Source organism: Papaver somniferum, unplaced genomic scaffold, assembly GCF_003573695.1.
Source record: "Papaver somniferum cultivar HN1 unplaced genomic scaffold, ASM357369v1 unplaced-scaffold_135, whole genome shotgun sequence".
Taxonomy (NCBI): domain Eukaryota; kingdom Viridiplantae; phylum Streptophyta; class Magnoliopsida; order Ranunculales; family Papaveraceae; genus Papaver; species Papaver somniferum.
In genome coordinates, this window is record NW_020622713.1 from 6239466 (window position 1) to 6311554 (window position 72089).

A 72089-nucleotide genomic window follows, 5' to 3' on the forward strand; every position below is an offset into this window, starting at 1 on the left:
CCTTACCTAGTGCCATTTTGAAATTTTAAACGCCGAAGGCATAGGTCTCAGTAGATGAACATCATTAGAGTAATTTTATTATATACTAGTTTCACATCCTTGCTACGCAAGTTTCTGTTTCTTTTTGATGAAACATTGGGTTTATGTTTTAAAACAACATCGCCTTGGGAAGTCCTCACCATATTGATTAGGACATATTCTAAAGTATACACAGTTGTGTTTTAATCTTATTTTCTCCTACTCAAACAGGTCAAGTACTTGCAAACTTGAAATGATACGGATATAAAACAACAATTGATTAGAATACTAGACCATAGTTCAAGTTGTACGCACGATAACTAACCTTTTATTTGTACATAAAATGCATTGTCACACAGGAATTCCAACTCAAGTCACACAATAAGCAAATTAGTGTTTACAATCAGATGATATTCAACAGAGTACAACTGGAATAACTAGGGACAAGGCTATTTACAGGGTGAAATTAGTCCAAATAATCGCGCATCGAGTCGGATTTTAATCTCCACTATTTAATTATAAATATAAGAACAAAAATTAGCATAAACACCAATTCATGTACACGTTTTTAGTTAGTTTGACTGACGATATCACACTCTACCTTGCATACTCACTGCAGCTCCACTCGCAAGCATGTCACTTGAAGAAATGTTTGGAATTGGACATCACACTTTGCCTTATTAATGGTAGCTTGGAAATGCACCAAGAGATGTGGCTTTTCGCCTCGATCAATAACAATGTACCAAGATATATGGATTAATATGGTTTCCTTTCCTCGATATGAGGAACAAATCATAACCTTCTCCCGTGCTTAAAGTGTACTCCAATAGTTAAGGATTATGAAACTGCTTGTTAAACTGTTCTGTACAAAAGTGGACAAGTTTTAATTGCAAATGAAATATGCATCATAAAGACAGAAGTCAGAGAAATCAAATATTAGAAGTCCAAGGGGGTACTAACCCATGTTTTCTTTGTGCTGCTAGTATATTTAAGGACCAATTTACATTGGTAAATAAAGTGTGTTGTAAGATAAAGTCCTCTATATCCTACACACAATTCGATCAATACACATTCATATAATTGGTTTTAAGGAAAGACTCTGATGCCAATTTATAATTTACAATTAACTCACATATCTTATGCATGATTCAAATGAAAATTTGAAAATTATTTATTAGGTTATCAGCTCATGATGGTAAAATCATACCGGATGAAGGAAAAAATGATGTTGTTGTTTCATGTGAAATGTAAGAGAGACATCTAGTACTGGTAATCCAACCTTGGATGTGTATTTGTAATAAATTAAAAATAAAACTATAAAATTAATATACTGAAGATTTTTTTTAGAGGAAATCAATGAGGGTGTTTATCATGTGAGGTGTATATTCCAGTCAAATTGATTATCTGAGTGACTTTGAACCACATGGATCTTTCGATGGTATTGTATATAATACCGAAAGTGATTTTTTACTATTCAAACTAAAAGATAATCTCAGCATGACACACATCCCCAATGTCGAGAAGAAACACTAAATAAGGACCAACAGTGAAAACAAAAGGCTCGTAAGTTGCACTGATATAGCAATGTTAGATATAGTGGTATACAATTCCAAGATGTCAATAATTTCCATACTAACTACACTAAGAAAAGGCATTACCTGATCATAGTTATCTAATCACTTACTTTTGTAGGTATATTTTGTCTAATTTGGAATACCAATATCAAAAAAAAAAATTGAAATCGTTTGAGAAGCCGCATCACAGGGATGCAATAGAAGAAAATCATAAACTTATCCACTTTCCAGACATAAAGAGTAATCTATGATGAAGTTATAACTGTTAGAGAATAGCTCGGTCGACCTCGCATGTGTTGCTATATCAAGCATGTTTGTCAATGTTAGTGATCAAAACTATGAGTCTTGATTTCTAGTCTATTATAGCTAAGTCTCGGACTAGGATAGAAAACTTTAGTTGAGCTCATGGACTTCGTGGCGATTCATCATACAACGACGAAGATCTACTCAAGGAACCGTGGAACTTCATCAACAAAAATGTATGTGGAGACTTGAACTTATCTATCACTCAAAAGTCTATCTATTCTATCTCCTACTTCTTATGAGACAATAAGTCGTATGCTATATAGACAGGATCATACACATTTGACATTTCGAGCTGAGTATTCACTACTTATCTTTTTCTCGAAATCGTGTGTTGGTAAAGCGTTTCGCTTTGATCAAGTTTATCTTCACCTAGTGACGAAAGTCATGAAAAGTTTCAATTACTTTGATAATTGCTCTGATGTGAAACGGTCTGTGAATAACGGCTATATAACATCCTCTAAGAATGTCTCAATGATTGGAATGAGAGTTTAGATTACATAACCATGTATTCCTTAATCCGAAGTTTTCGAACTTTGTTGATTGAGAGAAACCGGAGGAATTGGCTTTGCCAAGTCCGCGAACCCAGTCCACGAACTCAGTCCGCGAACTGATGGAAGTTCTCTTGCCGAGAATTTCTGCTGGGATTTTCCAAAAACTCGTTCGCGTGTTTAGTCCGCGAACTGGCGGAAGTCTCTTTGCCGAGATTTTCTGCTGAGTTTGGAAAACTCTACCGGTTGCCTTAAGTCCGCGAACTTGTTTGTGAGCTTAAGTGGTTATGATCTAAAGATGTACTCTGAACATGAAACTTAAATTACTAAGGAATGCTTTATGCAAACCGTGGCTATAAAGTTCATGAGCCGATTCATCGAATCAAATCATCTTTGTTTCAATTGTGTCTTTTGTAGTTACATAAGATCTCATAGCAATTGAACAACTCTCTAACTAGTTCATTTGAGTCAATTGAACTAGTTATGGTGAAGAAGAACAAGGTTAATATGAAATGCTCATATGGTTGACCTTTTGGGTTACTATGTTAAACCAACATACACGTACATGTTTGGGCATGGTTTTCACAAACCCAATAAACGTCTACCCAAGTGTGTATGACAAGCTAAGTTTTCGATCTAACGGTTGAGAAATATTAGCTTGAATCTAAATCAGGTTTTCATCTAACGGTGAATATGGATTGCTTTGTAACTAAGGCAAAACCCTGATTTGAAGGCTATATAAAGGAGACATCTAGCATTGTGCAAAACCAATCCCCACACGTCTGTGTGATACTAGTGCGCTCGCTAGAGTTGATTCTCCTTTAACCTTTGGTTTTCTTCTCTAAAACCAGGTTAACGACTTAAAGACTTCATTGGGATTGTGAAGCCAGACCGATAATACTTTTATCGTAGTTGTGTGATCTGATCTTGCATCTTCTATCGTACGAGTACAATCTTTGATTGTCTTGAGATCGTGAGAGTTCTCCGATAGGCAAGATAAAGAAGCCACAAACATTTTCGTCTCACTGTTTGTGATTCCTCGAAAAACCGCTTGTGTAGTCAAGAAGGATTGTTGAGAGGTGATTGATTAATCTAGGCTGTTCTTCGGGAATATAAGACTGGATTATCAATTGGTTCATGTTCACCTTGATTTTATATCTTAAGACGGAACAAGACCTAGGGTTTTTCTGTGGGAGACAGATTTATCCTTTGATAGACTTTTCTGTGTGAGACAGATTTGTTTATTATCAAGTCTGCGATTTTGGGTTGCAGCAACTCTTAGTTGTGGGTGAGATCAGCTAAGGGAATCAAGTGTGCAGTGTCCTGCTGAGATCAGAGGCGTAGGAGTACAACTGTACCTTGGATCGGTGGGAGACTGATTGGGTTTCAACTATAGTTCAGTCCGAAGTTAGCTTGTAGTAGGCTAGTGTCTGTAGCGGATTAATACAATGTGTTCCATCTGGACTAGGTCCCGGGGTTTTTCTGCATTTGCGGTTTCCTTGTTAACAAAATTTCTGGTGTCTGTGTTATTTCTTTTCCGCATTATATTTTTTATATAATTGAAAAAATACAGGTTGTGCGTTAAAGATCATCAATTGGAAATCCAACCTTTGGTTGTTGATTGATATTGATTGATCCTTGGAAATTGGCCTTTGGTACCGTCCAAGTTATCTCTCTTTGATAAAGAATCGCAGATTTCCATTTGCTTGAGTAAAGATCAAATCGAGAGATTGAGATATAAACTCTTTGATATATATTTTTAGTGATTGAGTCTAACTTTCTAGTTGATTCTCATAAAAAGTATATTGGAGTTTGTCCATACAGATTGCTAAGCGAAATATTGGGTGGTGTTGTTAGACCCCCGCTTTTCAATTGGTATCAAAGCAGGCAAACACTTTTAAAGACCTCAAAAGTCTGTGTTTGTGGAGATCTGACTATATGGACCGTAAAGTCTCAACCTACGCTTCACCAGGTTTAAAAAACAACCGTAGGAAAAGGTCTGATAAACTGGTTACTCTTCAAAAGAGATTGGAAGAACAAATCCGGATCTATTCTGGTCTTGTTGCAGAAATTGCAACTCTTAAGGATTTGAGATCTAGTAAGAGTCTCTCATTAAATCTGAGAGAATCCAGTTGTTTCTTTCTAAAGATTTGTCACCATTCAGATAATGTTCAACAATCGCCTGTTGAGAAAACTGATGTGACTGGGAACCACTCAGACAAATGTCAAGAGTCTGTCTTATATGGATGCTCATCCGATCATCCTCAGCAAGCCTGTATGTCTTCTTTAAGGAGTCAGGAGGCTCAAAGTAATCCTTGCAAGAATACTTTGCAACCTTGTATTACTCAAAAAGGACATACAATTCTGTCAGGAAATTCCAAACAGAAAAGTACTGATAATATGAGTAATCTTGCCTTGTTATATGCCTCTTCCCTTTAATGGTGTAGTGACAGTCGTTGTGGTCTTTTTCTACATGTGCTAGGCGATTCTCCACTGTGTGTGTGGTCTATCGTTTCTAAAAGAGGAGTAGACTCTATAATCAGAACAAAAGGAGAACTTCCGATTGGTTGTTATTCTTCTCAATTAGAACCAGAAAATATTGATACAACTCTAAACAACCTCTCTTTGAAAAAGACAATGGATGATGAGTTAGATCAACTTCATAGACAAGTTGTGTGGAATCTTGTACCGAACAAGTCCAAAGTCTATAATATTGGTTCTAAATATGTTTCCAGGAATAAGGGAGATTATTTAGACAATTTCAGAGATAATCTCAGGCTCATTCCTCAAGGACACTCACAAGTTGAAGAATTTGAGTCTAAAAAGACGTTTGTTACTACGGAATGCTCCTTGTCCTTTCAACCTTCTTATATCGGTAACAAGTCCTATGTGACAAGCACTTCCAGGAACAAAAGAAGAAGAACCTATGCTCATATGTCTTACCTTAGAAAGTCACCGTGGGATAAACAAGGGGAGCCTTTTGGTCCCATCATTTCTACCTAACCCTAGACGTTCGCGTCCCCATGTTTGTCTTGAGAAAATGGGGATTTGCGTCTTTTTGGCTCAAGGAGTGTATTCTTGGTTATTGTTTTGTTTTTATATATATATATCTCTAAAAATACAAAAGATTTTGTTTGTACAGGGTTTTAGTCGTTCGCAAACGGAGAATCTCAAAAAAATTTGTTCCATGGCACCTGTTACTAGATGCATCACAAGCAGGAACGTAACTCTGGCAGCTAACGTACGTCGGTGTACTGGGATTCCCTCCACAAGTTTGAAGAAAGTGAAGATTACAATTAATGGTAAAAATCCTTCCTTAAACTGGTTCTTGTCTTCTTATCAAAGTGATGAAAATTTCAGGAATCTGGTAAAAGATTTCATCAGCAAAAGATACAGCTTAAAATCTCGAATCCTGCATCCTTAGATGATATAATTCACTATGAACGAATGTTGTCTCAATCTACAAACACTGTACGAAAACTAGAAAAGGAACTTAGTAAATTGACAGTGTTTTCAAAAGATTTGGAGGAGTTGAATGATCACTTTGTCAATGGACTTGTCAATAACAAGAAGGAGTTCTCTGAAGAAACTTTGGAAAAGTTCATTAATGCCTAGTACGTCTTCTTTTTGGTTTAGTTGGAAGAAATAACTAATGCTTTGAATAGCGAAGATTGTGACTACACATAGTTATTTTTTTTTTCATCTTCTTATGTTATTTCTTAGGTTTATTTGTTTTAAATTCTAAAAATATTTGGAGGATGATATTATTGCAGTATTAATCTGTTTTGAAGTATTGCGATATTTTTATGGGATATGTATTGTTTGCGTCCGTGAACTTGAAGGTCCCATATTGTGTCAAAATTAAAGTCGTTCATAAATTGATATTCGTATTGATGAAAGGACGAATGGACTTTTGACAATTACAAAAGTTATGCCTATGCAGTCATTTATTTGATGGAAAATAGGATGAAATCTTTTGTTTGACAAGGATAAAGTCTATTATGTCGTTATGCAAATAGTGATGGAAAATAGAATAGATCCTTGTATGTTATCCACGGTATTGATCTTCATTGATCCATTTTGTTATGTTTTACCGTGAAGGCTCCATTGTGTATCTTATGTTGAGCACCTTACTACTATGTCGATTAATATTGGCCTTGTTGGTTGTTCCATGAGATGCTATATGTTGAGCATTTTTGAACTAAATTAATCATCTTGATTGGTTATTTAGTTATTTGCTCCGAAAGTCTTCTTTTTTCGAGCAAAATCTTTTGAAAATTAAATTGATTGCTTCGGTGATTAGTTTGGTTGTGTATTCCAATTAGATTAATTATAGGTTCTCTTGTAATTAATCTAGTTGAGTTTTTCATATATTCCACAAGTTCTGGTGTTGAGTATATGAACGACTATACTAATCATGTTCTATTGGTTGATGTAGTCGTATATTCCGTAAGGTTTTCCTTATGTTGAGTATGTGAACGACTAAGGTATTCATCTCCGTGTGGTTATCTTAGTCGTAGCTCCGTGAGTTTTCTTATGTTGAGAAAAATCAATTAAATTGATCACTTTTGTGGTTTGATCTAGTTGCGTATTCCGATTAAATTAATCATGGGTTTACTTGTGATTAATTTGGTTGAGTTTTGGATATAGAAAATCATTTCCATGGTTTTTGGTGTCCAATTAAAAAATCCTTCTTTTCTTTCGAAATTAAGGTCGTTCTTGTTGTTCTTTCGGGAATGACATCAAATGGGGGAGAGTTCTTTTGAACTTGTGCTTAATGGTAATATATTGCGGGGTGTGCGGCTGTGGAATTTTATAGGGGTTATCTTGTATCTTAAAACTCCTTGATGAATGCATTTAGCTTCGGATTTATGATTGCATCTAAATTAAGTTGGTATGTATTTTTTTCTTTTAGTCTATGAAATGTCTCTTGTGGAAATTTCATTATGATCCCGTTATTTTACCTTTGCCAATTTTATTGACAAAAAGGGGGAGAAATAATGTAGTTCACACTACAAATACATATGGTTTTCGGGTCATTGTGTAAGGGGGAGTGGTTTCCATGATCGAGATGGAGTATTGACTAAGGGGGAGTGATACATATCACCATAGTATTGTTGTTAAAGTCGTGATGCAATTGGACTTTGATGTTACATAATGATACTATGACACTGTATAATAATGATCGAGGATATCGATTTCTCTCGTTGTTATAGCTACGGATCTTCAACAACGGTGGTGCTAAACTTACAACCTTTGGGATCATTGGAGTACTTGGAAGGACGAAGATTTCAAGGAACGTTGAAGATTATACTATGGAATAGGAGCCACTAAAGTTTATCTTTTTTGTATTCCATATGTATTAATAGTTTTGTCACTAAAATTGACAAAGGGGGAGATTGTTAGAGCATAGCTCGGTCGACCTCGCATGCGTTGCTATATCAAGCATGTTTGTCAATGTTAGTGATCAAAACTATGAGTCTTGATTTCTAGTCTATTATAGCTAAGTCTCGGACTAGGATAGAAAAGTGTAGTTGAGCTCAAGGACTTCATGTCAATTCATCATACAACGACGAAGATCTACTCAAGGAACCGTGGAACTTCATCAACAAAAAGGTATGTGAAGACTTGAACGTATCTATCACTTAAAAGTCTATCTATTCTATCTCCTAATTCTTATGAGACAAAAAGTCGTATGCTATATAGACTGGATCATACAAATTTGACATTTCGAGCCGAGTATTCACTACTTATCTTTTTCTCAAAATCCTGTGTTGGTAAAGCGTTTCGCTTTGATCAAGTTTATCTTCACCTAGTGACGAAATTCATGAAAAGTTTCAATTACTTTGAGAATTGCTCTGACGTGAAACGGTCTTTGAATAACGGCTATATAACGTCCTCTAAGAATGTCTCAATGATTGGAATGAGAGTTTATTACATAACCATGTATTCCTTAATTCGAAGTTTTCGAACTTTGTTTATTGAGAGAACCGGAGGAATTGGCTTTGCCAAGTCCGTGAACCCAGTCCGAGAACTCAATCCGCGAACTGACGGAAGTTCTCTTGCCGAGAATTTCTGCTGGGATTTTCCAAAAACTCATTTGCGTGTTTAGTCCGCGAACTGGCAGAAGTCTCTTTGCCGAGATTTTCTGCTGAGTTTGGAAAACTCTTCCGGTTGCCTTAAGTCCGCGAACTTGTTTGTGAGCTTAAGTGGTTATGATATAAAGATGTGCTCTGAACATGAAACTTAAATTACTACGAAATGCTTTATGCAAACCGTGGCTATAAAGTTCATGAGCCGATTCATCGAATCGAATCATCTTTGTTTCAATTGTGTCTTGTGTAGTTACATAAGATCTCATAGCAATTGAACAACTCTCTAACTAGTTCATTTGAGTCAATTGAACTAGTTATGGTGAAGAAGAACAAGGTTAATATGAAATGCTCATATGGTTGACCTTTTGGGTTACTATGTTGAACCAACATACAAGTACATGTTTGGGCATGGTTTTCACAAACCCAGTAAACGTCTACCCAAGTGTGTATGACAAGCTAAGTTTTCGATCTAACGGTTGAGAAATATTAGCTTGAATCTAAATTAGGTTTTCATCTAACATTGAATATGGATTGCTTTGTAACTAAGTCAAAAACCTGATTTGAAGGCTATATAAATGAGACATCTAGCATTGTGCAAAACCAATCCCCACACGTCTGTGTGATACTAGTGTGCTCGCTAGAGTCGATTCTCCTTTAACCTTTGGTTTTCTTCTCTAAAACCAGGTTAACGACTTAAAGACTTCATTGGGATTGTGAAGCCAGACCGATACTACTTTTATCGTGGTTGTGTGATCTGATCTTGCATCTTCTATCGTACGAGTACAATCTTTGATTGGCTTGAGATCGTGAGAGTTCTCCGATAGGCAAGATAAAAAAGTCACAAACATCTTCGTCTCACTGTTTGTGATTCCTCGACAAACCGCTTGTGTAGTCAAGAAGGATTGTTGAGAGGTGATTGATTAATCTAGGTTGTTCTTCGGGAATATAAGACTGGATTATCAATTGGTTCATGTTCACCTTGATTTTATATCTTAAGACGGAACAAAACCTAGGGTTTTTCTGTGGGAGACAGATTTATCCTTTGATAGACTTTTCTGTGTGAGACAAATTTGTTTATTATCAAGTCTACGATTTTGGGTTGCATCAATTCTTAGTTGTGGGGGAGATCAGCTAAGGGAATCAAGTGCGTAGTGTCCTGTTGGGATCAGAGGCGTAGGAGTACAACTGTACCTTGGATCGGTGGGAGACTGATTGGGGTTCAACTATAGTCCAGTCCGAAGTTAGCTTGTAGTAGGCTAGTGTCTGTAGCGGCTTAATACAGTGTGTATTCAATCTGGACTAGGTCCCGAGGTTTTTCTGCATTTGCGGTTTCCTCGTTAACAAAACTTCTGGTGTCTGTGTTATTTCTTTTCCGCATTATATTTTTTATATAATTGAAATAATACAGGTTGTGCGTTAAAGATCATCAATTGGAAATCCAACCTTTGGTTGTTGATTGATATTGATTGATCCTTGGACATTGGTCTTTGGTACCGTCCAAGTTATCTCTCTTTGATAAAGACTCGCAGATTTCCATTTGCTTGAGTAAAGATCAAATCGAGAGATTGAGATATAAACTCTTTGATATATCATTTTATTGATTGAGTCTAACTTTCTAGTTGATTCTCATAAAAATTATATTGGAGTTTGTCCATACAGATTGCTAAGCGAAATATTGGGTGGTGTTATTAGACCCCCGCTTTTTCAATAACCATCATACCCTCATCTTGCAGTTTTAGAGTCAAATGATGCTCCAATAGATTCTTTAACCATGCATTTCTCATCTTTTTTTCTTGGTTAAATAAATAAAGAATTTCATTAAAAGAAATAAATTTACAGTGCCAATAAAAATAAAAGATAATCGGGGTCAAAACAGTGCGAGGAAGCATCCAACTCAAAATCATGTTCCCACACAAAAATAAATCAAGAATATCCTAAGAATATTGCTGCATCTTTCATATCTCAATTAACATTTCCCCTGTTAATTTGAAAATTTATCTTACATTAAAAATATGAGATCTTATGCATCATGTCTGAGCAATATTAGTTCATATGTTTCTGATGTAAGTACTTGGCCTTTGTATAAATTAGTACGTTGTGTGATGGTTTAAAAAGAAAGATTATTATTTTATTTTTTTCTTCATAATTTCATACAACCATGAGACAACAAAGTAGGTTGGAGAGAGTGTCATTCCCTTAAATAAGACATTATTGTTTGGACGATAAAAATAAATTTAGCTATACGTGAACATGATTAGACAATTTGGATCCGAAGGTGGTGACCTATAGACCACCGTTCGTTTCTATAGTAGAAGTAAAAAACCAATTTCAAGTAATTGTTGTTGATTTTAGATATCGTCGCTGCAATTTACTGTATTGATTATGTACAGTTATGTTGTCATTGCATATTGAGTAACCCCATTGTACTATGTAGTCAAAATCAACATCCCCTAAACATAGGTATTTTGTTTAAAAGAAAATAACATATAAGTTATTTGTTTGGGAAAAAAAATAGTTTAAGAAAACTATAAAACTATACATATTATTAGTTATTACAAAATGACAAGAATTATTCTTATAAAAATAAAGAAAACCCCAAATAGGATTTCCATTGTGTCTAATTTATATATAACATGTTTTTTCTTCTATGTGTGAATGTACGTCCTCCATACTTTGTAAAGTGGCACGAATTATTCTTATACACAAATAAAGAAAAAACACAAATAGGATTTTCATTGTGTCTAATTAATATATTATATGTTTATTTTTATACAAGTTTCTCTAGTTAGCTAATACATTATTATTTCGATCAAGAATTATAGCAGCAACAAGGGTTTTATCTTTATCTCACATACCATCTTCTAAATCTCATTTGTCCCCCCAGTTTATCCAAAAGAAGTGGACGTATAATTCTATGATGGCAGAGTCCAGTAATATCAGTTTAGTAAATCAATCAATTGAGCTATATTATACACTTGTGGACATCGACATGTTAACCAAATTAAATTATTTGAGGGTATTGACTATCTTTGTTGTACTCATTAAACAAACGATGCATGTTTATACTCATAATGGTGAGGTTAAGAAAGGTCTACTCCTTTTTCACTCAATAATAACCGTGACCCTTTTCCTAATCCCTCCACATTTTGTGCCTAATGAGCTGTTACATGCATGGTGGCTTGATAGAAAAAGTCAGAGAGTTTTGTTATTAATATAATTTAGCTAAGATTGATCACTGCTGCGGTATGATAATCAATATCTAGTATATAATATATATTGTTACATGACTTACTTAAATATTGGAAGTAAAGAAGACATGGCATACCTAGTGATGTAAATAAAAAACACGACTTCCCTATAAAATATTTTTTTGTTATAGATAAAGCTAAATATTTTACTTATTTACCACCTTCATTTATCTTATTTTCCACCCCTATAATTTTCGTCCTTATTTTATATTTTATAATCTAATAAAGAGTTTTCATATGCCAGAAACATATAAATTGTAATTATGGCGCGCGGTATTGTCGTCCACCAATTATTACATTCCATTCGATTGTAAAGTCTCAAACCGTAAGTTTTTAGAGTGATTATGAAAAAAAACAATATGTTAATTGTTGTTTTTCTTACATTTTGGGATAATGCGAATTACATAGAAATGCTACTAAATACTGGGTTTTATTGGAAAGAGTATTTGGATTCTTAACAAGAAAATTTTAAAGTTTGCTTCATGTAAAATGTGACTAAATATGTGCTTATTAAACTTAACCTAAGAGATACCCTTAACTTTCAGTTCATGCGTTTGGAAAATATGAGTATGAATCTTTTCACAAAAATCAGAATATCAAATTACAAAAAGATTGTATTATTACTCTGCATGAATGATGTATGCAACAAAACACTATTTGATTTACACAAAGATATAATTTTATGACGCTTTTTGTTTGTAGGTCAATGCGTTACAAAAGGAGGTGTCAAAAATAATCCATCTAATGGTTTTACAGTCGCTTAGGCCAAGGGACTTTTGTAGCAAATTTTTTTATCGCAATTATATTTTTGCATCATGAACAATTCATGTTCCACATAAGTTATTTTTTTCCATTTTGTTGTTATATTATCTATTCATTTTCTAACTAGTGATAAAAAACTATATGACGTAATAAAAAACTATATGACTTATTTTTGTGTAACACAATATTGCAATTTAAAAACTGAAAGTATTTGCAACAATTTATTGTTAAGATAAAAAAAAATTACGATCATGAACACAATTGAGTAAAAATGGTCATAATATACATTCCAATAAATAAGAATTACAATTTAATTAAAAAAATGTTTACAAATTCATGTTCTTGAATTAAACTTTTTGTACATTTTAGAAATAAATTGGTTTCTCTTAACAAGGAAGCATATCAATTTTCAACAATCAAATCTTAATTCCAATCAACATATTGGATGTTTCTTAATTGCCAATTTTCTATTTTACAAGATTTGGATTCGTTTACAAGAATATACCCGAAATCAAAGAGATTGTATTGATTAAGTTAATGAAGAAAAGGGAGAATAAAGACTGGTATACATGTTGGTGTACACGAGTATACTAAGTACCAAAAAAAAGATTACTACTTTTGGATAATTAAATTGTTTTTAGCAATCATAAAACAATCAAAGCAAAACACGATCGGTGTAATTAGTTATACTATGAAACAATCCACCCAAATTAGTACTCTTGCTCACAAAGATTTAAGATAAAATATTATAGAATTGATTTGATACTCGAAGTCCAAAACTAATGTTCAACTATGACGGTGTCAATTTATAGATCTACCATATACAAAAAGGCAAACGGACAAGCTTGGAAATTTAATATCTAAAGAGTAAGCAAACACAACATTCCATTGTTATACGTTTTTTCCCATTTGATTTGTCATTTCAAAACCATCTTTGAATGGTTGATCAAACCTTCTTTCATACTTCAAAACTAGAAAGAACCCATGGATGGTTCTAGGTTTTAAGGAAGCAAGAATGGTAAATTAAAAAGTTTTCCTCAGTAAAAAATTAAATCTTTTAAATATTAATCTGTTAAAGGGTTAAGGAGCAGTAGATTTGTAAAAAATAAGAAAAATAATAAAGATATCTCATTATTTAATTTTGTCTTAAAAATATCTAAGATGACATATCCAAGGGTTATATGGTGAGCCCTTATAGTAGTTGTTACGAGGGTGACCCCGTCATAGTAAGATTCCAAATTAAATAGAAACATTTTTCTCTTTGATTTTCGTTTTCTAGTTTTTTCTATTATTAATCTTCTACATGCAAACATAACAAAATCAAATCAAAAAGCATTTACCCAATAATTTAGTTAAAACCAGTTAAATTCTTGCAAACCTACACATTAAAATTGAAATAATATGTACTAATAATCAAATTCATTAGAAAATATTCGGTTGGAGATTAATTGCCTATCTTCTTATTTTGATTTAACAAGATACTAAACACACATAAAGGTATTTCTTTTCTATTTTGTTGAGAGAAATTCTCTTTTACTTGTTTATTGATATTTCGACAGTGAACGACATAATTGGTGATATTCATGAGTTTATAGGGAAGAAAGGAGAAAAAAATAATCTCAGTGTTATTTCATGGGTAGTTTTAGACATAGTAATAAAGCAAAAACTTAGCTTCAGTTCCTTATTTAATTAGCTTTTATAGCTGTCAAGACAACCAACTCAAGTCATGGGATACAAAACTCAGATAAAATTTTCTATGACCCAAACTTAATATTGTTCATAAAGTTAGGACCCGAAGTCTAAATATTCTTAAAAATAATCAAAAAGTTACTCTTAACTTTCAGTTCATGTGTTAGAAAATGTGAATGATTCTTTTCACAGACACCAACATATCAATTGAGGAAGCATTTTTATCAATTTATTAAGTTATTACGTTACATTCCATTATTAGAATGCAAAGTCTCAGACCATCTTTTTTTTTTTGTGGACTAATATACCCATCAAATAAAAATTTAATACATTTGAAAACCCTATCCACTGATAAAAAATATGTTAGAAGAATAAAATAATGAATATCGAAGAGAACAAAATACGTAGCCGACTCGCTAACTAAGACATGTTCTAAATCTTTTATACGAGTCTGACTATAATAAACCTATTAACATACAAATTATTTATAAACTCAATCAAATGTCAAATAACTTTTAACCTTGTTTAGTCTATCATCAGTAGAAACTCAAAATAATTTTCATATGAAGACCCTTATTTACTAAGAAAAAAAGAAGAAAAAAAAAAACATTTACAAACATACAGAAGTAACCAAGAGAATTGAGGCCCAATAGGCCCACATATACCTAGCTCAGAACTTTCGTTGTCTCTCAGTCACTTTCTCAATGGCTTCGTCTTCATCGTCATTCGTCATTTGTTTGTATCTGAAAGAAGGGGTATACCCGGAGCTCCATCTGTATCTGATTTTCAAACATATTTAACACAATCAGGTCTTGATGTCACGTCTTCCTCAGCATTTCTTCAAGAAAGGTTAGTTACATCTTTTTTCACTCTCTTTTGGGTCTTGATTTAGGTTTTTTTTTTTTTTTTTTTGAAGCATTTTTAGGTATTTCTTATTGTGTGGCTTTATTTCAAATTTGATCATAATGTTGAGTTTTATAGAGGTTTTCGAAAATGGGTTTTGTTTATATCGGGTTGTAGTATAATAAAACATGATTCTTCAGCTAAAATCTTCGAACTTCTTGTATTTATGAGACCTTACCGTTGCTGTGGGCATCTTACTAGTAAATAGTGTAATTCTGCTTCTCATTGAGTCTACTTCGCAGGTTTTATTTTATAATGGCTTCTCAGGCCGTGATTTGTGTTTTATTCATTTTTTTCCTATTAACTTACATAACCTTTTTGAATCATAATTCTCAGTAAGACATCAAAGAGGAAGACGGTGATTATATTGAAAGGGTTCCGTGGCACCAGCCGAACCTAATGGCTGAAGATGCTTTAAACAGCAATAAGTCTACACAGCCATCTGTTAGACTCTAAACATTGCCTTACATTGGAATGAAACCGAATTCTTTATAAAATGGAAGGGGCAGCTGTATTTACACTGCCAGTGGAAATCATTTTCAGATCTTCAAAATGTAAGGCATTCAATTTCTATATATCTATAATGCCTTTAAAAATTGATGACGTTCCTCATTCGTAACCTCTCATGGTCTTTGAGGGTGATAGTAGGACCATCCTTTTTACTTCTCTGAGTGTCTAAAATCAATTTACTCTGATGAATCTGCAGCTTAGTGGGTTCAAAAAGGTCGTGAACTACACCAAAAGAGTGATGGAGGAAAGGAGATGTAGAATGACCCTGTCTCGAGAAGTGGTAATAAGTGACTTGGTTGCTTCTCAATATCTCTAGCAGATGTAGTAGTAGGTCGTTTGCCAATTGCACACTTTGGTTTCAAATCAAGTTACTAGATGAGCCTTATGCTCTCTATCATATTTTGACTTTGTTGTTGCTAGCGCCTTAAGTATACTGGTCCAAGATTGGGTTGGCTGCTCTTTGGAACCCTAATGGATGATAAATTTTTTGGTTTTGCATTCATGTATATGTTTTACATGCCGGTTACTAGTTTGCTTTGGATTACATCCGTTAAATGATCGTGCAACCCTTCTTTGTAGGAGTTGGTTGCTAACGATCCCCTGTTTTGTCCCAGTAGTATGTGAGTTCTTTTTATGGTTTGTACTTCAAATCTAAACTGTGACATCTAAGAAATTAATAAATCTAGATTGTGTATTCTATTCAAAACCTATTTTGGGTATCTGTGCAAGCATGCAGAGGCTGTATTACATCGTTTATCATTATTATGTGCAAATACACTGAAGCATCTGCATGTGTGGGCATGCATGTTTCATGTGTTAACATGGCAAAAAATAAAAAAATTAGTGGAGTTTCTTTATTAAGAGCCCATGAGGTTACACTAACCTTTTCTATGGTTGGTAGTTTGATATCTTTACTAGCTGAGTGTCTTCATTTAGTTTATTGGTTTGAGACCCGATTTGTCAGTGTTAAGGTTGGATTAAGGGGTGAACATTTGAACTTGGCGCGTGTCTAATATATTAGACACATATTCACCTTTTCTACTCTATTGGTTGCGACCTCTTTCATTCTATCTTAAAAAAAATTTAGCCTTTTATCTTCTTCCTTTCTTTCTTTTCTGGATTATGCAAAGTACTTTTAGCTGTAGATGCGGGGTTGTGTTTTTATAAGCTGAAGTTTCCTTTCTGGCTCATGTAAAAGTTGGCACAGTCGTTGCTCATTTTTATGTATTATGTTATTTAGGTTGAGGTCCATGATGTGGGCAAGGAAATGGAGTTAGATTATAGCAAGCAATATAGTCAGGTTTGTTTTTCTCCCTCTTTTTTGGTGCCTAGTGTTCTGTTACCATCTTATGGTTCTTATCTAATTTTATGATTTTTTATCAAAACGGAATTACCAGGTTGAACGGATATTTGTTGATGTGATCAAGGTGGTTCAGATGACATGACTCCAGAAAGGGACATAGATATTGCATTTGCTCAGGATGTTATTGATGAGTACAAGGCCAGGGAGGCTGTGATGACCCCCCAAGGAAAAATGGTGGACTTCTAGCAGAAAAAAAGCAGAGGTACATTCCATGTTATCTTATGTCTCTCCACATCAATATCAATAGATTGCAATCATGTAAGAATCCTGTTTTCGAGTTTGCAACAGCATGTGAATAAGTGTAAAACCTGGAAATGTGGAGAACGCAATAAAATGTAGAGTAGCCTTTTGCTAGTACACGTTAAAACCAGAAACGACCTGACTGGCTGAAAGGAAGAAAACTTTATGATTATCAGCTTTAGGGGTTGAATTATCTTGTTAATAGGTCTCCCCCTACTTTTTCTTTCCGCTGTTTATCTTCTTTTAAGGTCAATACTGCATATTTGCTCAACTATATTGGCTGATATGTCTGTTATTGTTGTTGTGCTAATAATGACTTGGTCGAAGCATAGTTGGAGAAATGATACAAATGTTATTCTGGCTGATGAAATGGACATGGTAAATCTGTTCAGTCTGTCTCAATGCTGGGATTTCTACAGATTTGCTGCTCATTTTGTTTTTTTTTGCTACTAATATCCTGATTGCGCTTTTTAAACTTCTTATATAAACAGTTACTGCTATTTGCAGAATGCCTAACAAATTCATGGCTCATTTCTTGCCGTTGCACCATTGTCAACTATGTCCAACTGGGCAAAAGATTCTAAGAAGTGGCTTCCTGAAATGAACATTGTTGTATACATTGGAAATCGTTCTAGTCGAGTGGTGAGACATGTTATGCACGTTTACAATGGGATGGTTGGGTTTCCAATGCATCAATCTGATTATGTTAAGAAGCTTAGCTCTGCCTGGAGCATATTTCTTTCACACTGGTAGATCTTAAATACATATATATCAAAGCATGTGCTTAATTACGTCTCCAACTATATAATATTATACAGATTGCGATGCATGTATTAAAATCACAAATTTCATCTCAAAAACTATGTATTTTCAAGATCGTGTTCACCTTTGATAAGTGAGAAGCAACTTTATATCTTAGACATCGTTTGTAAGTTTTTCGCCAGGAATGCCGTCTGACTTTCGCATCTTAGCATGGAAATTTTACCTCTCCCACTACAAAACTAAATGTATTGCTATAGTGTGGAACTGGGCATTAGGAGTTTAATATGAAAGAGGAACTCAAGCAAGTAGAGGGGTGAAAGCGGTTGTTGTTTCAGTGTAAATAGGAAAAGGCTTTATTTTTGCTGTATGGTTGTTGAAATCCGTAAGTTTGCTCACTTTCTTGTAATTATACAGGAAACTATAAGAAAATGTCTAGATGTGGTTAGAAACAAGGTACAATTTTTTTCAAGAGGGAGAGCAAATTGAACTTAGACTTTTAGGTTGTTCATATCTCTGGGTAAATGGTGACAATTCTAAGTTTGGAAATTTTTTTGGAAGTTTAATTTGTTTTACTGATGTCAAAAACAATCTAAGTGTTCAATTTGTTTGATGTTATGATTGTTTGTTATGATCACTTCGATTAGCTATATCTTAAATCACGTCTCGAGCTTATAAATGAACATCAGTGGTCTTCATTCCGAGTTCCGGCATGTTATAAGGATGGCTAGACCTTGTTAACGTTTCTTGCTTGTTTGGGTATTTAGAACAGATTTTAAACACCTTTGCTTTATTATTGTTACTGCCATACAATTTAATTGCCACATTAAATGAAATGTTTTTATAAAATATTTCTTATTTTGACGGTTTGACCTGACCTAAATATATGCCGGACTCCAAATTCTGTACATCCGTTGGACATGAACCTTTGGATAATTGATGAATTTAAATACCAAGAATAGAAAGGGACTAAAGATAAAAATGACTGGACTGAAGTTGGATAAGAGTCATAAGACAAGTTATTACACACGCCAAGTCATTCATTTCTAATTTCCCTTCATCTTTCTACTGCTCTTGCTAACCATAATCCATTCTGGCAGGAACTTCTTTATAGGGATAAAGAAGCAAAAGTTTTCTTATACTTTTGTGGTAACTGCAGGGCCTTGCTTCATTGCCTTGACCCTGTGAAGTTCAAGCAAAGGATGACTTTTCTGAGAAGAACAAGAACCCGAGCTGTTTTAATGAACTTGAGGTATGTCTTTGCTGTTGCTTATATGGATTCACTTCTTCCACCTGATTCCTATTTCTTCGGATCCATCTGATCTCCTCTCAATCTTGCAATTTTTGTTGTTCTTTTTAGCTTGCAAATCTGCATAAGGAACTGAGGCGGCACATTCTGCAAAGAGTTATTAAGGATGTTGAGAAGTCCTTGTCTCCGAAATTTGAACGTGAACAGAGGAGTGGGAATCAGGTGAGGACTGTTTTTGAGGCAAAATGGCCCGAATATATTTTCAGTTCAAACAGGATAAAGTTAGTGTTACTGTGTTATCTTTTAAGGTTTGGGCGTCTATGTATAGCTATTTAGTAGATGTTTATTTTTTACAACCATGTTTTTAGGTGTTCTGGGAACATAACGTATTGGTAATGATTGTAAAACATTTTGAGGTTCCATGAAGTTGTGCCTTTTTACCCATAAAATATGGGTCCAGGCCTTAGTATAATCAGTAAAAAATATGACTTCATTCCTCAGTCTCGATAAGACAATACCTTCAGGATGACAAATATAGAATATTCTGGAGTACCGTCATTATCTCTTGTATAATGTGCTATACCTTCTAGATATGAAATGTCTGCTGTAGGCAGTTCAGTTAGAATCGGTAAAGTTTGTTAATAATATTTCTGCTCGAAAGATACCTTACCAAAATGACGCGTTTTGCGTTGTAGTCTGTAGATCACTTACAGACCTAGATTAAAGTGATATTATGTGAGATAACTGAAGTCAGTTTGTAATATTTCGGCTCAAGTGGCTTTTTTGTTTGGATGTAATATAGTGCTTTCTATTTGACTGTAGCCTTACCCTACTTTTTTAGCTTCATGCCATAGATCATTTACTCATAGACCTAGATTCTAGGCTTTGATTGACACTTTCCAACCTTAGTTCCCCGTATGCATATCGCGGGGAGTACTGCTGAGTGTTTCAGCGATTTGATATATAATCTGAGAAGTATAAGCTGAACTGGATGATGGTGCTGTGCAAGTCTACAAATTTTAACACATATTCTAACGGAAGATATACCTATTGACCAAATTTAATGTGGATATGCAATTCATGATGCCACCTGAATTGTATGGCGCTCTGAAGTAAGTGTGAAAAAGTAACAATGGCGTGGGTCAATGTTAGGAACATTTTGGTGTAGAGTGTAGGAAATAGGATAGGATGTCTATATCCAGGCTAACATTGAAGTAGGACTGTAATAGGCAGTCACGTGTCTTCTCAATCTCTTTCTTTTCTTTATTCTGCCATTTCTCAAGCTTTAGCAGTTAGCAGAATATATTAAACTTTAGCAGCTAGCAGAACTGTAGCCCTTTGCGCGTGTCCGACATAAGTACCAATGTCAATACATGCCAACACAACAAAAAGTTTGAAAAACAATGTCATGAGATGAAACTTCTTGCTCAGCAGCGGGAACATCAGGTGCTTAATTTACTTTCAGTTCTCTCACATCTCATATGGGCTAGATATTAGTATATGTAGTAGCTCACAGTGCAACTACTGAATTGCTGCAGAGTATGTGTAGAGTCTGCAGACACTGTCAAATCATAGTGAAAGCTAAGTGGCTAATTGAAACTTGAAATGTGATTCGGTTGATTTGAACCATCATTTTATTTGACTTGAAAAGCACAATAAAGGCCTGCTTGTCTAATAATTTTGATGTGTGTTTTATCTCGACACTTTAACTAGAGAAGACTTTAAAGTAATCTTACTGCTTCTTGCTGTTTTTATGAAGTAAACTGGCTTTTTTGCACAACTGATCATGTTTCTTTTTCTCTTTGATAACCAGGCAAAAGTTCCTGACATTGAGAAGTTTTTGGATAAAGTTGCTACTTTGCAAGCTAAGAAGGGTACTGACGAGGTTCGTTATTCATATTTCCGTGCATGCTTTTGATACAATGGACTCTTGTTCGATTTTTAAATTTGAATTTAATGTGCATCTTCTTGATTAATTGCAATTTCAGCTAGTCAATATTTGTTTTATATCTCTACTCTAGGGATTCATTAACACCGAGGGATCTGCGTAATTTTTTTTCTTTCTGATCAATGCATCAGCATTGAATTAGTTTTTTTTAAAGTAGAGGTGCTTCTGGTTTTCTTTACTTTTTTCAGTGTACATTTTATGTTCATTCAGAGTAGAGATAGCAAAACAAGGCTGACTGTAAATGCTTGACCCAGGCTCATCCAGCCTTTATTTTGATCAAGCAGGGGTTTTTGAGTCTCGGCCAACACGAGTCCATCATCCTGGTCCCTTAATTATTTATTTCTTGTTATCTTATCTATATCATCCCAAATGGCAATGGGTAAATTGTGAGTTCCCCCTTTACGTCTTAAGAGTGAGGCTTGGGCTCATACCGCTTATTGTTTTAGTCCTGGCTCATCCCAGCTTATTCTCAGCGATAATCTTAAAATCTGTCATTGTCAGTTTTTGAAAATGTGTTTCAGATGAACTACGGATAAATAATGATGATACTCTGGACCACTCCTGGGCATCTGTTATCAAAAAGACAGTTATCAGTGCTGCCTTCTTTTATGAACTTTCTAACTGGGTTTGATAAGAGTATATGTTTACTGCATTACCATGGGACCCACATCCTTTTACTGGATGTTCAAATATGAAATTTTCATGAACAACTTGAGTTCCTGCTTTTTTAATAACGTGGAGCCACCACCATCTGCTTCTTCAGAGCTGAATGACTACTATTTGTTCTATGTTTGGTGCTTCCATAGAACGTGAAGGCTCCCCCTGCATAATTGATACTTTTTCTTCGTACTATTGTTTCACGGTTTTTCCTCATGCTACCTGGTTGCAGGGACTAATTAGCCGATTTCAAAGTTTCGGAAGGCATAATTTCACGGGTCCACATCGAGGAGTCAGACTCCACATGTCTATGGTTGAGAGCAGATGTCGTGCTGGAATACACAAGTTAAGAGGTTCGTTTATTGAGAATTTGCATATCAACAATAGTGCTTTTTTCTTTAGTAGTACTGCAGGACCAGTATACAGGGTAAACACACGAAGCTGTTCTTTTTGACGAAATGTACTCTTATGGACCCTTGGACACTTAAAAGTTAGCGTGTCCTCGTGGAAACATCCTCGCAAGAACTTGGCTTTAGTTTGTGTCTTATGGAAAACGATTTAAGAGAAATGTTAGTGCCCTGTGATGGTTATGTCAAAGGGTTAATTAGATATTCATATTTCTGTGTACCGTAATCAGTATTGCGTGGAAGAGAATGAGAACTGTTGATTCACATTGCTCAGTTTTTCGCTGGATAATCCTATTCCGGAAAACATGGGTTGGGAATATAAGTGATTTTTATGGCAATGTTCAGTACTGAGCTGAAAGGCATGGAATGTAATGAAACTATTAGTAAAACTGGAACGAAAAAAAGAAAAAAAAAGTGTTTCTGGTTTTAGGTAACAGTTACAGTTGCGATAGTAAAACCACATAAGGGAGCACCCCACGTGATTCGATTAATCAATATAATTCTTTTAACCTTTAAATTTGCTGAGTATCGTGAACTTCATAACACTGGTCATATACAATCACCTGTCTTATCTCAGAATTTCGATCCACTGAGTATTGATGTCAATGGAAATCAATGAATACTAACTTCTAAGGTAATTTTATGCAGGCCCAGTGCTCTTGTACAAGAGAACCTTGATAATGCTAACACTAGCATAGAGGTCCTTATTGCTGATCTACAATTCTTAAGGGACCAAGTGACGATAATACAGGTGTATCTGTAACTTCCAACTCCGTCTATCCTATTTTATTTGAGTTCTTCGCTAATCATCAGTGCTGCTGCACCAGGTCACTGTCACTCGGGTATACAGCTGGGATGTTCACCGGCGCAGAATGAAGCAAGTTACTGCAACTGCTGTGACAGACTTGCAAAGGCTTTCTATTATCGCATGGCTTTTTCTTAGTTACCCTAGTCAGGGTATGTTGCTCAATTAGCAGTTCTTATCTTCTTCTTTTTTCTGCGTGGTCAAGGGGGTGGTTATGATAGTTCCCCATGGGAATGCATATTTGATTTTCAACAGTTCTGATGTACTTTTAAACTTAGTTTTTGCGTCCTCAGTGTTGTTGATTTTCCGTGACAGTGATTAATATTGATGTCCTAATTTTTGTAGAGCACAACAGCCATGTGGTGATGTCATACTACTTAGCTGTTGGCACGTATTATTGATAGATGAGTAGCAGTATTCTAACGGTGTTCGGATGCCAACTATGATCAATTTTCAGGGAATGGACCGTATACCATTATTTTTACACGTCCTTGTAAACTGGTTAGGGAATACAAGTTATCTTATTTACCTATGCACATATGCAAGTCCTTTGCTAATAGGAAGATGGGTACTTTTCTCTTTCTCAGGGGGTCTCCTGCATTTGGGGGTCCTGGTTTTGGTCTCCAACTTCTGATGCAAATGCACACCGCTTCAGTGGTCAGTTGGTTACTAGAAGTGGTGTTGCACCAGTTCTATCTGCCATAGTTTAGCATTTAATTTCTTAGTAAATTCCCAACAGTTGAATTTTGGAGCTTGCCAGACCCTTCTGAAATTTCCATCTTCTTTTACAGTGTGGCCCCATGGGAGGATTTGGTGGTCCTTAAAATGGTTCTTTTCCAGCACTTGCACCTTTTCAGTCTCCAATCCCTCAACAGGTATGTTCCTTTTTTTGCAGTATCCTATTTTATCTTTTCAAAACATCATTAAACCGTATATTGATCGGTACACTTCCAGAACATGCCTGTATCGTCTCGCACATACATCAACACAGCAAGGCCAGTTACAGACTTCCAATTTTTCGATTTGACCCTCCCTTAAGCAGGCATTTCCATTGCAGCTTTCATCTGGCTCAGTAGGTCAAGTGCCAGTTTCCCAGCCTCAGGTCCAGCAGACTGCCTCTGTTGCTCCACAGCTGATGCCTCCAAATTTGCAACAAGGTGTCTTTGGGCCTTTGTGGTTTTCATCAGCAGCAGCAACAATTGCATCAGCCTCCACATCAGTCGCCTTGTCAGCTAGCACAGGTCCTGTTTCAACAAATGTTTACAACTAGCTTTCCGTCATCACAACAAGCAATATCTCAGCTACAGCAAAAGCTGCATGTGGTGTGTTTAAAGTGTGAATTTAAGCATTGCTGCCGGTCGAGTTTTAAGTGTGAATTTAAAGCAAGATTTATTTTGTTGTTTAAAACCGAAAACAGTCTGATCGATTAGAAATGAAGTAACAGTTTGTCACTTGATCTAGGTCTTGACATGTTAGACGGATACAACAGTTAAACTATCATGAAAAGCAGTTCGATGTCCATTTTAATGGCAATTGTGAAAACTCTTAATCACTCGTTTCTCTGTGTTTTATGATATGCTAACCTTCAATTCTGAAAAACAGGTATTATCACAATTTTCATTATCGCTTAAAAATAGAAGGTTATTATTGGGGCACCACATTCCATTAAAGGGTCGTCACCTAATAGGACAAAAACGGGTCACCTATAAGTAATATCAAAAACCCCTTATCTCAAATAATTTTGTAATGACTAAACAACCCTTATTTAGTTAATTTTAATTTAATTTAATTAGATAAAAATTAAATTAACGAATTTTGTTGTATACTTGGTGAATTCTAGGACAAAGTTTTTGTGTGAAGAAAAACTGACCGTAAAATAAACTTCTACGGTTGAAAATAATCCAAACCTGGACGTAAAATCACTTCTACGGTTGGAAATAATCCAAACCTAGACGTAAAATCAGATTCTACGGTTGGAATTAAAAGGAACCTGGACGTAAAATGAGCTTCTACGGTTGGAACTAATTCAAACCTAGACGTAAAACTACATGTAAATAAAATTCTACGGCTGGAATTAATCCAAACCTGGACGTAAAATCACTTATACCGTTGGAACTTATAGAAAACTGGACGTAAAATTGGATTCTACGGTTTGAATTAAAAGAAACCTGGACGCAAAATGAGTTTCTACGGTTGGAACTAATCCAAACCTGGACGTAAAATTACATGCAAATAAAATTATACGATTGGAATTAAAAGAAACCTGGACGTAAAATCACTTCTAGTTAAAGGGTAATCTAGACATTTTGTATATGTGTTAGGATATCCCATAATCATTTTTTTGGACATTAAGAATCCAAGTAAAGCCCATTTATTGGAATGTGACGCCCAATAATAGCCTTCTAAAAATAAGCCAAATTGAAAAAAATGTAAAAAAATTACTTTTCCTGAAATGGCGGGCAAAATTAACTTCTCAATGAAAAATAAATTGTAATGGCGGGCAAAAATGTTTTTCAATCAGCTCTACTTTCTCTCTCTCTACTTTCTCTCTCTGTTGTCCTCCGAAAAACTTAATGGGAGAAACGATTCAAAAAATGCAGAAACTCAGGTTAGAATGCGAAACAGAGATTCCGATTCAATTACAGCGAGCTACTTCTGCACTAACTTCATTCCGAAATTCATTAGATTTCATTAAGCTCAAATCTGAACAAACGTCTCAATATCAAGGTGAATAGACTTTACAGTCTTTACTAGCTCCAGATTCTTACTTCTTTACTTTGAAAAGATGATCTTTTTGTACCTTTGAGTTGAGAATTTGGGTAGTTAAGTTCAATTGCTGTATGTGGTAGAGAAATTAGGGTTTTTGAACATTACATGATGTTAGTTTTTTTTTTTTTAGTTTGAGCCATTTCGAATATAATTTGAACTCAAGATCTAGGGTTTTTCAAAACTTATAATACGAGATACTGTGCTATTGGGATTGGGGTACTTCTTTGATGTTGTCTTTGATCCAATTCAGAGAAACTTGGACAGCTCAAAACGCGCTTGAGAGAATTGGAAGATGAATTGGTTAAAGCTCTAGCAGGTAAAGAGATAGCACCATATTGATACTTGTCTGTAGTCTTACTTTTGACTAACTTAATTATTGTGATGTCTTGTTTGATTTATTACTATTGAAGCTGCGTGGATTTTCTGCTGTGTGAGTCGTTGTATAATCGGATCGTTAAACATATTAATTAGTGATATTTCATTTATTTGGCGTTTTTTCTTTGTATCTGTAGTGAAAACTGATAGAGAGGCAAAGCGTCTGGACTTGAATGATTCAGTACTTGCTGCAAAAGCCAGGATAGAAGAACTAAAAAGAATTGTGCAAATCAAAACAGCAAAGGAAGAAGAGTATGGAGCAATCATTTCAAGACAATCAATGGGTGAGATTTTTTCTTTTAAGTAACTACCTCTTTTGATAGCTTAAAGTCAAGCACATGTGTTTTTTGGCATATGTAGTCAATTTGGTTCCATCCCAATTTTCTTGTTGCATGTATGCTTGAACTGTGGAGGTCTAATGGCCTAACTTAAGAGACCAGAGGTGTGTGGCATGCCTTTGCGCAGTGGGCATAAGCCTCTAAACTCTTGAGTTTTTATAACGTTGTATTCTGTGCATAAATAAACTTTTCTCGTACAGATAAATTTTGCCAATGTTATCTAGAGCGGTATTTTTCGACTAAATATTTTTTTTTATCATCTTCAAGCTATAGAAGCACAGGAAGAAAAGGTCACAGATCACAAAGAGAGCAAGGAAGATGCCGTTTCATGGTACAATAAGGTTCTTGGCTTTCGAATTGAAGGAGGACGTGGTAACTGTTTTCTTCTCATATTGCATAACATTATGTGTATGATATTTTGCAAGAGCAATCATCTTATTAACAAACTTCTTTTATTTCAGGAGTCAAATTTATATTTAATAACATTGACACAGAACATCCACATGAAGAATATTCATTCATTGTTCGGCATGAGGACAATACCTATACTTGTAAGTAATACACATTGCTGTGGGTGTAGACATTTTCTTGTGTGGTAATAACCATGAGGGTAACATCTGCCATATGGCCATTCAATCGTCTGATTCTTTCTCAGTGCTAGATTGCCATCCATTCGTGGAAGACACCAAAGATTTGGTACAAGAGTTGAATAGAACTAATGGTCTGTTCAAGTTCGTCAGAATCATGAGAGAAAAGTTTCAAGCGGCTGTATCGATCGGTAAAATCATTTAACCTGCAACGTTCATACTTCAAACCTATTTATGATTGTCAAAGACCTTCTCTTACTAGGTGGTAATTGTCGCGTAATACATGCAGATTGTAAATCTCACCCTTGATTATTTGGCTATTAGGATTAGTTCACAAACTGAAGGTCATTATTGATGAAAGGGCATCATCATTGTTATTTTCTTGTTCTTCATATTACTTTTGCTTCTACGCAAGTTTACCATTTGAGTTATGATCTAACAGGATATCCTGATCAGGCTACTTCTGTGCATCCTGAGGCGGCCACGGTTTCTGTATCAGCACCCACCTCATCAGTTTCCGCAAATGGGAGTGAATCCAGAAACGAGCAAAATCAACTGCCTGGTCAACCAGGAGCCCTCGTGATACGCAACAAGAAGGTTAAACGTGTTGGTGTGGAGAAATCACAAATTCTATCTCCTGCATCTGCATCATCTCATCGCCGGTCTCCTCGTTTACTTGCTCGCAATAGAGCAAAGAATAATAGATCATCCTGAGGTTGTTTGCATTAACTCAGGATATCCGTCAACTTCCTTGTTGAAGATTACAGTGTTCTGTGGGAGTTTAGAGTTGACAAATGAAGGCATGAAACAATCAGTTGTCCGTCCATCCGTCCGTGGGAATCAGGTGAGGGCTGTTTTTGAGGCAAAATGGCCTCAATATATTTTCAGTTCAAATAGGATAAAGTTAGTGCTACTGTGTAATCTTTTAGGTTTGTAGGTTTGTGTATCTATGTATAGTTATTTAGTAATTGTTTTGTTTACAACAATGCTTTTAGGTGTTCTGGCCTTCTGGGAACATACAACATATAGGCAATGTTTGTAAAATCTTTTTGAGGTTTCCCATGAAGGCGTGCCTTTTTCCGCATAAAGTATGGGTCCAGGCCTTAGTATAGTCAGTATAAGAATATGACCTGGGTTTGATATGAGGATGCATTAAATTTTCCAAACCCATGAGGGTTCATTCCGCAATCTCGATAAGACAATACCTTCAGGATGACAAATATAGAATATCGTGGAGTACTGTTATTATCTCTTGTATAATGTGTTATACATCTAGATAGGAAATGTCTAATGTAGGTAATTCAATTAGAATTGGTATAGTTCGTTACTAGTACTTCGGCTCGAAACATACCTTACAAAATGACGTGTTTTGCACTGTAGATCACTTATAGACCTAGATTAAAGTGATATTAGTTGAGATTAGTGAAGTCAATTTGTAGTATTTCGGCTCAAGTGGCTTTTTTGTTTGGATGTAATGTATATGCACTGCTTTCTATTTGACTGTACCCTTACCCTACTTATCTAGCTTCATGCCATAGATCATTTACTCGTAGACCTAGATTCTAGGCTTGATTGACACTTTCCAACCCCAGTTCCCTGTATGCATATTGCAGGGAGTACTGCTGAGTCTTTCAGCTATCTGATAAATAATCTAAGAAGTATAAGCTGAGCTGGATAATGGTAGTGTGCAAGTCTATAAATTACAACACATTTTCTAATGAAAAATATATCTATTGACTGGGTTTTATGTGGATATACAATTCATGATGCCACCTGAAAATATTTTTTTAAGGATTGTCGAATTGTGAATAGTTTTTCTATGAGTACGACTAGTCAGTGTCTGATACTGGTATGGTGCCCTGAAGTGTGACAAGTAATAATGGCGTGGGTACAAGATTTGGTGTCTGATACCTATACAAGGTACCCAAGGGACTTAGGGTAAGAACATGTACTGTGTGGCGTGTAGGAAATAAGACGTCTATATCCAGGCTAACATCGAAGTAGGACTGTAATAGGCAGTCATGTGTCTTCTCATTCTCTTTCTTTTCTTTATTTGCCATTTTCTCAAGCTTTATAGAATGCCAATATATTAAAGTAAACTTTAGCAGCTAGCAGAACAGTAGCCCTTTGCGCATGTGAGCGACATAAGTACCAATGTCAATACATGCCAACACAGCAAAAAGTTTGAAAAACAAGGTGTTGAGATGCAACTTCTTGCTCAGCAGCGGGCATGTGCTTAACTTACTTTCAGTTTTCTCAGATCTCATATGGCTAGATATAAGTATATGTAGCTCACAACGCAACTACTGAGTTGCTGCAGAATATGTGTAGAGTCAGTAGACACTTTTGATTCATAATGAAAGCTAAGTGGCTGATTGAAACTTGAAATGTGATTCCATCATTTTATTTGACTTGAAAAGCACAATAAAGGCCTGCTTGTCTAATAAACTTGATGTGTGTTTTTCTTGACACCTTCACTAGAGAAAACTTTAATGTAATCCTACTGCTTCTTGCTGTTTTTATGAAGTAAACTGGCTTTTGAGCACAACTGATCATGTTTCTTTTTCTCTACTTGGAATTCTGCTTCTGGTTATCATTTCTTTTTTTAGTAGATTAGAGAGATTCCTGGTCCCTTAAGTTATTTATGTCTTGTTATCTTATCTATCATCCCAAATGACAATGGGTAAATTGTGAGTTCCCCCTTTACGTCTTAAGAGTGAGGCTTGGGCTCATACCGCATCTTGTTTTAGTCCTGGCTCATCCCAGCTTATTTTCAGCCATAATCTTAAAATCTGTCATTGTCAGTTTCTGTAAATGTGTTTCAGATGAACTACCGATAAATAATGAGGATAAACCATGCCAAAAATTCAGGTGGTCCAATTTTTTGCATCGTCTAAGTTAGTTCTTTGACTTTTAAACTTTCGTTTATAAGCACGCACTGACGTTTATAAGCACCCACTGACCCACCACATGCTGGCAGCTCAGAGCAATTCCTCAAAAGTCAAATTCTTTGCAGCTGTATCAATTCTTGTTTGATTCTCTGGACCACTCTAGGGCATCTGCTACCAAAAAGACAGTTATCAGTGCTGCCTTCTTTTATGAACTTCCCAACTGGATTTGATAAGTTATTATTTGTGGAATGCATTACCATGGGACCCGCATCCTTTTCTTCATGAACAACTTGAGTTCCTGCTTTTAATCACGTGGAGCCACCACCATCTGCTTCTTCAGAGCTGAATATTCTGTCTTGCTCTGATACGATTACTATTTGTAGTTCATTTGGGAGTCTATCTTAGTATGCTATGTTTGATGGTTTAATAGAAGATGAAGGCTCCCCCCTGCATAATTGATACTTTTTCGTCGTACCATTGTTTCATAGTTTTTCCTCATGCTACCTGGTTGCAGGAACTAATATCCGATTTTAAAGTTTCAGAAGGCATAAAGTCACGGGTCCGCATCGAGTCAGACTCCACATGTTTATGGCTGAGAGCAGATGTCGTGCTGGAATACACAAGTGAAGAGGTTCGTTTATTGAGAATTTGCATATCAACGATAGTGTTTTTTTCTTTAGTAGTACTGCAGGATCAGTATACAGGGTAAACACACAAAGCTGTTCTTTTTGACGAAAAATGTACCCTTCTGGACCCTTGGACACTTAAAAGTTAGCGTGTCCTAGTGGAAACATCCTCGCAAGAACTTGGCTTTAGTTTGTGTCTTATGGAAAACGTTTTAAAAGAAATGTTTATAGATCAATCTTGTACAATCTTCAAAGAGTTAATTAGATATGCATATTTCTGTGCACCGTAATCAGTATTGCGTGGAAGAGAACGAGAACTGTTGATTCACATTGCTCAGTTTTTCGCTAGATAATCTCTACACTCTCTTCATCCTATTCAGGAAAACATGGGTTGGGAATATAATTGATTTTTTATCTCAATGTTCATTAGTACTGAGCTGAAAGGCATGGAATGTAATGAAACTCTTGTAAAACTGGAACGAGAAAAAGAAAGAAAAAAAAAGTGTTTCTGGTTTTAGGTAACAGTTACAGTTGGGATAGTAAAACCACATAAGGGAACACCCCACGTGATTCGATTAATCAATATAATTCTTTTAACCTTTAAATTCGCTGAGTATCGTGAACTTCATAACGCTGGTCATATGCAATCACCTGTCTTATCTCAGAAGTTCTAATTTCCAACGGAAATCAATGAATACTAACTTCTAAGGTAATTTTTTGCAGGCCAATGCCCTTCTAATGCTAACACTAGCATAGAGGTCCTTATTGCTGATCTACAATTCTTAAGGGACCAAGTGACGATAATACAGGTATATCTGTAACTTCCAACTCTGTATATCCTATTTTTATTTGAATTCTTCGCTAATCATCAGTGCTGTTGCACCAGGTCACTGTCACAACTGGGATGTTCACCGGCGCAGAATGAAGCAAGTTACTGCAACTGCTGTGACCGACTTGGGAAGGCTTTCTATTATCGCATGGCTTTTTCTTAGTTACCCTAGTCAGGGTATGTTGCTCAATTTGCAGTTCTTATCTTCTTCTTTTTTCTGCGTAGTCAAGGAGGCGGTTATGATAGTTTCCCATGGAAATGCATATTTGGTTTTCGACCAGTTTTGATGTAATTTTATTCTTAGTTTGTGCGTCCTCAGTGTTGTTGATTTTCCGTAACAGTGATTAGTATTGATGAGTCCTAATTTTTGTAGAGCACAACAGCCATGTGGTGATGTCATACTACTTAGCTGTTGGCACGTATTATTGATAGTTGATAGCAGTATCCTAATGGTGTTCGGATGCCAACTATTTACTTCTGCAGGATGCTGTTTCATAAAATATCAACTTCAGAGGATGCTGAGAGGGCCGTTAGAGCTTTACACAATCTATATACTTGGGGGTGAGTTTATTGTTTATGCGTCTTAATAGTCTCTTTATATATTTATCTGTTTTTACCTCTTAAGCACATTGCATGCAACTTCTGTTGTAGCTGAGAGAATGCTTGTTGTAATGACTGAAAGCGAGTTGTAAATCTTGTGTTTGTTGAAACAGGACCTATGCTAGCTGAGAAGGCGACTGGTGTGGGGGCTGGTGCAATTGTTGCTGCTGCTGAAAACCACGAGGCACAAAGGCACCTTGTCTCAAGTTTGGAGGCATCAGCTGTGGAGCAACAGAGGCAGTCTGCTGCACCTGAGGCTGGGAAACTGGCACTTGACCTACCGAGCCAGATGAAAGCTGCAACAGGAATGTGCCTGATTTAGGGTGGGTCAAATGAAAGATGAATTATTAAGTCCGTAACTGGCCTTGTGTTGATGTCTGTAAGCGTGTTCTGGGAGTGTAGTTGTACCGTCAATGTATGGTTTATTGATGTTTTGAAAAGATAACATAGGATAGGGAAGAAAAGGTTACATTAATTGATCATACCTGTTGAGGGACTGGAGACAGGAAAGGCAAGTGCTGGATGACAACCATTTGAAGGACCACCAAACCCTCATATGGGGCCACTCTGAAACCTTTTGGTAAAAGAAGATGAAAATTTCAGAAGGGTCTCTCGCGAGCTCCAAAGTTCAATTGTTAGGGATTCTCTTTTATAAGAAATTAGCACTTCTAGTAATCAACTGACCACGCACTGAAGCGGTGGTGTGCATTCGCATCAGAAGTTGGAGACCAAAATCAGGACCCCCAAATGCAGGAGACCCCTGGGAAAGAGAAAAGTACCCATCTCGCTATTACCAAAGGACTTGCATATGCGTAACATGGGTAAATAAGATCGTAACATAGGTAAATAAGATCGCTTGGACTCCCTAATCAGTGTACAAGGACGTGTGAAAATAATGGTATACTGTCCATTCCCTGAAAATTGCGTTGCCGCGAGTCGGGGTGCCCTGAGCTTTGTCTTAGGTTTAAAGAGTGAATTTAAGCAAGATTTATTTTGTTTTAACAGTTTGTCACTTCATAAAGGTTTTGACATGTTAGACAGATATAACAGATATTGTGTAAGTTTAAGAAAACGATCGTGAAAAGCACTTTGACGTCGATGACCGTGTCTCTGTAGGTCCTTCGATAGATGACTAATTCATTTTTAAATTCTGTCGCATTTATAAATTTTTTATTTTAAAAGAAAAAAAAGATGACTGATATCACTTAAGAAGGGAATATTTCTAAAATTACACTTCTAGTTAATTATCCATAGTCATGTGTTTAGATTAGTTATGTAGGTGTTTTAAAATATTTGTTAATGGTATAAAGTTTACGATAAATTTTTGAGAGGTAAATATCCATTGTTTTATGTAGTTGGGTCAGCAAACAAGAAGAAGTTTGAATACGTTTCCTGCCAAGTCTCGTGGCAAACAAAGGCAATAGTGGTTGGGAATATACCAGAGACAATGAATCTAGGGGGAAAAGAAACACTCCATTCCATCTTGTTCATATTCTGACTGACTAGTGACTATGCTTAGTTTATAGTTAACCTAAACAATAACTCCACACACTCATTTTGTTGTTTTTCGTAGCAAAGACAAATTCCTCGCGGATCGATCCACGAAACCAGCTTGTTTGTTTACTACAACAATAACAAAGCCGACAAATGTTACAAATTTATTGTTTTACTCTCCATAATTATTATATTAGTCCTTTTTAAAAAAATAAATAAAAAAGAGTAGAACTCATTAGTCCTATATATAAAGTCATAAACACCCACAACTTTACATCTATCTATATATAGATTGATAGATCGTTCTGAAACTCATCGATCGGAGAAGAAGAAGAAGAAATGGCCGCGGCAGCAGCAGAAGGATTGTTCAGATGTGTATTTGAAGGATGCATATCAACATCAGATACAGATATTGAGAGAAGGCCATATCATAAGAACTGTACTTGTGCATTACACAGATCATCATCAAAAAGTTCAGCAGCAGCAGCAACAACTAATTGTAACTCTAAGAAGAAATTATCGTATCCGATGCGAAGGTCTTGGAGCGAAGGTTGTTTAGCATTAGCAGCAGCAAATTCTTCTTCTTCTAATAATAATAATAATAATAATAATAATAATTCAAACTCTTCTTCTTCCTGTACATCACCTGTTGCTGTTGCTACTGGTTGTTTCAGTTTCGATGGTGGAAATGGGAAAGGAAAACCACCCAGATCATTATTCAAGGTTGAGTCTCTGGGTTGTATGCATAATAATAATTTACTAGATCGATCGATGTAGTTACTTTATATTTATATATTTAATTTAATTCAATTTAATTTCCTTATTTTGATTCCGTCTCATGAATGATTTGAGTTTTAATTTCAAATCCAATCAAAATAAATTGATTTTCTTGTTTTTTTATACAATTTTTTTGAGATCTGTAATGTTGTTTCTCTCCATCTCTATTCCGATCTCTGATGAGTCCAAAATATGGTTCATTAATCGGAAATTGATTAGGTTTAAGTTACAATTAATTTCTGTTTAATTAGAAAAATATCAAAATGTAAAAGTTTGTTGAGCGTTGTCTCCGTGTATCTTTTCACTTTTGGGGAACTTAGGCACAGGCCCAAAAAAGAAATAATTCTTACGGCCCACAGTTAATTTTTGATACAGTCGCATCCATAATTATTTAAAAATATTTAAAACGTACCGAAAGACTCTATTATCCTTCATCGTTTTTGGTCATAATTTTTTTTCTTCTCCGCCGGTTTCTTTCTCTATTCCTCCATTAATATCTGTAACGGATCTGCAAAATTTTTTTCTCCATCATTTAAAGAAATAAATCATTTAAAATCGATGATTCAAAGAAGTAAATCATTTTTGACTAAACCCTAGAATACATTTCAACAAAAATGGATGAAACAGACGAAGAAGAAAAAATCAAGTAGAAGAAACAGAAAAAAAATCAATTTCAACAAAAATGGATGAAAAATCAATTTCATACTCTAAAAAACCAACCTAGAAACTACTTATAGTTTACAAATTCTAGAAACAACATTTTGAAAAAAAATGAACGAAACACAAACAAAATCAACATTTTATTTTACTTTGATAGTTTCATTTTCAGTTAACGAAAAATAAATGTGCATAACCAGTTATGCAGTACAAAAATAAATGTGGATAACAAGTTATGCAGTACAAAAAAAAAGTGCATAACTAGTTATGCAGTACAAAGAAAATGTGCATAACCAGTTATGCAGATGCATAACAAGTTATGCATTACAAAAAAAAAGTGCATAACCAGTTATGCAGATGCATAAGACATTATGCAGTACAGAACAATGTGCATGACTAGTTATGCAGATGCATCAAAGGTTATGCTTATCATAAATCACTGCAGATGCAAAAAAAAAATATGCATAACTAGTTATGCAGTACAAAGAAAATGTGCATAACAAGTTATGCAGTACAAAAAAAATGTGCATAACCAGTTATGCAGATGCATAACTTGTTATGTGGCATAAAAATAAATGTGCATAACCAGTTATGCAGATGCATAGCAAGTTATGCAGTACAGAAAAATGTGCATAACTAGTTATGCAGTACAAAGAAAATGTGCATAACCAGTTATGCAGATGCATAACTTGTTATGTGGCACAAAAAAAAAGTGCATAACCAGTTATGCAGATGCATAAGACATTATGCAGTACAGAACAATGTGCATAACTAGTTATGCAGATGCATCAAAGGTTATGCTTATCATAAATCACTGCAGATGCAAAGAAAATGTGCATAACTAGTTATGCAGTACAAAGAAAATGTGCATAACCAGTTATGCAGATGCATAACTTGTTATGTAGCACAAGTAAAATAAATGTGCATAACCAGTTATGCAGATGCATAAGACATTGTGCAGTACAAAACAATGTGCATCAAAGGTTATGCTTATCATAAATCACTGCAGATGCAAAAAGAATATGCATAACTAGTTATGCAGTACAAATAAAATATGCATAACATCTTATGCATGTGCAATTAAAGACAACACAATGAACTAGATCAGTAGGATACACTCGTGAATGGAGAAATCATGTTTTATACTAGAAAAATGCTACTGATGATTCACATAATTAAACTCTCTGGACATTTATCAAAACACTACAAGAGCAGAGAATGGTGAAATCTTACCTTTTGCTGTAAGATACCGAATATGAGAGGGACGAAGATTATCAAACAAAACACCATTAATCTTATCATTATGTTTTTATGGAAATGAGGAAAGTTGGATTACCAAAGAGAAGAAATTCCAAATATGAAACAGAAACCCTAATTTTATTGAGAAGATTATTCAGAAAAGGATTTGGGAAAAGATTTGACAAAGAGAAAAATCCAAATGTTAAAAACGAAGAATCGGAGTTCACCATTGTTTTCTTCTCGCTTCTCTCTGTTCGTCGCTCGAAGAAAAGGGTAGTTTGGCCTTTTAAAAACTGAGAAGCAGAATTTCATAAATTATGGGTCTGCTACGAATTTTTGACGGGAAAATGGGTGCGCCCCTGAACTTTTCTGTCAGTGGGTTTAACAGTGAAAAAATCTGGAAAAATGGGTCTCCCTCTAGTTTTCACTTTTTCTTTCTTTTTTCTTTTTTGTTTTTGAGTTGCTTCCAGCTAGTTACGTGTGCTGTACCCAGGAGTCGTCGACACCACATCTCAGGCCCAGCGCATCTAACAACTCCAGCTTTGTACTCAGTTGTTATTTTTTAACTAAGATGTCCAGGCTAACATTCAAGTAAGTAATTTGCAGTCATGTGTCTTTTCTTCGCAATGTTTGGTGCTTCCATAGAACGTGAAGGCTCTCCCTGCATTGTTGATACTTTTTCTTCGCATCATTAATTCATAATAATAATCTTTTCCGCATTCTACCGGGTTTCAGGAATTGTACCTTCGCTGGGTTCATTGGTCATAGCTTTTACACGCAGTCCTGTCTCAGCAAATGCTAGCTTTCAGTCGTCACAACAAGCATTCTCACAGCTACAGCAAAAGTTGCATATGATGCAGCAATCTGGTCAGAATCTATGCGTATAGCTTTTTGACTATATATGTTCAGTTGCAGTCCCCATGGTCAGGATATATTCCTCAAGAACAGACAGTTTCCAGCAGTCTTGCTACTGCAGCTGCTAGAACACACCTCCCCTGAAGGGTACAAGTACTACTATAACAGCGTAACAAGTGAATGCAGGGTAACATTTTCTTTGTTATTCTGTTTGACTTCTTATTTTAATTTTGGCATTATTGTTCTCCGTTATGGTTTTGCACCTCTAAGTTGTGGAAAATGATCTCATGTCTCTGAATGTGCATTAATTGTAGTGCGAGAAGCCTGAGGAGGTGACCTTATTTGAGCAACGACAGCAGCAAAAACTACCCCATCCACAAAAACCTCTGGTTCGGCAGTTTCAGTTTCAGTCTCAGTCACAATAACAGTCGCAACCGCAGGTCCTATCTACCCAAGAAGGCCCTCGGTCACTACAAAGTCAGATTCAACCACATATGCCAACAACAGTTGCAGCGTCCTTCTTTAAATTCACCTGTTGGTGTCCAGATCGTCTGTTATTTGATTGTTATACGACATATGTGGCCTTTTAATCACTCCATTAGATGCGGATATTTTTCCACTGCAGTACCAGGGATCTGGTTTTGTTCGTCATCAAAATGCTCAGTTTAATTCTCAGACTTACTGCATCTTGTTATTGGCCTTGGGGATCGTTCAAGTTACATGATTTGGGTGATAGTTGATTGTTCTGAGTATCAAGTGGCATGGGACTGCAGGAACTTTGTTATGCTCAATCACAATTCACAGGTTTCAGCCAAGTCAGCAGGCGTTGACCCTGCTCGTTTCCACCAGGTATGTGAAGCTAACTTGTTGGGGTCGGTATCACGGAAATATTAGCAAATGGCTTCTTTTTTCTGTTTCTTTGTTCTTTACCATCCACCTAAAATAGAAAAGAATAGAAGGCTGATGGTTTGCTTTATCTTTATCTTGCTTGAAACTTGCAGGGCTTTCAGGCACAGGAGTGGGCATGGAAGAGCAAACCTATCAGGCTGATGGTTACCCTTTGATGTTTTTGTTTATCAAATTTTGATTTCCATGGAGACTATCTTTATCAAATAGCTGATTACATTTGTGATGTACTTGCAGGAGCATAATTTTGGATTCTGAAGCAAGATGCCAGCTAAAGCTTGTGTCCTTGATGAGAGAAGGTCGATGAGTGGTATAAAAATGGTTAAAGCGGCAAAATGGATGGTAGAGAATGTATGCTAACAAGAGCAGAAGTCTGAGGAGTGGAAGCTGTGCTGTGCACATCCTATGTGATATGTAATGGCTACGTTGTCCACTTTGAGCTTCACCCTTGACCATGTCGATACAATTTCAGCAACACTTGAATGGAAAATTTTCACCAGAAAGTTAACAAAATCTCCAAATAATTATCAGATTAGAATTTTTCTCGGTAACTACTTGTGAGGTGGAAATCTGAAGGATAACTCACTAGGCGATCCACCCCATTCTCCAACAAGCATATGGTCGAAGCTTTTTAACGAGAAAAGTGAAAACCTCCTGAAACTGCATCAAAAGATTAAAAAACCCCAAATTATATCCATGAAATCGGGTAAGATTTCAGTCAATTTCTTCCAAATTCAACATAGATTGTATGTTCTCTAACCTAATTTTGATATCTGTCTCTGTTTCATATCAGTTTTTCAACTGAAAATTTGTTTTACGTTTTCATTTACAGTTGAACTTGAAGAACAACAAGAAAAGCTCAGAACAATAGTTAATGACTGCAGATTAAACTTAGCAAAAGATACATATAGATCCCCATCGACATTTCATGCATGTCCGATTCGTGTATTTGCTGAGCCATTAGAGCATTCCAGTTTTTCACCACTAAATTGGGTATTGCTGCAATTTCCAAGTTTGTTTCTGTTCTTTCTTATGGTTGCAGCGAAATATCCAGACTGAATCAGTACGTATGTTTTCCTCAACATTGACTTATTTTTCTGCCTTTAGTGTGATTTTGAAATTGTTAGAATTTCCATTGTAATATGTTTTTGTTGGATTAGTAGTTGCCGTAGAACTGAATTTCCATTGTAATATGTAAAAGATTAGATTAAGTCATCAGGAGAAATGGCAATAAGAAAAGCGTTGCGAACAAACTAAGTTTTGGGATTTTTGCATTTTAAGTTTGTTTGAAAAGTAGTGAGAAAATCCAATTCCTCACTAGTTAACCTAGTGTGTTATGCCTTGTTGATTTTATGTCGAGGAGATATAAAGATTTTTTCTGGCGGAGTGTGTCAAGCATCTACAATGCACCTGGGTTTGTAGCCTTCTCAGTGACCCCTGTGCTATGTTGTGCGAGGCGCAAGGCGAGGCGAGCGCGTCGGGTGCCTTTCACAACATAGCCCCTGTGTGTACTCCTACAAGCTCGGTTCTGTTATCAGCTTTATGCAATTCTTGTTTTGCAACTTCTTTGTAGATTTCTTATTTTGTTTTTAAATTGGTGGCACAGATGCACTGTCTCATTCGATCTCGATATGTAATTTGGCGTCAACTGACGTAGCAGAATTTAGCAATAGTGTTTTCTTCCACAATTAGTAAATGCCACAACTATATTTTCCCAATGCTGGTGATTGAGTTAGTTGTTTCTTGTGATGAATAACAAGATGAGTGCTTTATTCTACTGCTGCATGATCAATAAGATGATAATAGATCCGTTCAATGTTTGTAGGTCAGAAGAAATATTAACAGACAACTTTCTTTGTTTGGTCATGGATCTAATCCTCCAGAAATGCCATTGGAGGGAGAGCAACAGAAGGCCTTTGGTCACGTTATCTCATTGTTCATGGAACTATCAGTGTGCGCTGATGTGCGATTTGCTCCAGCAGCTGGATTTCATATATTCTCTGCAAGACATGAATAGTATGCCATGCAAATTTTTTAAGAACATCACACTTATAACCTCTTTTACTTCCCTCGGTGATGGTCTGGCGATGTTTCTCATTTTGGATGAAGTATTGGCAAACATTGACCATAGAAAGAACTATTTATCTCGTTTTTACAAGGTATGATTTGACTTCCAATAGTTTATTGTAGTCATCCTTTAAAATCTGTTCTCATAACCAACAAAAAGTTCGGAACTTATGTCTATTTTCTTACTGATCGTTTTGGGTTGGTATCTTTACATCGAGTTGGAAACATCCTTTGGGTAATGTTGTATCATAAAACCAGTATTTTGAAGTGTGCGATGTAGCTTATACCTGGGCAAATTGGGATGAGTCGGTTGTAAATGATCTTTGCAATACGTTGTTCTCGTTACTTTTGCTTGTAGATCAGTTTCTAAGAATCATATTTTCCTTTAAAATGTTGATAAGGTAAAACTTGAAGTTGACAATCAGTTATCCCAGACAGTGGTTCTTGAAAATTATGTTTTTCCTCTTGAGCAGGAACTTGTTTGTTTGTGTTATTAAAAAAACTCAGTCACATTTTGTAGTTATGTTTTGTTTATTCTCATTCTCTGTCATTTTCAATATATTCTATGTGGCCATGAAAGAAATCGACTGCGTAAAGATACATTCCGAGTTACAAATGTAGTTGCTGAAAGTTAAAAATACCAATGAACTCGGCTGTATTATGTAGTTAAGCCGTCGAATCAGTTTCACAATGTTTTACTTCTTTATATCTATTCCATTTGCACTATTGTGGTTCCCGCTTTCAAAATTCAAAATATAGTCTCTCTTATAAATTTTCATATTTCCTTTATATGACACTTCACAATATATTTTTAATCACCATTTTTAGTATACAAAAGTATCTTGGTGAAACTTTTAGAGGTATCTAAGGAAGGGATATTCTTGATTGAAAGACCATAATGTTTGATTTGTATCTCTTTGTTGGTCATCATTGGTTTAATTACCATTACACCTTTCAGGCAATATCAAGAAAAGCTGCACTGCGCGAGATGATTAGAGATTATAGGCAAGCAGTTAAGGATCTTCCAAGGCTTATTCCTATCCTTGAAAAGCAAGCTCATGATAAACACAATCAGTCTAGGAGTCTAGCCAGACCAGTTAGTTAGTCCTGTGAATGATCTAACAGAAGCTCGTCCGCAACTTTCCTCCATAGAGGAAGAAGCCAAAAAAGCAGTCCCCTAAGATATGTATCTGATCTCGTAAGTTCTTTTCTCCAATTTTCATCACAACCTTTTTTTTTTATGTACGAATGTTAGAATCTGATTTGTGTCGCTGCATGTGTTTCCTGAATCAACTTTTGGTGTTTATGTTGTTGATTAAAAGAGATGCTTGAATCAGATATGCTTGGATGTTCCACATGTTTTCCCCCATTCACTATGTGATTAAAGAGTATGTGACATTTCTCATCCCACGCTCTTTATTAAGAGTCAAATAAAATTTATTTGACTCTTAATAAAGAGCGTTGTGTTTCCTGAATCAACTTTTGGTGTTTATGTTGTTGATTAAAAGAGATGCTTGAATCAGATATGCTTGGATGTTCCACATGTTTTCCCCCATTCACTATGTGATTAAAGAGTATGTGACATTTCTCATCTCACGCTCTTTATTAAGAGTCAAATAATGTTGAGTAAAAGGAATGTGATTAAACAACATGATAGTGGTACTCAGGGTTGTAAGGAAGATAAAACTGTCAGATTAGTGCTATGCAATGTGTCCACTTTGTGTGATTTTGACACTGCAGAGGAGTTGAAGCGTCTGCCAGTGCTTCAGATATTAAGAAGGCCTATCGGAAAGCAGCACTTAAACACCATCCAGAGAACAACTTCAGATATTAGCTGGGTTGTTGTAGCTGTCATGTCTTCTATTTATTGAATGTTATCGTTACTGATTCTGTCCCCACCCCAGTCAATAATTGTTATTTTTTAATAGGCTTGGAAATTCTTAGCAAGAAGTGAGAATGGAAATGATGCACTCTGGAAAGATATTGCTGAAGAAGTCTACAAGGATGCTGACAGGCTTATTAAGATGATTGTATGCGATACTTCCAGACCCTACCAAGGTTTGAAACTTAACTTATATCGTGTGTAGTTGCTCTTCAGGTGTTTGGCCCATTTAATCTCATTGGTCTTTCCACGGAGTTTAAGTTACTTAGTCCACGATGAACTCATGTCACTTCAAGTTATTGACTGAGTAAGTTTTTCGTAGTTCATAAGACCTCCTTAGTTTCTGTAGACATAATTATCTTCTTTATTGGCGACCAACTCCAAATTTCTAGTGCCGCTCAATCTGAAATCAAGTCGCCGTGTTCTTGGCTTGTTTAGATGCATTTTCAGTTAGCATCAAACTCCAGTCTGCTCATCTGCATGAAAACTTTGACCAATCTGGATTTGCTTTCTTTACAGCCTTTCACCTCAAACCCATGCACCAGCCATCAAAAATATAAGGGGAAGAAAGAAACAGTAGAATAAACACAATTTCTAGCTGTCTCAAATAGGTAGTGTGGTATATTTGACATGGCCAGAGCAAGGGGAAATTTTAAACTTGGGGACGCTTATACTTGTTATCTGAAATCTCCAAATATCTCAATGGAAATGATTTGCTTTAAAGTTTAAACAAACTTTTTGTGGCGTCGTAGATCTACTTTTCTTTGTCAAAATGGGGATTTTTTTTTAACCTTGAATTTGATTGATACCATTGCATCTTTTTTTGTTTGCAGCGGTCACATTACGATCTAGAAGAGACTGCGAACTCCCAGAAGAGAGGCAACAGAAGCAGCACAATTAAAGAACGCCTTCTTCTTCAACAGATGTTACCCATTTGAAAGAAGTGGCAGTAGTAGGAGACAGTAGCAGGAGGTGCGAAGAAAATGATCTTATAAATGTGAGAAGCTGAACAAGAATGAGCATTAGCATATTTATCCGAACGCCGTCATTCCTTATTATACAGACAGCAATGACAGTAACAAATGAAGTGCGCTGAACTGTATAAGGTATGCAGGTTGAGAGTGGGAGTCTTCTGACTCAGGTATTACGAACCTGGTTTTACTTGCGTCCTTCAAATAAAACTTTCTTTGGTTATGTGAAGAATATAACCAAATTCATGTTGCAAGCTGATTCCGAAGGTCTATTCCTGTTGTATTGTTACGTATTATCAACTCACAAGCCAGTGCCATTGCAAAGAATGACTCCACTATCCGCACCTCTTAAGGTGTTTGCTATCTAATAAATTGTCACCAAATCTGCAACCTTTTTAGTAAAACTTGCATGTATCTGAAATATTTAGCATTTTGGCTTAGCAAAGTATCAAAGTTTTTACATTTCTGTAAGCTCTCTATGATGACAAGTTCTTTTCCTCAAAATTAAGAGCACTATACTTTTATTTGAAAACATAAGCTGAAACTTCCTATATTGTGGGAACGGTTTGGATTCCTCGAATGTAAGCACATGAAGCACGTGCCAGTGTGGACTGGGTATATGCCATTAAAATATAGTGATAAGGATAATTTATTGTTTGAGGTTTGAGGTTTGGCAATACTTTCTTACCAGGGCTCATTTTACAGGCTCTTTACAGTCGACGGTGTTGGAGGTTTTGAAAAATTGGAAAAGCTGTCATCTATCTAACCAAGCTAAGGAACTTTGGGACAGGTTACCTGCTAGCATCACTGGGAGTTTATGAAAGGAATGCAATGCTTGCACCTTTGAAGTGAAACAGAAACCAAGTGAAGCTATCATATCTGAGATAAAAATTCAGACTATTCATCAGGCTTCCATTCATCGGTCTATACAACAGGGTGTTGCAATTCATGATGGGATAGTTAACTGGAGTCGCAAGTTTTTTGATCCTTGTTGATTTTCCTGCAATTTTCGCTTTTGTGTTTGAGGGTGGATCTCGTTTAGACCCAGTGACTTCTCTTTCAATAATTGGAGATCTGGGTTGTATATTCGTTTCTATAAATACAAATTTGTCATTATCGAGCAAAAAGAAAAAGGATAATTTCTTGTTTTCTGCACCATGGGTCTGATGATACAATATAGCTGTTCTTCTGTTCTCAATTTGTTACCATCACAAGGAGTTTGCTCTTGTTTCAGCATTTATTGCATAAGCTCTTGTCCCAAGATCTTGACCAGTTTTGGATCAAACATAAAGCCGCCAACAACAGTTCTGCTAGGAAAGTTTTCTTCATACATGATTGGAAATTGGACATGTTGCCTGCATGCAACCTTCGTGTTTTGTTTTCTGTGTTGATGATTCTTCTACCAACAGCTTCAAGAGCTTTCATATTGTCATTGCACTTTGTGAAGGTTCATCTGTCGTGTCCAGTTGATCGCCAGTGAAGCTGCACTTCCTCGACATCCTTTATTGATTTTCCTGAGATTTTTTCGCTTTCCTGTACAGGTACCTGTTTATTATTTCTTTCGGAAGCCATACCAATGAAGTATCTTAACACCATCATTGTCGACTGGTGTAAGACCAGCTGACTCAAGGTTTCTACATTTCATGCCACTACTTAAGATGGAGGTTATTACATTTCCAGTCATCTGAGGACTGGGCTTTTTCTTTTTGAAAACAAGATGACATCTTGTCTTCCATATGCCCCAGATTACCACCGCCATGTACTCAGGCCAAGTGTGTGTGGTTACTATTTTCCTCCATAGTTTATCACCACAACTATGTTGATACCTAAAATCCTTAAAATGGTATCAAGCTCCACAGAGTTACAAAAGGTTAAGAAAATAATTAGGATGTTAACCAAGCAACAATAAAGAGATGCATCTAGCAATAGAGTTACCATGGCGAGATCGTCAATATGGATCCAAGCAATAGTCTGAATCACAGCATTACAAACACTTTCCACATCTAGAGTTTTAAATAAAAGAGAAAGGGAAATACACTATGTAATAAATAGTCTAAGCAAACAATAAAGAGATGCATGTAGCAATGAAGTTCCATGGCGAGATTGTCAACATGGATCCGAGCAATAGTCTGAATCACAGCATTACAAACACTTTGCACATCTAGAGTTTTAACTAAAAAAAAAAGGGGGAAATACACTATGTAATAAATAGTCGGATAAAACAAATCATTGGTGCGCCTAGCATATACTCTCCCACTTGATCAAAAGGAAAAGAAACCTTGACAGGGAAAGCATCTTCACCCTCACTCCGATCATGAGGCAAAATCCAACTGGAACTCCACCGATAAGACTACCAAGACAAGATTATCTCAACCCAAAAGCAATGAAACTTCCATCAGTTCTACATACCATCAGTCTCAAATAAGACAAACCTTCTACATCTCCAGAGAATATATAAACTGAAAACATCCCACACTTTTCATTTTGTGCCGAGAACTTGAGACCAGTTCTTGCAGATAGCCAAAGAGGTAGAAATAAAACCCAATAGTACTTTTTAAAAGGTTGAAGAAATAATAAGTAATAATTCTTGATTAATTTTAGTTGCTTCTATTTCTTCTCTTCATAACATAAGTACTAGTGTAGGGGCGGTAACCAGTGAACTTGAAGGATCAAAAAGTGATCGAAAAAATTTGGTTTAACAAAAACACTCCATGACAAATTCCAGGTTTTGAGCTCTAAATATTATATAATACCCCTATGGTGTAACGTCAAAGAACCTCTGGAAAGCCCTAGGATCCTTGGCACTGTGAAAATGGTGGTTTCTGCCGAATCTAAGAAAATCTTCTGAAGAATTAAAATCTTTATAAGGAAGAGTCTTCATAATGTAATCCGGCAAGCCATGATCCCAGTGGACGGTGTTTATTTGAAGAATAGCATTATATAACTTGTAGTCATTATCACTCATCTTATAATTGATTGTATCTTGGGATTTTAGTCGGAAACCATCCATCCAATCCGCAAGTCTGATCAAGAAACTTAGACCTCGTTCGGGAGCCAAGAACATTGGATGACGTTTAATGGAGTTTGGATTTGTCATGAATCTTTTTTTTTTTTTTTGGGAAAGAAAAAAAAATCGATATAAATAAGAGGTCCCTAAAATCTTTGTGATGCTGAAATTACTCTAAAATTTATTGGAAAGGTAAATTTTCAAAATTACTCTGGTAACGCTAACAGTCGGCCTTCTATGTGATAACAGTATGTAATCTTCGTCGGTCACAATAAATGTTCGAAAAATCAAAATTGGGCTTTTTGAAACGAAAATGATCTGTTTTGGTGCTCCTAACCTTAGCTGGCAATTCATGTCATCTAAAAGGGGTTCTCGTGAGAGAAGTAAACGGGAGCGGTGCGGATGGCGACCTACATTGGTAACTCCCATCAATTTAACAGAAGATATTTCACCATCGCCATCACATATGAACACGATGTTGCGTTCAGTCACAGCACCATGGCAGAACCCTCTCCTCTTGAGCTCTTTCAAAGCCTTTCCAACCGATCTTAAATAGAAAAGAGGTTACTTAAAATAATTTTCATATGAAAATATAATTAATTTCTTTTTCTCTTTGTTTGTCATCTCTGAACTCAAACCGGGAGAAAAAAAATCAGTGGTAAGAATTCCATTAATGGAGTTTCTCCCCTATTTATTCAGTATCTCTTTTAATAATCACCATTAAGTTATTATAATACTCACGATCTATTCTTTCGAAGGTATCATCAGTTCATCACCAAAATGTCAAACGTGATAATCACCACCACTAAAAACAGTAATACTTAAGATTAATTTTTAGGGCTAACTAAAAAATTAGGGGTTTCTATTTGTACAATGGTTTGGAATTTTAAGAATCATGGATTATATCTACTTAACATCATAGTTGAAAATTAAAAACTATGTGACTAAGATGCAAAATCCACAAAGATGTCTCTGATAGCATCGTTGCGTTTGATATGAATCAATAATGTCTAAATAGAATTTGTTTCAGGAATTGTATATAAAGATACTTTTAAGAGAGAACAGAAAAAAGTACCTTAACATCAGATTCATCGATGCATGTACTCCCTCTGTTCCTTTTTAATAGGCTGGTTTTGTTTCTAGAGAAAATTAAGGAAATTAAGAGAACTAATCATTGAAAGTGGTCCTCATGACAATTGTCAATAAAAGAAGTGAAGTGAAATGGTCTCCATGACACTTGTCAGCAAAAGTAGTTAAGAGAAAAGTGGTCCCAGAAAACTAAAATAACATTTGATTTTTCAAATTAGGAAACCGACCTATTTTTTTGAAACATCTTTTAATATAAAGCATCCTATTAAAAAGGAACGGATGGAGTATATGGTAAGGATAAACCCCACCATCCAAATTACTCTCAAACACAACCCATTGCCTAAGATTAGCTGGCAAGTTCAACAGATGGTAATGGTAACCATTAAAAAGTTGATAGTTTCTGTTGTTGAACTCTCCCTGCCCAATGTATCTGACGTTGTAGTCATACTCAACCCCATTTAATGCTTCTAGAGGAATATGCTTTGCTTTTAAAGCATCAGAAATGTCCCAACCCACGATAATGTTCACTCCCAACTGTCCAGGAAATTCAACAAAACCATCTCTAGGAGATGGCTGATCTAATAGTAAAACCAGTTCTTCAAGAAGCGCCATACCTAAAAGAAGAGAAAAAGAAATTGAAAATCAAATAACTAACACCCACTGATAAATCTTTTCAAAGAGAAAAAAAGGAAACATAAAATCTTGATCAAAATACTGAATGAATACCTCTGAAGTAAGAAGAATCGAGTCTGAACTATGGAAAGGCTAGGTTTTTGTTCTTAGTATCACACTACTGAATCTGAAGATTTGAAACCAAAGAATGGAAGAAGAAGGGGTTTGACAAATTTTGATGAAATTAGGGTTGTTAAATTCAAGAACGGATGGTGGTGATGAACAATTGATTGGAGATATGGGTTTGTTTGAGTTCACTTTGTATGTAAGATTAATGGGTTCTGATCAGATTTGAGTCACTAGTTTGAAATTTTGAGCAAGAGGGTAGCAAAAGAAGATGGTTGTTGCTGCCGATCCATATGAAGGAGAAGGTCTTGAAAGCAAGAAATCAAAGAAGAAGATGGGTACAGCCTAGTCAAGAATTAATAACCACATCTTTGAATTCCTGATAAACACTGTATCTTCTTCACTTCATTCAAGTTGAGTTCTGTTGCTACTGGTGAAGACTGTGGGATTTTGAAGGTTTGAAGATGGGTTTACCCTAAATGGCTTGCATCTCTGGTGAATGGGTTATGTACTTTTGGGTGATGTTCATGGTGTTGGTGACTCCTGCAACTCAATTTGTGGGTTTCTCAAAGAAAGAGAGAGAGAGTTTGAGCAGCAAAGGAGGTTTCTTCAAATCCGTGGATTCTCTCTCTCTTCATCACTCTGTTTTTACCGCTCAACTATCAAGTAGTACAAATTAATGTAGCATTAATTTATATTCAAAGTCATTGTTGATAGAAAAGAATATGCAAACATAAATAAAAATTGATACAATAATATCCACCGGGGTCAAAATTTCGGGAAATTATCGTGATTCACATGCATTTGGGCCCACACGAGGTAAACAACACCCCTTAGGAAAATAACGGTCAAAAAAGCAACACTATAGAATTATTGGTCCTCTACTCTAGTCTAGTACTTAAATTATTGATGTTGTACCGAGAGGAGAGATGTGAAGTTATTACTGTTATGCTGAGATAAAGATGTGAAATTATTACTGTTGTACTAGTGAGTGTGAAACGAGAAGAAGCGATGTGAAATTATTCTTTTTCTTTGGTCACCAACCATATAAATGTACTGCTGAGATGAGAGATATGCAATCATGTGATTGGATGAATATCGCGACTTGAATGTTTCTTTGCAGACCCTTGCATCCCGTTCTTTGGGTCTGTTTTCTTTTTGAATATTTTTCCTTGCTGATCGTCATAAAGAGTCTCCATTTTGATCACATAAGAGCAACCACACTGGGCGAGTAAAAATATAAATATGGTCCACAAAGCAAACACAGCGGGACGGACTAAAGAGCAAAACCCGGACTAAAACCAAATCTCAGAGTATATTTGGTCTGGGACCAAGACCAAAACCAAATATAGTCGAGCGGACATTATAAGTGCGCCTGATACCGAGCGAAGGTATAATGTGAGCCTGATCCGTATGATGGTGGGGCGAAGGTATAATGTGAGCCTGATGAGTGGGGCGAAGGTATAATGTGAGCCTGTTGATGGGGCGAAGGTATAATGTGATCCTCAGTGAGGCGAAGGTATAATGTGATCCTGATGGATGGTGGGGTGAAGGTATAAAATGATCCCGTGATGGGGCAGACGTATAAAGTGATCCTGACCAAATTTACTCTTCCACCCTAGTGTAACACCACAGACTAAACTTAAATTTGGTCATTTTTTTTGGTATTTGGTCTATGGTTTTGATCGCACCATTGCAGTTGCTCTAACCCACCATCACTTGGCTAGTTTTTTGTTCTTTTTTTCTTGTAGGCTAGGTCGATTTGACTTGTCAACACTAATAAACATTTCATGAGGAACAAGTCAGACCGAATCCGAGCTCTTTTGCATTATGGAGAAGACAATATCTCCTTGTTAATGCCTCCCTCTTAAAACTGGCTCCGTAAAATATTATGCCTCCCTCTTAAAACTGGCTCTGCAAGTGACGAAAATAATTGTTCTGTCACCTCCTGCATAGGCTTTGATTTCCAATCCTATTATTGGGGTTGCATCCAAATTAGGTTTTGGACCTGCAATGGATAATTATGACCAAAATGTGGATATGGGGAGACCTCATAGGTGTATAAGTTCAAATATCCCCACTAAATTTAACTAATTCCCTATTGCCATTCCATTAACCAACCTAAACTAATTAAAAATAAAAATAGATAGATAAACTAACTGAATGAGTCTCCCCCTCTTCTTCTTTCCCTCCTCTTCTCCTCTTTTCATCTTTTTTCTTTTCTTTTCTTTGTTACAATTAATAATCGATTAAAGCCACGGTATAAATCACGGGGAAGAATTCTGAAAACCCTGAACAATCAAATCATAAACCAGAGAAATCAAATTCATCAATAATGGAGATGAAGCTGAATATCATAAATGAATAAGTACTAAGTACTTTGTACTCTCCTCATTTTGTTGTTATCAAAAGAATCTTTTCCTTTCCTTCAATAACTCATCATATGATTGTGCGTATTTTGCGTGTAATTCGTTTTAATAACTCAAGTTTTGCATGTGAACTTGGGATTAAGAAAAAAGAAAAATCATCATTCATCTGGTTTTCTTTTTGAAGTCATCACCAGCTAATCCTTCTCAAACAATGTATATACTAATTTTTCTCAAATACAAAATCCATCGTTCGCATGTAGAAACTTGATTCATAAAAACATAAAATCAGATCATTTGTTGGAAGGAATTTTGTGTATAAATCTAAACAGATTAGTAATCGTTCAAAGAAAGAAATAAGAAACTGGATAGAGAAAAATGTGAGGTGCAGTTGTTTCTAAAATTTGCATGCCACGTGAGGTTGGGAATACCACGAGCGAGTCATAAATCATTTTCGTTTATAAAATCACAATTATCAATATCATGATTCAATTTGGGAGCTAAATGTAGGGATTAATTTTTTACCTGTGTGTTCCGTTAAATCTAGCGATGAAATCCAACGCCTCGGGGAAATTATCATAGGGCCGAAGAAGTCTCTCGATCACTATCCCAAAATTATAGAAATCTGAAACACAAATTATATTAATTAGTGAAAAATACTATAATCCCATACTATATGGATTCAATATATAGAAGCCCCATAAAATGGATCCTTCAATATCAACTCCATACTTTAAGAAAATGCTATTACTAGGCCCAAAATATCAAATTTTCTTCAGATCTGGCCCATATTTAATTATTACGAATTTTAATAATGTCACTACTACCCTTTACTATATATACAAGAGGAATCTCAGTAGATATCTTCATTTATCTATTCTTTTTCTCTCTCTTCTCCTTTCATTTTCTCTTTCAGCTCCGGCGAAAAACCCTAGAAAACTTCTTCCTCGTCTCCAAATTTCTGCGATCTTCATTTTTTTCACCAATTTCATCTCCGTAATCTCATATTTCGAAATTATTCATCGATTTATCATCATTTTAAGCTTAGATTTGTTATCCAAAACCCATAAAAATTCAGTGAAAATTTCTGTGAAAATAACTCATAATGCGATTTCTGCTATTCTTAGAGGTGATTCAAACTTAAAACCTCTGGTTCGAGTATTTAGATAGAAAATCTGCTGGTAAATCACAAGATCGTCTTCGATTACTTGTTTTTGACTCGGTTTCGACTCAATATGATGTGTTAGTAACTCAGTTGAATGAGAAAGAAAGTGTTCAATGGAGATATTCGTAATGGATCTGTGGTTCCATCGACTGACTACATATGTAATATTATTCGGAAAGTAAGTTTTCTCTGAATTTCGATCTAATTTTAGGCTTGATTTCATTTTTTTGGTGTTACGAATCTTTGAAATGATTCTCAGTTCAGATTATTAGTAGGTGTTATCGTGTTTATCATCTAACAATCTGATAGATTTTATGGTGTGTTTATCATCATAGTTTATCTGAAAGAGTATTTTGTGAAATCTAGGGTTCGCTTGATGAACAATTCGATTGTAAAATCCTGAGACTACAAAAAGGAGAAACAACGAGGGAATTGAAATGAATAGACATGGGAGAAATTGGAACCCTAAATCCCCAAATTAGACAGAAATTAATCAACTGCACCAACACATGTTCATGATTCCACGCTCTCAGATTTTCCCCTCTATTGTAACTTTAAGTAGTTTCGAAACAATTCAATTCATATATGAAGCTAACTCTCTGTATGCTAACACTAAAATTTATATCTGAATTTGGTGTTTATCTTTTCGCTAAGACTTTTATTTTAATTGTGTTGTTCGTAGGCCGATTAATGCATCCCGTTGTGTCTTTGGACTTGGTATAATTTTCTCGGAGATGTTTCATTTTGTGACGAGATGATGGCTGAGGCTGTCGTTCTGAGTTGTATTGATTTTGAGTATTTTTAAAATTGAGTGATTGCTCACTAGATATCTTGAATTCTATCTTATTCAATGTTAATAAGGATTCATTTATGTTCACAGTTCAGTATTTGTTTATGATACAGGTGTTTTCGTTCATAGGTGAGATTCATTTGACAGTAGTAAGCAAACAATAGGTTATTTTCTATAGGGTGCTCTTTAAAGCTAAGTTAGGCTGTTGACATGAGACGAGGCTATAATCAATTGAAGCAATAATATGTCGTTATTCATTTCTCATAGAGTCTGCATTTTTTTTGTTGAAATTTAGGATTTTGAACACAATGATTGACAAGGTTTGTTAAAATTTATAGTCTGCATTTGGTTGGTTTTTTGTTTACGTATAAGGAAACTAGCTTGGAGAAGGTCATGGTTGATCCAAATGTGATTTAGGGTTTTTTGTCAAAACTGATATAATATAATTTGCACCCTTTTCATTGATCATAAAAGTATTCATCAACTTAAGTTCATTCATTCACTGGCCTTTATTTTTCTACTGATTTTATGAATTTTAAACTACAGGGCAATCTAATGAACTGTGCAGGATTTTTCAAGCTTACGAATGATAAGATGAACTCATCCAATTATTTGATAAAGCAGATCTAGTCTTGGTCAGGAGATAGTGTCGCATGATCACACCTGCCCACAATGTGAATGCCTTGCAGAAACATCTACCGACCTTCTAATGGACTGCATCTTTACACGGTATTTTGGTCTGCCTTAGCTCCTGATCATCAACAGTCTACAATTCAAAAACATCAAGATTAATTTCTTGCTTGGATTGACCATAATAACATCACTATGTTTCAACAACTCATCATGTGGTATACCTAGAAGTGTATTTGCATTATAAATCTTTTTAAGAACTCAAGATGCATAAATCCATCCATAACATAAAATTTCATGGTGATCTCACATCATAAACTGATGCAGATACATTGGAATAATAATTCAGGATGATATAGGGATATGTTGCAGCAAAAGCTACATGCTCCAAAGCCAGGAGGTTGGATCAGGTCTGACAAGATGGTGGCAAGATAAAAGATGGACAAGGTGTATGTTGAAACTGGCAGGGGATACGCCAGATACGCCAAGGACTAGAAAGGTTTTTGGAGGACAATTGACTGGGCAGGCATGTTTTTTTCATTCTTCTTTCTTTCTTTTGCTGGCCATAATTTTTATGTTCAGTTTAACCTCTTTTGATTGATATTGGGTAAAATTATCTCTAGCTATTTTTAGTACAATCTCTGCTTGATCTTTAAATCCATATATGATTAATTTGCAATAGGACTTGATCTAAGTAGAAGCACTTCCATTTTTCGATTGTCAGGAATTATATCCTGCTCAAATTTATAACTATAATTTGTGTGTATACTGCTCCAATATCTACTGACGGTAGCTGATACAAATGCTGCAATGATTGATTTGCAGAGCGCTGGGTCCAAGATGACAAAAGAGATATTCCTCCCCATGTCCAGAGTAAAAAACTTTGCTCCATCATAACTTTTTTGAGTGACGGCAAATGGATCTTTTTGGGTGTGCTCTGGCTCAAATTGATGTGCTCTTTATGCGCCACTTCAACACAATTATCATAGGTTTGCTTATATTCTTTTCCTAATCCTCACTGTGTGTATATGTCAAAACTAATTCTTTCTTGTTATAGCTTAAGTTTATTTTTGAATTAGGTTTTCAGCTGGTATGTGTGGCTTCAGGATTTATGATAAATCTGTGCTTCCTTGTTCTGCAGACTTGGCCTGTCCAATACCCGTCGCATCAAAACTTGCCACTGATGCACCTCTTCTAACTGAGCAGGTGACGACTTGAATCATTTTTTGCAGAGTCCCGCTCAATGAATAAGGTCATGATTGGTCTACATGAAGCGAGACTCGATGCTTGAGAGGTACTTGTATCGTTCCTGGAGAATTTGGTGTGTAGGTTTATACAAAATACTAAAAAAGTGATAAGATGCTAAATTGTTAGTTCCCTTGCGTAATATGTATCTGTAACTCCTAGTTACACATTTGTATGTGCATGTGTAACTCCAAATTACACAAGTGAAATGCATGTATAACTCCTAGTTACACATGCATATATCATGTGGAACTATTAGTTACACATGAATATGACTTCTGAGTAATTTAATGAGTTTCAAACTACTCATACATATTAATGAAACAACAAATAACATGCCATATATGCATTTAAGTATGTGTATCTGTTGATTACATTTTTTTAGATGATTCTGCTCCGAAGCTCTACATTTCAAGAAGATGTACAACATCCAGACAGATAAAGTGAACACCGTTATCAAGTAAGCCTTCTTGATTACTTACGACTCCTACTTCTTTTTCTTGAAAGGTAGTATATGGATATAGGTCTGGAATGGTTTCACTTAACTCATACATCTGTTTAACTGCACATCACACAAGCCATATGCATGACAATTTGCACGTTTAACTAGCATTGGCAGACTATGGATGTGTAACTAGTAGTTACACATGCTAATTAAATATGTAACTTCTAGGTACACAAGCCACATAAATGTGTATCTACTAGTTACACATGCAAATTAGATGTGTAACTTATAGTTACACATGCTAATTTGATGGGATATGCATATGTAACTTATAGTTACACATGCTAATTTGATGGGATATGTTATAGTGGTTATATTTATGAAATTGAGGAAAGAACATCAAGTCCTAGTAGTAGGGAGTAGTAGTGGATGCAGATTAGACTAATTAGATGCAGGTTATACTTATAGTTACACATAATAATTAGATGTGTAATTTCTAGTTACACATGATGATTGTATGTGTAACTTATGCTAATATGCATGTGTAACTATTGTTTACATGTGTAACTACTGATTACACATGCATTTTGTTTTCCTGGGTTCATATCTATACCCTGCTGAATCAGTTGTGTGATCATTTTTTGCGATATTAATGTGCTAGCACAAGGTTCCCAGGTGTTTGTATTATTCTGCCAGTATAATTATTGTCTGAAGCTTTACTTTCTGTTGCTTAAAATGTCCTTCGTCATCGATAATATGAAAATGGCTTAGGTACATCTAGACTAGCGCTGTAAAACGTCTTTCTGTTAATACAGTGCTAACAACGTCTTTCTGCTGAAGCAGTGATATCTTAATTAAGAGCTTCTCATTCACTTGCAAGGTTAACTGTATTATTTTATGACTGGTAATTGCTTGATAGTCACCTCTCGTTTTTTCTAGTGTTATTCATTTAGAGATGGATTTGCTGATTTTATGTTGACATATCTAAGTCTGATGCATGTGTAACTCCTAGTTACATAATTCAGATGCATGTGTATCTGCAAGTTACACATGCTAATTAGATGTGTAACTTTTACTTACACATACTGATTTTGGGTACACATATCAATATGTATGTGTAACTCCTAGTTACACTAGTCATATGCATGTGTAACTGCTAGCTACACTAGCCAGATGAATGTGTATCTCCTAGTTACACATGTTATATGCATGTGTAACTCTCAGTTACACAATTCAGATGCATGTGTAACCGCTAGCTACACTAGTCAGATGCTTGTGAAACTGAAATATACATTGTTTTATGTACTGTTCATTTTAATCGTATAAATACTGATTGCTTGTTGTTATATTTCAGGTTTTAGATAACTTCATAAAAGCTAATTGCTTAAACGTGGTAATGGTCTCGCTGGAACTGGAGTTGACGCTGAATACACAAGTCAGATGCATGTGTAACTCTCAGTTACACTAGATAGACACATATGTAACTCTCAATTACACTAAACAGATGCGTGTGTAATTTCTAGTTACACATGCTAAGAAATTATTGTAAATGAATATTAAAGTAATAACTTTTTTTTTGTGTTTTTTTTTTGATGTCTATTTATTTGCATATATATACAAGTGTAACTTTGCATTACACATATCATAAGGATGTGTAACTTCTGGTTACACATGCCATATGCATGTGTAACTTCTGTTTACACCTTCGCACTGTATTTTAATAATTTCGGGCCTAGATTTAATAATTTTGGGCCTAGATTTAAATTTTATTTAATTATGGGCTTGACAATATGCATAAGAGTATCAAGGTCTTTTAAAAACTCGGGGCCTAGATTTAAACTTTTTTTAATTAAGGGCCTCATATTATGGGTTATCCATGGGTTGGGCCTGAGCCTAATTTCCCCTATTAATTATTATGATAATTAAAAAATATTTATTAAGGATAATTATAAATTATTTTTTATACTATACAGTGAGAAACTAAGAACGGGAGCGGTGGGGATATCGAACTACATTAGTAACTCCCATCAATTTAACAGAAGATATTTCACCATCGTCATCACATATGAACACGATGTTGCGTTCAGTCACAACACCATGGCAGAACCCTCTCTTCTTGAGCTCTTTCAAAGCCTTTCCAACTGATCTGAAATAAAAAAGAGGTTACTTAAAATAATTTTCATATGAAAATATAATTAATTTCTTTTTATCTTTGGTTATCATCTCTGAACTCAAACCGAAAGAAAAAAATCAGTGGTAAGAATTCCATTAATGGAGTTTCCCCCCTATTTATTCAGTATCTCTTTTAATAATCACCATTAAGTTATTATAATACTCACGATCTATTCTTTTGAAGGTATCATCAGTTCATCACCAAAACGTCAAACGTGATAATTACCGCCACTAAAAACAGTAATACCTAAGATTGATTTTTAGGGATAATTAAAAAATTAGGGGTTTCTATTTGTACAATGGTTTGGAATTTTAAGAATCATGGATTATATCTACTTAACATCATAGTTGAAAATTAAAAACTATGTGACTAAGATGCAAAATCCACAAAGATGTCTCTAATAGCATCATTGTGTTTGATATGAATCAATAATGTCTAAATAGAATTTGTTTCAGGAATTGTATATAAAGATACTTTTAAGAGAGAACAGAAAAAAGTACCTTAACATCAGATTCATCGATGCATATACTCCCTTTGTTCCTTTTTAATAGGCTGGTTTTGTTTCTAGAGAAAATTAAGGAAATTAAGAGAACTAATCATTGAAAGTGGTCCTCATGACACTTGTCACTAAAAGAAGTGAAATGGTCTCCATGACACTTGTCAGCAAAAGAAGTTAAGAGAAAAGTGGTCACAAAAAACTAAAGTAACATTTGATTTTTCAAATTAGGAAACCGACCTATTTTTTTGAAACATCTTTTAATATAAACCATCCTATTAAAAAGGAACGGATGGAGTATATGGTAAGGATAAACCCCACCATCCAAATTACTCTCAAACACAACCCATTGCCTAAGATTAGCCGACAAGTTCAACAGATGGTAATGGTAACCATTAAAAAGTTGATAGTTTCTGTTGTTGAACTCTCACTGCCCAATGTATCCGACGTTGTAGTCGTACTCAACCCCATTTAATGCTTCTAGAGGAATATGCTTTGATTTTAAAGCATCAGAAATGTCCCAACCCACGATAATGTTCACTCCCAACTGTCCAGGAAATTCAACAAAACCATCTCTAGGAGATGGCTGATCTAAATGTAAAACCAGTTCTTCTAGAAGCGCCTTACCTAAAAGAAGAGAAAAAGAAATTGAAAATCAAATAACTAACACCCATTGATAAATCTTTTCAAAGAGAAAATAAAAGAAAACATAAAATCTTGATCAAAATACTGAATGAATACCTCTGAAGTAAGAAGAATTGAGTCTGAACTATGAAAAGGCTAGGTTTTTGTTTTTAGTATCACACTGCTGAATCTGAAGATTTGAAACCAAAGAATGGAAAAAGAAGGGGTTTGACAGATTTTGATGAAATTAGGGTTGTTAAATTCAAGAACGGATGGTGGTGATGAACAATTGATTGGAGATATGGGTTTGTTTGAGTTCACTTTGTATGCTGTTGTCTTTTAAGATTAATGGGTTCTGATCAGATTTGAGTCACTAGTTTGATATTTTGAGCAAGAGAGTAGCAAAATCAGATGGTTGTTGCTGCCGATCCATATGAAGGAGAAGGTCTTGAAAGCAAGAAATCAAAGAAGAAGATGGGTACAACTTAGTCAAGAATAAATAACCACATCTTTGAATTCTTCTTCACTTCATTCAAGTTGAGATCTGCTGCTACTGGTGAAGACTGTGGGATTTTGAAGGTTTGAAGATGGGTTTACCCTAGATGGCTTGCATCTCTGGTGAATGGGTTATGTACTTTTGGGTGATGTTCATGGTGTTGGTGACTCCTGCAACTCAATTTGTGGGTTTCTCAAAGAAAGAGAGAGAGACTTTGAGCAGCAAAGGAGGTTTCTTCAAATCCGTGGGTTCTCTCTCTCTCTTCATCACTCTGTTTTTACCGCCCAACTATCAAGTAGTACAAATTACTGTAGCATTAATTTATATTCAAAGTCATTGTTGATAGGAAAGAAGATGCAAACATAAATAAAATTGATACAATAATATCCACCGGGAGTCAAAATTTCGGGAAATTACCGTGATTCACATGCATTTGGGACCACACGAGGTAAACAACACCCCTTAGGAAAATAACGGTCAAAAAAGCAACACTATGAAATTATTGATCCTCTACTCTAGTATAGTACTTAAATTATTGATGTTGTACCGAGAGGAGAAATGTTAAGTTATTATTGTTGTGCTGAGATAGAGATGTGAAATTATTGCTGTTGTACTAGTGAGTGTGAAACGAGAAGAAGCGATGTGAAATTATTCTTGTTCTTTGGTCACCTACCATATCAATGTACTGCTGAGATGAGATATATGCAATGCATGTGATCGGATGAATGTCGCGACTTGAATGTTTCTTTGCAGACCCTTGTATCCCGTTCTTTGGGTCTGTTTTCTTTTTGAATATTTTTCCTTGATGATCGTCATAAAAAGTCTCCATTTTGATCACCTAAGAGCAACCACACTAGGCGAGTAAAACTATAAATATGGTCCACAAAGAAAACACAGTGGGACGGACTAAAGAGCAAAACCTGGACTAAAACCAAATCTCAGAGTATATTTGGTCTGGGACCAAGACCAAAACCAAATATAGTCGAGTGGACATTATAAGTGCGCATGATACCGAGCGAAGGTATAATGTGAGCCTGATCTGTATGATGGTGGGGCGAAGGTATAATGTGAGCCTGATGAGCGGGGCGAAGGTATAATGTGAGCCCGATGATAGGGCGAAGGTATAATGTGATCCTCAGTGAGGCGGAGGTATAATGTGATCCTGATGGATGGTGGGGTGAAGGTATAAAATGATCCCGTGATGGGGCATACGTATAAAGTGATCCTGACCAAATTTACTCTTCCACCCTAGTGTAACACCACAGACTAAACTTAAATTTGGTCGTTTTTTTTTTTTTTTTGCATTTGGTCTATGGTTTTGATCGCACCATTGCAGTTGCTCTAACCCACCATCACTTGGCTAGTTTTTTTTCTATTTTTCTTGTAGGCTAGGTCGACTTGACTTGTCAACACTAATAAACATTTCATGAGGAACAAGTCAGACCGAATCCGAGCTCTTTTGCAATATGGAGGAGACAATATCTCCTTGTTAATGCCTCCCTCTTAAAATTGGCTCCGTAAAATATTATGCCTCCCTCTTAAAACTGGCTCTGCAAGTGACGAAAATAATTGTTCTGTCACCTCCTGCATAGGCTTTGATTTCCAATCCTATTACTGGGGTTGCATCCAAATTAGGTTTTGGACCTGCAATGGATAATTATGACCAAAATGTAGATATGGGGAGACCTCATAGGTGTATAAATTCGCATGTAGAAACTTGATTCTTAAAAACATAAAATCAGATCATTTGTTGGAAGGAACTTTGTGTATAAATCTAAACAGATTAGTAATCGTTCAAGGAAAGAAATAAAAAACTGGATAGAGAAAAATATGAGGTGCAGTTGTTTCTAAAATTTGCATGCCACGTGAGGTTGGGAGTACCACGAGCGAGTCATAAATCATTTTCATTTTTGAAATCACAATTATCAATATCATGATTCAATTTGGGAGCTAAATGTAGGGATTCATTTTTTACCTGTGTGTTCCGTTAAATCTAGCGATGAAATCCAACACCTCGGGGAAATTATCATAGGGCCGAAGAAGTCTCTCGATCACTATCCCAAAATTATAGAAATCTGAAACACAAATTATATTAATTATTATGATAATTACAAAATATTTATTAAGGATAATTATAAATTATTTTTTATACTATACTGTGAGAAACTAAGATAATCGATTACCTTCCAACCAACGGGGGCGGTGGGGATAGCGACCTACATTGGTAACTCCCATCAATTTAACAGAAGATATTTCACCATCGCCATCACATATGAACACGATGTTGCGTTCAGTCACAACACCATGGCAGAACCCTCTCCTCTTGAGCTCTTTCAAAGCCTTTCCAACTGATCTGAAATAAAAAGGAGGTTACTTAAAATAATTTTCATATGAAAATATAATTAATTTCTTTTTCTCTTAGTTTATCATCTCTGAACTCAAACCGAAAGAAAAAAAATCAGTGGTAAGAATTCCATTAATGGAGTTTCCCCCCTATTTATTCGGTATCTCTTTTAATAATCACCATTATGTTATTATAATACTCACGATCTATTCTTTTGAAGGTATCATCAGTTCATCACCAAAACGTCAAACGTGATAATCACCACCACTAAAAACAGTAATACCTAAGATTAATTTTTAGGGCTAATTAAAAAATTAGGGGTTTATATTTGTACAATGGTTTGGAATTTTAAGAATCATGGATTATATCTACTTAACATCATAGCTGAAAATTAAAAACTAGGTGACTGAGATGCAAAATCCACAAAGATGTCTCTGATAGCATCATTGTGTTTGATATGAATCAGTGATGTCTAAATAGAGTTTGTTTCAGGAATTGTATATAAAGATACTTTTAAGAGAGAACAGAAAATGTACCTTAACATCAAATTCATCGATGCATGTACTCCCTATGTTCCTTTTTAATAGGCTGGTTTTGTTTCTAGAGAAAATTAAGAGAACTAATCATTTAAAGTGGTCCTCATGACACTTGTCAATAAAAGAAGTGAAGTGAAATGGTCCCCATGACACTTGTCAGCAAAAGAAGAAGTGAAGTGAAATGGTCCCATGACACTTGTCATCAAAAGAAGTTAAGAGAAAAGTGGTCCTAGAAAACTAAAGTAACATTTGATTTTTCCAATTAGGAAACCAACCTATTTTTTTGAAACATCTATTTATAGAAACCGGCCTATTTTTTTTGAAACATCTATTTATAGAAACCAGCCTATTAAAAAGGAACGGATGGAGTATATGGTAAGGATGAACCCCACCATCCAAATTACTCTCAAACACAACCCATTGCCTAAGATTAGCCGGCAAGTTCAACAGATGATAATGGTAACCAATTAAAAAGTTGATAGTTTTTGTTGTTGAACTCTCCCTGCCCAATGTATCTGACGTTGTAGTCGTACTCAACCCCATTTAATGCTTCTAGAGGAATATGCTTTGCTTTTAAAGCATCATAAATGTCCCAAGCCACGATAATGTTCACTCCCAACTGTCCAGGAAATTCAACAAAACCATCTCTAAATATAAAACCAGTTCTTCTAGAAGCGCCATACTTAAAAGAAGAGAAAAAGAAAATGAAAATCAAATAACTAACACCCATTGATAAATCTTTTCAAAGAGAAAAAAAGGAAACATAAAATCTTGATCAAAATACTGAATGAATGCCTATGAAGTAAGAAGAATCGAGTCTGAACTATGAAAAGGCTAGGTTTTTGTTCTTAGTATCACACTTCTGAATATGAAGATTTGAAACCAAAGAATGGAAAAAGAAGGGGTTTGACAGATTTTGATGAAATTAGGGTTGTTAAATTCAAGAACGGATGGTGGTGATGAACAATTGATTGGAGATATGGGTTTGTTTGACTTCACTTTGTATGTTGTTGTCTTTTAGGATTAACGGGTTCTGATCAGATTTGAGTCACTAGTTTGATATTTTGTGCAAGAGAGTAGCAAAAGCAGATGGTTGATGCTGCCGATCCATATGAAGGAGAAGGTCTTAAAAGCAAGAAATCAAAGAAGAAGATGGGTACAGCCTAGTCAAGAATTAATAACCACATATTTGAATTCTTCTTCACTTCATTCAAGTTGAGTTCTGCTGCTACCGGTGAAGACTGTGGGATTTTGAAGGTTTGAAGATGGGTTTACCCTAGATGGCTTGCATCTCTGGTGAATGGGTGATGTAGTTTTGGGTGATGTTCATGTGTTGGTGACTCCTGCAACTCAATTTGTGGGTTTCTCAAAGAAAGAGAGAGAGACTTTGAGCAGCAAAGGAGGTTTCTTCAAATCCGTGGGTTCTCTCTCTCTTCATCACTCTGTTTTTACTGCTCAACTATCAAGTAGTACAAATTACTGTAGCATTAATTTATATTCAAAGTCATTGAAAAGAAGTTGCAAACATAAACAAAATTGATACAATAATATCCACCGGGGGTCAAAATTTCAGGAAATTACCGTGATTCAAATGCATTTGGGCCTCACACGAGGTAAACATCACCCCTCAGGAAAATAACGGTCAAAAAAGCAACACTATGGAATTATTGGTCCTCTACTCTAGTCTAGTACTTAAATTATTGATGTTGTACCGAGAAGAGAGATGTGAAGTTATTACTGTTGTGCTGAGATAGAGATGTGAAATTATTGTTGTTGTACTAGTGAGTGTGAAACGAGAAGAAGCCATGTAAAATTATTCTTGTTCTTTGGTCACCAACCATCTCCCCTCCTTTAAAACAATAAGTCATATGAGGTTCCATCTCTTTTATTCTTGTCCAAAAGGTGGGTAGACAATACTTTTATTAAAGTTTACACCTAATTAATTTGTTACATTCTGTTCAGAACTAGTGACAAAACCCCTAGGTGAACAAACTAGTGATAAGAAAAAACCGGTCATATTATTTCTACCAAATAAAAACCGTTTCAAATAAAACTGGGACAAAAACCCCAAGCCAAATAATAATGTGTAAATTTAGTTTTTGTTACTTTTAAAAAAGCCAAACATACCCTTCGACCTTTTCTTCTTCTTCTCTGATTTCTTCTTTCTTCCGTCTCCTTCTCCCACCACCATCATCACCAGCAGCAACAATGGAACTGCACGAGAAGAACAACGCTGATTCAAGAGGTGAAGAATTCGAGAGACGTTTTCTCTTATTCATTTCCCTAAAACTGAGAAAAGAGGACAATTCTTGTTAAGTTTTTCCGATTTTAGGTTTCAGTTTGTTAATCAGATTCCAGGGTTTGTTGTCCAGTTTGTTAATCAAATTTTAGGGTTTCCTCATCTGATTTCAGGTTGTTTATGAGAGTTCATAGTTGGAACTCTTTCATCATCTGATTTTAGGGTTTCACTGTCACCTGCGTAAGCCTCTCTCCACCCTCAGGTAAGCTTATCTTAATCGGATTGATCAAGTGAAGCGCTTCAGATCTGAGGTTTGTTATTCCCTTTTCTGTTGTGATTTGAAGTATTTTAGATTTTTAGTATTCTGCAATATAAACCCTAATCTCTTGTGAGAGTGTCATTTGCAGTCTGTACTCTTAATTAGAATCCATTGGAGACGAAGTAGGGTTCAAGTGTTGAAGTTGCAGCTGCTCTAAAAGCTACAGAAAGTGGAGATAAATTGATGTGTGTTGTGTTGATGAGTCTGAGAAGATGAGAAGTAGAGTTCTGGTAGGAGGTTGTATGATACTGTAGCTGTAGAAGATGAATTCTGGTGGTGGATAAGAATCTGGTTTGAATTGAGAAGATGGTTTGCATCTGCAACTCAGTTTTGGAGACAACCAGTGATGAATAATGGGTATTGTGTTGTGCTGTATCTGGTGGATTCTGCAGTGAATGGAGCGATGGATTATGGAGCTTCTGAAATACAGTGGCTAGGGTTGCAGTTGAGAATTGAGATTGTGCTATGTGCAGTATGGAAAGAAGCAATTGCAGGTGAAATTCTTGAATGGGAAATTGAGTTATGGAAGAGTGAATGGAACTGAATTACTGTGTGGGCTGAGCTGAGCTGAACTGAAGTTGATGGTTGAACTGAGTGCAGTCACGCCATGGCATTTCAGGTGGTCTGGAATTGAGATTGGTAAGGGTTCAGCTGGTACTAGTTGTGCTGTTGAGAAGTTGATGTTGCAGAGCTGAAGTGAGTGCTGGGAAGGCTGAACTGAGAATGGGTTGAGCAGTAGCTGGAGATTGAAGCAACTACTTTATTTTTTGCTGATTTGGGGTTTAGATCTGTGGATATATGTACTTACTGATCTGTTTTTTATTTTTGGTTTTCTATGCTTTTGTGTTGCTGGTGGTGTTGGCATCTAAGGTTTGGTATTCTATGGTGGAGTTGGGTTTGCAGGAGGTTGTTGGTCTTTCTAAAGCTCTGGTGGTGGTGAATTTTCAGCTGGTGGAGGTTCTGTAGTAACAACAGTTGCATCATGAGCTTCAACAGCTTCTGAGGGAGGTGGTTCTGTAGGGGGTTGAGTAGAATCTGAAGCAGAGGCTGAGGATATATGAAGATTAATACGAGAAATCAAAATTGGAAGTGAATGATTATGATGATGAAGAAGAGTGATGGAGAGGTTTGTTCTTTGAAACCTTTAAGAGTAAAATTTCATTATTTGTTTGAAGTCATTTGAATTTATTGACGTGTTTTCTATTTTTAGTTTTCTGATATTGCAGTAAGAAGATGACGATGATGAGTAGAAGTAGAAGCAGCTTTAGCCCCCTTTTGATTTTGGTTTTCTTAGAAATTGTGAAGAATAATTTTCAATTGTCTGAATTGTGATCATGTTGTATTAACTGCTATTGGTTTATATGCTCTATGTTAATTACCTGCAAAAATGTTTGGAGGATGTAAAATAATACATTTCTTGTTCGAATGACGATGAATGCTTAAGCCTTGCAAACAAGGGCTGGAGTCGATTGTGAGGAACGCAATCATCCGCATTTGAAGTATGCTAATTGTGCCTGTTGTAGGATTTAATCGTTGTCGACTAGATTAGTAATACTCCAGTCTGAAGTATCTTTCTTTTTTCTGTTGTCAGTCATGCTACTTTTATGGTTCTTTTTTGTTAGTAAGTTAGAATTATATCTTTTAGGTACATGATCTTTTTGAATTATGTTTCTCTGAAGGAAGAATGAGTACTCTTTGCTAAATTTGGTGCTGAGTAAAATGAATGGGTGAATGCATATATGTAAGGCAATTCGCAAGCGTTCTATCCCTATCGAGCCTTCCAAATGTGGAACAGTTGAGATTGGAGATCTTGTCGTTTGCTTCCAGGTAATGTCATGTTATATTTTGATCAATTCTTCTCTTTAGTACTTTTTAAAGTTTATTTTATCATGTCTAATTAAGCTTCTTGGGTTTGTATTCAGGAGAGTGAAGCTCAGGCAATCTTTGACGCCCATGTTCTGGAAATCCGCAGGACATTACTGGAACAAATGCTGCATATGTAGGGCGTCCACACGCCATTCCTAAGTGGAATGGTCTCCTACCTAAATCAGGAGAAATGGTATGTTTCCTTCTCCGGTCATCACTCTTTAGAATTTTTATCCTAATTTGCATATGCTACTTCTGCTGTAGAACCATCTAGTTGTTTTCTGAGTTGTTTCAGTACTTCTATTTTCACCCAGTTTTTTTTTGTTGATATTTAACATATGTATTGAGTATAAGTGACAATATCTAGGATGATATTGTAGTTCTTGCGGGGCTGTTGACAAGAAAATCCATCGAGGAACGATGTGAACAGCTAAGAGCTGGAGTTGAAATGGGCAGTCCTGATTATATGATAAAGATACGGTGCAGGAGAGGCTATCGTATTAGCATTCCATTCTAAATTAATTAACTAGTTAATTTGATCTGTGGTTATGGAGTAGCAAAACTATGTTATGGCCACTCAGACCCGTACAACCATAGTGTGGTTATGGTGTTGGTCGCGGTGGTTATTGGTGAAATGACAATGTGGAAAAATGATGAAACCAATTTCGGTTTCATCTAGTTTTGGTGAAACCAACTTTGGTTTCATCATTTTTGCCTAGTTTATTTTGGTTTGGTTTCATCATTGAAGTTGTGTTGGCGAAATGACAATATGTGGAAAAATGATGAAACCTAATTAGGTTTTATCTAGTTTTGGTCATTTTTGCCTAGTTTATTTTGGTTTGGTTTCATCATTGAAGCTGTGTTGGCGAAATGACAATATGTGAAAAATGATGAAACCTAATTAGGTTTCATCTAGTTTTGGTGAAACCAATTTTGGTTTCATCATTTTTTCTGTTTGGTTTCATCATTTTTTTCTTATTTTGTTGAATATTGATCAATGAAATTCATTTTTTAGCGGTGGCGACTGGTTGGTGGTGGTGGTCGGCGATAATGGTGGTGTTGCTGGTGGTGGTGGTTGGCGACAGTGGTGGTCTGTGGTGGTGGTCGGCGGTGGCGCGGTGGTGGTTTTCGGGGATGGAGGTGGTGGCGTTGTGTTGGGTGGCGGTGGTGGGGCGGTGGCGCGGTGGTGGTTGGCGGCGGTGGTGGTGGGAGGCGGTGGTGGAGGTGGTGGCGGCGGCGGCGGTTGGCAGCGACGGTGGCGCGGTGGTGGTTGGTGGCGGTGGAGGTGGTGGCGCGGTGGTGGTTGGCGGCGGTGGAGGTGGTGGCGCGGTGGTGGTTGGCGGCGGTGGAGGTGGTGATGGTGGTGGTCGGTAACAGCGGTGGCGGCGGTTGACAGTGGTTGTTTTTGGCGACGGCGGTGGTCAGTGGTGGCGACACAGTGGTGGTTCTGCTGGTGGTGTTATTTTGTGGTGGTGATAATATAATAGAAATTAATGGTAGGGTTGATTTTTATTTTTGTTGGGGTGATTTAAAATTAAAGGTGGGGTAGTTTTTTATTTTTGTTGGGGTGATTTAAACTAGAAGGCTAATATAGACAATTTATGTTAAATGGGGTTTTTGTAAACAATTTGTTTTGTTGGAGTTTTTGTATATGGATAGTGACATGTTTGGGGTTATAACTCGCGGCCCGTATTCTGTTTACATCAAATACTTAACTGGACGTTAAATAACACCGTCAAGGTGGAGAATACTCCCGTGAAAACTAACCCAAATCATTACACAACCATAAACTCGATGATTGTTTTGTTTCTCCGTCAAAACTCGATGAGATTTCCTCTCATTCTCCCGTTCACAGAGAAAAAATTCAACAAAGCAGCGGCTGCTGCTGCTGCTGCTGCTGATTCAGATCGAAACATAGGAAGAAACTGAGAGATTAAAGAGAGAGATTAAGAGTGAATCAGAATATCAGCAGACTTCCATTTATCAATAACAACAGCGAACCCTAGAAACTGCTTCTTCTCTGTTCATGAATTACATCTCCAATTACTTCTCGAACCCTAACTGCAATCTCGAATTCAAACTAAACTCATGTCTTACAGCCACATGAACTCTTAGATTCATTCTTAATCTTCTCTAATTCCACTCTATAATCCATGGCAGTGACATCTTCTTCATAGACTTTCTTATCTTTGCTCAAATCCATCTAAATCCATATACGATTCATCAGTAAATACTGTGAGATCTCAAGAAGATTTGGTGCCTTGACGCAAAGTAAAATCAGAAAGACGATGTTGAGGAAGAGAAGAAGAAGGTAACCCTAGATTTTTTTTTTTTAGTTCTCTGTTTGTATCGATGTTTTTAGATTTCTGAAATATTTTGTAAGTATTAATCACTGTTCAGATCAACACAATATCTTCATTAGTGCCGAAATACTGAGAACATAATCTTAATTTTGATAAGAATGGAGCATATTTTTTTTATCATGTTGATATATGAATTATCTAAGTTAATTGGTATTTGAATCATGCTAATAGATATGGTATAATAGATTTTATGAAATGTAACACGGGGCATACTGCATTGATCTATAATACTGTTGTTGTGTAAGAATGGTGCATATTTTTGCTAACGGCGTAGAATCCAATTTTGCATTCTTTGCATAGAGGAGTAGAATCCAATTTTGCTGCAGGAAACTGCTGGGTTAAAAAAGGAGGTGGTTTTACTTCTGCTCAAAGGTCAAGGATGCATGCAAGGTAGAAGTAAAGTTTTACTCCATTATATATCTTCTTAATTAACTAACATATATGTGTAAGTCAAAAAGTGATTTTTGTAAGATATTTGGTGGATCTTTGCGTGATAGATTAGTTTGTTTCAATTGGTCATCTACTTTGCTACACAATGCTGAAACTCCCTAGCCACCAACTGGCACTTTCCTTAAGGTTTGATTGGAATCATTTAGCAGTAGTATTACTCTCCTCTTCAGGAGGTTAACGTTCACTTATTTTTTGAACTGCAGATGATACTCATGATACCCATAACAGGTTCAAGCTGTAAACGGATTTTATGTGCTCACTGTTTCTAAGCTACCATACATTTTAGTATTTGTAATTATGTGCTCACTGTTTTATGGCCATCCAATTTTGAGGCATCCTTGAGATCATATTGTTGTTTTAGCCATTTAGTATAAATCTGATCAATTAGCCTAATTCTTTAGCACTTGAAATCCAGTAAGTATACATTATCTGTTATAGAATATTGAAATTTTTCAAGCTTTTTATGTATAGCTGAAGTACTTAATTATTGATGACTGATCTCTCCTGACCCTGTTTGGTATAGAGTGTGCTAATTAGTGCAGGATTTGTTTTCCGATCTCTTAAAACATGCTTATTTCACCGATACAAATGATCATATGGTTATCACTTCTAAAGGGTATTACTATTGACGTGATTACATCACCCTTATGAAAGATGGGAAGCTTTTATTTTGTTATGAAAATTTGAAGATGTCAACAATATTTCGCATGTGGACTGATATTTACCGAAAACAAGCTTGACTCTTGCATAAAAATAACTCTGAAATTAAGGATTTGAACAGTCCAAGGAATATCTCCTTTTGAGGTGTATGGAAGAATCTTAAAAGGGCATGCTGAAGTCTTCCCGAAAGCAGTTTATCTACACGAAATAGGAAAGGAAGTGACATCTGAAGCAGTCCAAGAATGGCTCTATCCCCGAGGTCACTCTCAAGAGTACTGGATGGAGGCACATCTTCTTACTTTTTTCAAAAAAATAAAAAAAGAATAAAAGAGCTTGGCAAAGTAAGGCCAATTCTATTATTTGGATACAAGTTTAGTAATGAGCATAATGGCCCTATTGTTCCGGTGGAGAGAAGAACCTAAAATTTAAGAATTACAACATAAATATAAGAATATAAAATTTCATATCTAGGCTTCAAGAATAATAATCAGATTTAGGTTTAAGTCGTGGAAATTTTGAATTAATTGAATTTTATTGGAATTATTTAATGAAGATAATCAAGTTTAGGCTTATGTCATTATAACTTTTGATTAAATGGGATTTCATTATCACAGTTAATCTATTAGATGGGTATTTATGCTTCAGTTATACTTTGTATAGTTTCTATTTTAAGCTAAATTTTTGTTCTCATGCTGAGTTAGACCAGACCCAAACAATTTAAAAAAATTTAGATCTTTTTAATTCTTATTCCTTAGATGGTGCAAGAACAATGGTGAACATGATTGTAATTGATCAAGCAACGATTTTTGAAAATACTTTCCAGCTTGGTTACAATTCAAATAAAAGTTTAGCTACAATAATATATGAAATATTTATTTTTATTTTTTTTTATGGAAAAGGTAATTTTATTGACTAGCAAATATAGTACATTAGATTCATAATTTCATCTTTTTCAAACACATTATAGATTATGCTAGAATCCTGAACTTTTTGCTGCAGTTTAGACTCCAAATGTTGTATATTTTTTATCCTTGTTTCTTTCGCTATAGAGTTTGCTGATGAGTTGTATTTCCTTTTAATATACTTTATCTGAGCTTGAGGTAGATCTTGCAACTTAGCTTTGATTTCCTGTATGGTGTTTTCGGTTGACCATGAAAAATCTGAACTTATCATGTTGATATTGTCGACGAGAGTTCTGCAATCAGAAACTAGAGATACGCTTGATAATAGATTTTCTTTCAGCCATGTGACCGCCTTTAGTAAAGCTAATAATTCTGCATGTAATGCCGATGATGCCTTCTCCGATCCTGAAGACACATGCATGAAAGACTCGTGGTCTACAAAATAAAGGATAAAAGCAAAACTCATACATTGATCCTCTTTTTTATAAGAGGCATCTATAAAAATTATCCAATCAGACTTTAATTCAGACCATTTATAATTTCCCTGATCCACCTTTCTCGGATTATTTCCAGTTTGAAGAGAGTTTGTTGGAATATATAAAATATTTAGTTAATGCTTTTAATTGCTATCGTCAAAGATGTACATAATAGATTTATGTAGCAATTTAATTATTAGAAAAATAGTTTGAGTTATCAAACTTAAGGAATGGATACTCTCCACCGTAGAACTAATACATTTCTTCCATGTGGGACTAATAAGCTTTTAGTTTCTTAAAATTTTTAAAATTCATTTTTTTAGTTATTGTTTTCCAACATTTCATACACTGCCCTTCTGCAACCCCTACATGACTGTAAGGGTGCACACGGTACGGTTTGGCTCGGTTCTCGCCGAGGCCGAGTACCTGTACCTCCCAGAGGTCGGTTCCCAGATTTTGGACCGGTGCCGGTACCGTGTACCTCGGTTCCGGTACCATTCGGTACATGTACGGTTTCGGTACGGGACCGGTACCGGTCGGTACTAAAGTTCAGCTGGAACTAAAGTTCTCTTCTTCCCATAATCTAAGAAATTACAGCTCCATTCACATAATCTGCACCACCATCCCTGGAACTAAAGTTCAGCTGCATACTCAACTCCTCTTCTTCCCGAACTACAACTCAGCTCAACAATTTCATTACCTCCAGCAATCCAATAAATCACTAAACCTAATACAATTCAACTTCTCAAACACTTAACCAATTCAATCATCTCCAACTCTTACAACTAGAGCCAGTTATACCAAACAACTATCTTAACTATAACTCACAGATTCACATACATTCATATACACTCAAGATAATCAATAATCTACCAATTGAAACGAAAATACTAAACTTAATCGAAAAAGGAATCTTACCCAAGCGTTAGAATCCTCTGAAAAGCTGAATTTCCAATTCAAGTTTATAACATGCATTCAAACTCTTCAATTCGACCAAACCCAGTCTCTAATAATCCATGTAGAACCTTAAATTCAACTTCTAAATCTCATTTGAGTTCCTCTTGTGAAACCCTAACTCTTCAACCTAACATTAACAGCTTCTGAACATCAATTTAAACAACAACCCATTGATTCTGCGTGCAACAGATACTCGATATCGTTAACAATTCTACTCAAACCCTTATCTCAAGTTGGGGAAGAACACATGAACCCTAACCCTTCAATTTCTCAAATCAAACTCCCGAATCAGAAACCATAATCTTCATTCTCAAATATGCCTTGATCTCTGCTCAACCCTCACGATCTCATAATTTAATTTCATCTGTCAAAACTTTCAGAATCGCCAGAGGCGAAGAACAGAAGAAGAAAGAAAGGGAAGTAGGAAACTGAAACCCTAACCGGCTAACCCTTAGTTTATATATCCCCTTTAATCTAACGGCTAATACTGATCCTTATCTCCCAAATCTAACGGTTTATATAATTCGGGATTTTCGGTCCGGTACGACACGGTACTTGTATTGGACCGTGTACCTGTACCTCCCAGACCTCGGTTCCTATTTTTGGGACCGGTACCTGTACCTTGTACCTCGGTTCGGTCCAAAACCAGGTACGGTTCCACCGGTTCCGGTTCGGTCCGTCGGTCCGGCTCGGTTCCTGTGCACCCCATGAGTTATAACTAAAAGTGGGAACCACTAGTTGGGGGCTTTATGGGACGGGGAAAAGCCCTTCCCTTTACGGTACCGGCCTCTTGTAACCCACAGAGACTTACCAAAAAAGAAACGAACCA

General features: G+C 35.8%; 1 protein-coding gene and 2 long non-coding RNA genes across 17 annotated transcripts; all 3 read left to right on the forward strand.

Annotated features, from left to right (window-relative positions):
* Nucleotides 1-14886: 14886 nt before the first annotated feature.
* LOC113334191 lies at nt 14887-24570 on the forward strand. 9 transcript variants are annotated; one of them, XR_003352622.1, is made up of 16 exons: nt 14887-15029; nt 15420-15637; nt 15790-15873; nt 16834-16893; nt 16991-17158; nt 17704-17838; nt 19115-19207; nt 19316-19426; nt 21018-21089; nt 22042-22162; nt 22865-22967; nt 23044-23173; nt 23367-23522; nt 23609-23678; nt 23813-23896; nt 23976-24570. It is a non-coding gene; the product is annotated as an uncharacterized LOC113334191 (long non-coding RNA). The 9 variants fall into 9 exon arrangements; XR_003352620.1 differs by having other exon boundaries at nt 17704-17945; nt 23367-23678; XR_003352619.1 differs by having other exon boundaries at nt 23367-23678.
* A 1002-nt stretch (nt 24571-25572) lies between these two features.
* LOC113334203 (kinetochore protein SPC25 homolog) lies at nt 25573-32882 on the forward strand. 4 transcript variants are annotated; one of them, XR_003352637.1, is made up of 12 exons: nt 25573-25748; nt 26041-26106; nt 26303-26449; nt 26777-26875; nt 26965-27054; nt 27159-27281; nt 27533-27934; nt 30496-30612; nt 31331-31416; nt 31494-31613; nt 31920-31997; nt 32150-32882. XR_003352637.1 is itself a non-coding variant. In XM_026580546.1 (7 exons), exons 1-7 carry the CDS (start codon nt 25595-25597, stop codon nt 27802-27804), a joined length of 957 nt encoding a protein of 318 aa, XP_026436331.1. In that variant the 5' UTR covers nt 25573-25594; the 3' UTR covers nt 27805-28081. The 4 variants fall into 4 exon arrangements, 1 of the variants encoding a protein (XP_026436331.1); XR_003352635.1 differs by having other exon boundaries at nt 26771-26875; nt 32150-32878; XR_003352636.1 differs by having other exon boundaries at nt 26771-26875; nt 30524-30612; nt 32150-32878.
* A 5142-nt stretch (nt 32883-38024) lies between these two features.
* LOC113333975 lies at nt 38025-44000 on the forward strand. Of its 4 annotated transcripts, none has more exons than XR_003352485.1 (8): nt 38025-38110; nt 38202-38670; nt 38797-39027; nt 39790-40123; nt 40990-41229; nt 41960-42089; nt 42747-43054; nt 43590-44000. It is a non-coding gene; the product is annotated as an uncharacterized LOC113333975 (long non-coding RNA). The 4 variants fall into 4 exon arrangements; XR_003352484.1 differs by having other exon boundaries at nt 42747-43019; XR_003352483.1 differs by having other exon boundaries at nt 42747-44000.
* The last annotated feature ends 28089 nt before the right edge of the window (nt 44001-72089 follow it).

Bases quoted from the DNA above. Each gene is read 5' to 3' on its own strand.
- LOC113334203 (XM_026580546.1), top strand. From the start codon at position 25,595: ATGGGAGAAACGATTCAAAAAATGCAGAAACTCAGGTTAGAATGCGAA. The intron at 26,450-26,770 runs GTGAGATTTTTT...ATCATCTTCAAG, and splicing joins CATTTCAAGACAATCAATGG to CTATAGAAGCACAGGAAGAA. The intron at 27,055-27,158 runs GTAAGTAATACA...ATTCTTTCTCAG, and splicing joins TGAGGACAATACCTATACTT to TGCTAGATTGCCATCCATTC.